The sequence below is a fragment of the Spermophilus citellus genome, assembly GCF_964194105.1.
Source record: "Spermophilus citellus genome assembly, chromosome: X".
NCBI lineage: Eukaryota > Metazoa > Chordata > Mammalia > Rodentia > Sciuridae > Spermophilus > Spermophilus citellus.
Genome location: NC_138190.1, coordinates 32,673,180 through 32,745,268, shown reverse-complemented (window position 1 = coordinate 32,745,268; position 72,089 = coordinate 32,673,180).

Genomic DNA, 72,089 nt, shown 5'->3' with positions numbered 1-72,089 from the left:
TTAGAGTTCAACTAGCCTAATCTCTGTTTAGATGAATACATTAAGTGCAGAGAGGTTAATTCAGAGTTTCCCAGTCAAATGCTTAAATGCTTTCCAGGACCAGGTAGTTAACATCACTGGGCACAGAGGGCCTTGAATTTTCTTTTTAAACACCTATTTTTTCACTTATTATATGAAATATGCCCCCCCTTCACTTTCCTTGAAACCGTGTGGCCCTTGTTCTCTAGCTCCCCTTCTACATGCATTTGTAGATGCACACATGCACACACATATACACACACACCACTCCCAATAATGACATAGAATGAATATTTCTAACGCTAAGGAAAAGAAATTCTCATAAGAAGGATAAGAGATGATGACTGGAATATGGCTTTGTTGTTAGGGGTCAGTAGGAAGCTATTTGGACAAACAACTGGACATGCTGTAGCCAGTGAATTTAGCTCCCCAGCTTCGGTCAATAGTTGGCATGAAGGACTGGGAGCCATTGCTGCCATACCTTCCAAACGGGTTTAATTCTCTTTTCCTTTATTTCATCAAGAGGCTGCTTCATGCTCTTTTCACTCATCCTAATTCCTCTCCTGATCCTGGGTTATTGATCATGATGAAGGGATAAACAACTTTTCTAGAGCTTCTTTGTTACTCTGAGAATCTGTTTTTCTATTTTACTGATGGATGGAGAAATTTCCAGATTTTTCCAGTCTAGGACATCTGGAGCATAACACTCCTATTTTAGTTCTGTCTGCCTCTCCCTGTTTCTTTTCTTGCACTTTTTCTCTGCAATAATTTCAAACATCACCAGACAGACTTTAAACAATGAAGTAGTGGTTTCATCACAGTAAATAATGGATTAAGTAACCAGGAGGTTGTGATAGGGAAGTTTTTTTCAAGAAATTTCTGGTTTAAAAATTTATTTGAGTGCCAGAAATATTTCACCATGTATTTATCTCTAATATTATCTTCTTGAAACTAGAAGGTTACCAGTGTCAATACATTGTAGGTAAACCCCAGATTAAAAGACAGGTTTGGAGGATGTATTAGTTGTCCATTGCTGTGTTACCAATTACTCCAATTTTGAGAATCTAAAAACAATACATTTATTATCTCACAGTTTCCTTGGGTCGGGGATCTGAGCACAACTTAGTTGAATACTCTGTTTTAGGCTCTCTCACCACGTGCAATCAAGGTATTGGCTAATACTTCAGTCTTATCAAGGTTCAACTGGGGAAAGGTCCATTTCCGAACTAATTTATGTAGTTGTTGGCAGGCTCCAGTTCCTTGAGAGACACTGGACTGAGGCTCTTTGTTCCCTACTGGCTGTTGTTCCGAGGCTATCCTCAATTCCTTGCCACATAGACCTCTCCAACATAACATCTTTTTCATCAAAAGCCACCAAGAAATTCTAATAACAAAGGAAAGACAATCTTCTGAAGTTTAATCATGGAAGTGACCTGCCATCATCTTTGCTATATTCTATTGGCTAGCAACAAGTCATTAGGTCCAGCCCACACTCTTGGGAGGGGATTCTACAGAGGTGTGAATTCCAAGAGATAGGATAAGAATCATTGAGAGCCACTCAAAAGTCTGCCTACCACAATATGGTTCCAAAAGTACTTCCCCCTGTATTAACTAGAGCTTACCATCAGTTCTAAGAAATATGAACTTTTCTGTAGTTCTTGAGATGATGGGAGGGTTGACAAACACAGATGTGTTGATTCAGATAATACTAGCTGCTATAACAAATAAATTCCCAAATTTCACTGGTTCCATACAAACAAGGTTATTTATTATTAACATAAACATGCAGTATGAGTGTTCCTGATCAGGTGAGTCTTATCAAAACGATGATTCAGGGACCCAGGCTTCTCCTAAGTTGTTGTTCAATCATTTTCAAAGTGGCCTCCAAGCTCATCTTGGAGGTTGTCTCCATTCCATGAATTCAGAAGGAGGAGAGTAGAGAAAGAATAACACATGAGAGGATTCTATGAATCAGCATGAAAATGGTACTTCAATTTAATTATTATCAGTTACAAGTCACAGGCTACTCCTAACCACAAGGAAGGCTAGAAAACACAGTCTATGTGACCAGGAAGAAGAAGAAAAAGAATCAGTCTGGTTAATAGTTAGTCATCCTCTACCACAGAAACATTCATTTAACAAATGTTAAAAACCTTTTTTTGCCAGACAATGTGGTAAATGTTGGGGACATACACCTGAATGAATAAATATTTGAAGAATTATCCTATTATATTTTTTATTTTTTTCAATTTATATGTTGTTATTGTTTAATTTTCCTCAAAATTTACTTATATTTTCCTCTTCACATCAACAAAGGTTTGTTGTGGGTCATAGTTTTAGAGGTTCTAGCCCTCAATCAGGTAGACCCCAGTGGTCTAAAGACCTTCCACTAGATCCTACCTCATAAATGTTCTACCTCCTCCCAATAGTGTCACCTTGGGGACCAATAATTCAAATCACCAATGTAATATGAGCAAAGTATTTGTTTCCCTTCTAGAAAGTGTAACCAATGATAAAATAACAAATGAACTTTGGGTGTGGATTACTCCCTTTTTAGGATATGACCTGTTATAGCCACATACTGCAGGCATTTTAATATTGATAAATGATAATTGTATAGTTCAAATAAAAGAAAAGTTCCAAGCAGTATGATTACAGATTCAGAATGGCAATAATAAAAATGAATAGGAATTGATATAGCATCTTTTCACTGACAGTATGGAAAGATAAATCCCAATAATTTCTGATATCCTATCTCTAGTTTGACTATTTCTCATACAATTAACCTGAATTTTTACATTATTTTTGGAAAAATAGATTTACAAGGAGAAGGCTCAATACTGAGAGAATAACTTACATTTAGACCTAAAGACATTGCTGCCTCATGTCAAGGCCTATGAGCAAAAGATACTCTCTTAGTTTGCAAAAAGGAGAAATGGCTTTTCTCCAAGATATGAGCAGAAATGATTCTACCTTTGGTTCCCATCCAGCTTTGGCTAAGCCTTTTTTAGTTTCCTCTGTCCTTGAGCTTTCTGGATGGGCAATTTTCTGGCAGCCCATCAGCTATTTGCCTTAGTAAGGTGGAAGGGAAGCAGGAAGGTGCCAGGGCAGAGTCAGCAGGCATGACATTATACCTAACCTCATAAGAGCTACCCCTGGGTCTCTATACAGAGCCTGGCATCTCTGAGCTTCATACCACAGTCTGTCATTTGTATGACATTGCTTCTAAACAGATGATATCTTATGTTCAATATCTATGTAATGACTGAGGCATCCTCATTACAGTTAAATGCCATTAATCATCATGTCTTACCTTTTTGCTGCACAGGAGAAATAGAATGGTCTTCACGCCAAGGGTCTGGAGATCAAATGAGTCAAAACATATTTGAAGAGGAAGAAAATATCTAGAGAAAAGGACAAAAGGTTAGTAATTCTGCTGTAGGTGTTAACATGGCCTAAATTTGGATGGGTTATAGGAGCTGAAGACCAAAGAGGCTTTCTGCTTAATGGTAAGAATCTCCACAGCATTTGTAGTCACATGACAGCTGGAAGAGAAGTCATCTGAAGGCTTCATCAAGATTGATTTCTTCATTCATAGGTGTGGAACCTCAGTATTCCTCCTACATGGCCACTTTCTCTGGCAGAGTAGCCTAGACTTTCTACATGCAGGCTCAGGGTCAAGATTGTACCATAACTGGCAAAGGATCATACCTACAATATTCTATTGGCCAAAGTAGTCAGATATTAGCTTAGACTGAATGGGGTGTACAAATGGCTACCACCTCTAATTATGGAACTATAGCTGTGTTTGCAGAATGAAAAGAAAATGACCATTTCGTGGGACAGGTACCATGTGGCCCCTTTTACCCTCAAAATATTCCTGGTTTGAAAAATAAATCTGTTGTTGTAGAAGTCAGTACAGTGTTTCCTCTTGAGGGACAGGAAGTAATAGGAATCTGAGGAGTTATCTGGAGTGCTAAGAATGTTCTGGTTTTTTATCTAAGTTTCAGTGATGTAGACATACTCACTTTGTGAAACTCAGGATTCATCCACTTTGTTGTATGAAGGATACACTTCAATAATAAAGATATTCATATAAAAGTGAAAATGCACAGATAAATTATAAGGCCACATTATATCTATTACCCAGCTCTAAGTCATAAAAGAAAGTCAAGTAATTCATTCAAAGTTGAAGATAGAGAGTGATGAGCATGCTAGCAACCCCTCCACCAAGACTGAGGTGAATAGGGCACTTCTTCACTTAAATTAGGTAATTAGGGCTTTAATGGGACCACTGGAGGCTGCTATATTCTCCCCAGAGCTGAAGGAACCTAATTGCAGCCCTCAGACTCCCTCCTGGGGAAGTTCAAAGGCACAAGTCTACGGCTGAGCAGCTGCTCTGGAAGAAGTGTGAGAAGAGATGACGACCCTGGGAACCACCAGCACTTCCAGTGTTGGAAGGTTCATAATATAGGCACATTTCCCCCAAGACACATGTGGACCCTGGAAGTGATCAGAACTGAGTGTCCCCATCTGGGCTGTGCCTAAGAAAGCCACTTACATAGCATTGGATTTCACTTAGGGGCATAGGCTCTATTAAGGGACAGACTTCCTGAAAGCCAGCATAGGAGGGAAAAGCCAGGCAGAGAATGCTCATCCACATCCCTGAGGGACCATGAGAAGTATCCAAATGAGAGACATTTTTGATCATTCTCTGCACTGGCAAGTGCCCTGTCCAATAACAAATGCACTGGTCTAGTGAGAGGAGAGGTTCTCTGTTCTGCCCTCTCTTCCATCCATTGCGCCAACAATGGAAGGCCTAAAAATGGCAGCTAGAGAGTATGAAAGGCAGTGAAGGGGGTAAAGAAAAGAAGACAGAAGACATCAACTGTGCCTTTCTCTCCCCCTGCACACATCCCAGTCAGAGGCAGGCTGGAGTGGGGGATGGGAAGGTGCTAGAAATTGAATAAAAGATTGAAGTTTTCAGGTTAGACTGGATGGGACATTTTATTTACTGAAATTAGATTGCACTTGAGACTAAAGGGGATTGAAAACCTATGGGAACTGCCTGAGATTTCATCCAGGAGTGAAAAAGAGTTATCTGAGGAATCATGTTTGATAAGGCAATGTGAGGAAGAATGAATTATTTTCTTCTTACATCCCCACACAAGTTGAGATATAAGTAAAACATAAATTATAATGTATATCACAGGCCTTTGTTAGCTTGTGACTTCAAATAAGATGGTAACCTCACCTTATATTAAATATTAGAATACAGGCTTGCTCCAACCCAATTAGCACCCCTGAATGCACTTCCCCCATCCTCCAGATCTGCTGGGGAGTTCCAAATGGCACTGACTCATGTGAGCTGTTGAAGAAGCCTCTCTGTTTTCTCCCATCCGTGCACATGCAGTGATAGTGACTGACCTACAATGGTTTTTGAGCAGCTGGGCACTGTACTGGGGCAGGAGGAACAAAAACTAATAACCCAAAAAGTGGAGTCCCTGCTCCAACTGCTTTTGAGATGGGCAAAGGACAGATAGTATAGATGATAAATGATTGGGTTGGAAAGATGGAAGCTAACTCAAAGGAAAGGAAATAAAACACTAACACTTCCAGAGCACACCCACTCAACCCATTACCAAGATTGCCAACACCCCGGGGGAATCACTCCTCCCCAACACAAGGAGTTGCAAATGAGTCCCCCTGTGGATGGCTCTTTTCCTGCCTTTTGGTCACTAGGCAAGATAGGAAAAAACACTTGCACTCCCACGGGTACCAGCTCTGGGTCCCCTTCTCTCTGAAGTCTCTGAAGTCTGCTATCTCCATACCTCTCTTAAATAATACTTGTTTTCTATGCTTGCCTCAATGTTTCTTGGATATTTAATCTTCAACATCGTGGGGAAAGAGGACACGATCCTCATTTCCAAAATCATTATCACTTTGAATGGATTGCAAATGAAAAGGAGAGTATTCTGGGGTGACCAGATCTAGGGTATGGAGCAAGGGAGGGAGGGAAACACACAGTGGGGGAACAACCCATGCTGAGAGTGCCTGAGTGGTGCTTTTCTCCTCTGTGAAAGAACCAGGAATTCATGCTCTTCTGATAAGCTCAAACAAAAACTTCCTGAATCTCTGAAGAAATTGCCTGGAGGTCAGGGGCAGAGGGGAGAGTAGAAGTCATAAAATATCCTTGAAGCAAGAAGAATTTCAGTACATTAAAGTTAGGAGGACTTCTGTTTGTAGTTAATTACTAATCGCCTACTACTTCAGGACTTCCAGAATAAACACTCAGTAGATCAAAGGAAAAATGTTAAGAGCAGATAAGATCTTCCCAAACACTTACCAGCCACTCGATGTAGCAATGTACCCAACACACACTCACAGGAAAAAGGGACCTTCAAGCAGAATGAGACAGTAATAATAATAGATAGTACTTAGTGTTTATTACTCTGTACCTGGCACTCTTCAAAACTCATTTTTAGTGACCACTTTAACCTTGAGAGCAAATGTAGGAGATATTATTCCCATTTTATGGATGAGGAAAAACTGAGGTATAGACAGTAGCATAACCTGACAAATGGGTCACCACTGTATACATAGGACCAAATGAACAGGCACCTAACCAGAATTCCAAGTATTAAAACAGGTGATGTTTTAATACTTGGAAAGAAAATGTATTCAGTTCACAGGTAAAGTTTAATAGGAAAGTGAGCCCAAAGCACAAAACTAAAAGCCTTAAAATATATCCATATACACTTCTGTCCCATGTTCTCCATTGAATTTCATTTAGGAGCACAGTCTCCAACTTCGTGGAAGGCTTGGGAGGACATTATGAGTACATAAGATGTCATAGCAAAAAGTAGGCCTTCCCATAATTCCCATCTGTTCCTGCTCCTGAGAATAAACAGAAAGTTCCCACATGGACTCAGCTTTAAAACACTTGCAAGAAGCATGCCAAAGATGTCCTGACTCATCACTGACGGGTGGCCACCTCTGAGCCACGCTTCACCAGCATGGCTCTAAAAGTCCCTTCATGCCAGAGCAGTGACCTACCAAATATAACAGGAGTCCTATTTTTAAAAACATTCAAGTGAGCTTGCAGAGGGCCAGCAACTCATGCCATCTAGTTTTATGAAAAAGCAGGTCAGGCCATCTGCATGGCATCCAAATAATGTTAAGGCGACATGGCAGCAGCACTAACAAAGACATCTGCTTAGGAGGGCCTCCAGTGGGTGAGAATCTGCTACATGATTTCTTACATACACACTCTCATTTCATTCTGGCAACAATCCTATAGGGGAGATTTTATTATCCCCATTTTACAGATAAAAAGAGAAACAGCCCCAGAAAAATCAAAGGTGACCCTGAATTCACATAGCCAATGATCCCCATGGCTTCTGAAAGCACTTAATTAAATGTCTCTCTGTACTTCTACATTTCCAGGGCCATGAGATTTGTGTTACTAGAGGTTGAACCAGATGCACTGAAGACCTAAAAGGAGATAAACCCTTTTGGCAAGTCATTGTTCCCACAACCTTCAGTCTATGGAATCAGCTTACGTCAGCCATCAGCATGGAATGCCTCTTTGAATTTTGGGAGTCTCAAGGGCTTTGAGAATGGAGCATAGACTCAAATATAAAAGCTAAAATAATAAAACATGTTAGAAGAAAAGATACCATCTTTGTGATATTGGGGTAAGCCCTGATTCCTGGGCTGCAACAGCAAAATAAAAAATAAACCAGTATGCATTTAAATGTAAATCTTCAGCTCTTTAAAAGCCAATTTTAGAAAAATGAAAAATGGAAGCCACAAACCAAGAAAAATATTTGTAATGTGTATATTCGATAAAGAATTTGTACCCAGAATATAGAATTCTTACAACTCAATAATAATATGAGTAAATCCATTTTAAAATTGACAAAATATTTATAAAACATCCTCAAAGAAAAACAACAACAAATGGTCAACAAGCACATGAGAAACTATTCAACATCATTGAATGAAATGCAAATTAAAGTCACAAGTAGTGACTACACATACATTCTAGGAAGGCTAAAATTGAAAAGTCTGACAATATCAAGTGTTGACAAGGACACAGAGCAAGTAGAATTTGCTGCTGGTAAGACTGAAATGGTACAGCCAATTTAGAAACCACTTTGACAGTTTCTTCTACAATGAAATATATACCCACCAAATGACTGCATATGCTATTTCCAGGCATTTGCTCAAAAGAAATGAAAATACACACCCATACAAAGGTCTGTAGAAGAACGTCTGTGCTAGCCTTATTTATAGTAGCCAAAGACTAGCAACAACTAAATATCCATTAACAGGAGAATGGATGAATAAATGTTGATACCTTCATACAATGAAATACCATGTGGCGACAAAACAGAACAGTACTGAGGCCTGTAACACCATGGATGAATCTCAAAATAATTATACTGAATGAAGGAAGCCAGGCAATGGAGTACTCAGTTTAGAATTCCATTTACATAACATTTTAATGCAAATAAATCTATAGTGACAGAAAGCAGATCAATGGGTGTCTGGGGCTAGAGGTTGGATTAAGGTTGGCTGCAAATGGACACGAGGGAAATTAGGTTGGTAATAGGAATGTTGTGTGTGTTGATTGCAGTGGTAATACACAGCATGTGTAAGTAAGCAAATTTGATAAAACCCTTTGAACTGAAGGTTTAAAACTGACACATTTTACTTCATGCCTGCTATACATAAATATATAGTAAAGTTGGTTCTCAAAAAAGTATTTAGAGAAAAGTCAGGAATTGAGGATACACGTAAGAAAATTTGGCAGATAGGCACAGTAAGTGATGGAGGTGGGGTAAAGGAAGGAAAAAAATGGCAAGAGCTTCCAGCCCTGGGTGACCCTGGCTCTGCCATTTGTCACTCTTAGATTTTCAGCCATCCTGTGAGGCTTTAGGCAAGGAATTTAACCCCCTTTAACCTCAATGTTAAATGCAACAGTGAGGGCAGTGGATTTATTTCCAACAGTCCCTTCTACGGTTAACAGATCATGGCTCCTGCCTGCCCACAGACTTGATGACATCCAGAGCTACCCATTGCTTTGTCATCATGAAGTCTGATGTTCCTCTTGCCATCAGAACCCTTATGCTGGGAAATATAGACCTCTGCTAATTATGTGGTTGGTATGAAGCATGAACCCTACGGGTCTTTAGTGCTTGCAAAAGAGGATCCTCTTTCCCAGGTAAGGGTGCAATCTCTTTGGCAAGAAGGACAACCTGTTTTCAGACATAGGAAAAGTATAGTTGTCTGTTGGTGCTGACTATAAAGGTTCCCAATTTCAAAGGCTATTGTTTGAATGTGGATGTTATTCAGCCACTTTTCATTCATTCATTCATTCATTCATTCATTCATTTGACAAACATTATAAACATCTCTGAGCACCTGTTCTATACTAGGTTTCCCATGGTAAACACACATGTCTTGCGGGCCTGGAGCCCACTGCCTTGTGGGGCAGGAGGCTTCCAGCAGTTACCAGGTCAGTACAGCCTGCAGTGGTAAGGACCAGTCCCCACCCACACACCCTGGGACCTCTTTCCTAGTTTCCTATGAGCCTACTCACAAGGCACTTTCACCAACACAGAGATCACCCCAGTCTCTTTGACAGAGGGCTTTCTACTCCCTTTAATACACTTTTATTTTATCTTATCCTATTTTATTTTATTTTTTTAAATTTTATTGTGGTGTTGGAGATCAAACCCAAGGCCTTGTACATGCTAAGCAAGCACTCTACCACCGAGCCACATCCCCAGCCCATCTCCTTCCCTTAAGAATGGTTGATGGGTGCATAAATATTCCATATGTATCAAGTAGAAATGCTCCATCTTCCTTGCTCCCTGTGTGGGGCAAAACTGAGGTGTAGCCTTCACTGTCTGTCTCCAGAGCTTCTCTCTGGGACTAAGTCAAAGTTACCTACCCTCTGGTAAACTTGGCTTAATAACACACCCTGACACAGCTTCTTCCCCTTCTGCCTTTTATCTCCCTACTCCCCTACTGGTTATTCCTGGGAATATTTCCTAGCGAACTGCTTTCTTAGGAATCTTCATTTCAGGGTCTTCTTCTGGGAAATCCAACCTAACATATGCTCCAACTATGAAACACCAAATGGGGCTGAGAACGCACAGGGAGAGGCACTGGGGGCAGAGAAACCTAAGAAAAAGCAATGCTAGTATGTGCCAAGTTGTGGTCTTCTGGGGGAACAACAAGTAGTTCATTTTAGCTGAAGCACAGCATGCAAATGGCAGAACACAAGGAGATGTGCCGGACGGGTCCTAGGGTATAAAGGTCCTGAAGGTCACAGTCTCATTAAGAACTTTATCTTTAGGATAACAGTGAGCTATTGGTGAAAAGACCAGATTTGCTACTTAGAAAGATTGTTCTTTTTGTTGTCATCATTGTACTTTTTAGTTATACATGATAGTAGAGAGTATTTTGTCATTTTTATACAAAGATGGAGTATATCTTATTATAATTAGAATCCCAGTCTCAAGGATGTACATGCTGGTAAGATTCACCTTGGTGTGTTTATATATGTACATAGGAAAGTTATGTGAGAAAGATCATTCTTTTTGCAAAGGACAGAATATGTTTGAGAGGAGCAAACTAGTAGTCAAGGAGTAGCTAGGAGGCTGTCATTGATATGTCGATCATAATTGAAGAGAGATAATAAGGGCAAAGTGCAAACAATGGATGAATTCAAGAAATGTTACAAAGTCACAACCACCAAGACTCAAATTTGTTTTGGTTGAGTGATTGATTCTTTAGAGGCAGATAAGGAAAGAGAAGGGGAAGATATGATTTCCCAAAATGTCACAGATCCAGTTCCCAAGAAACAGGCTCTGATTGGGAAGACTGATATGCCAGAAACTCTTTGGGACTCAGGACTGATCCTTATTGAATAGAAGGGAGGGAAGCAAGATGGGCAGAGACAGAAGTTGGACAGTGATGAGTTCTAAGAGAAAACAATCAAAAGCCTGGCAAGTGTGGTAAGTGGTCCAGACACACAGATGTCCCCACTAGAGCCACTGAGGAACTCACTACTGTCAGTGAACTTGATTCTCCTGTAGAAATTCAGAGCTCCCCAGTTCTGATACTGACTACTCTGACAATTCCAAGAGCAAATGAAAACCATTGGTGTTGCCAACTGTTGAAGAGCAGTTTGGGCAATTAGGGTGCAGCTCTCCGAGAGCCAGGATGGAAGGGGATATTTAATCATTCATGGGTTCAGTGATGGGTCTGGAAAGTATATAGAGGAGGCCAGGCCACTTGCCTTTGCCACAAGAACACCTCAATTAAAATGCCATTCAGCTAGAAAAGGCAGAAAGAAAAACAAAGCTTTCAGATGTAATTTGGCACTGGGCTTTTTACATGTAAATCAGGGGGTACAAATGGTATTTTCCATCTTCATAAGTGTCAAAAGCCCAGAGGTCTGCAGCTGTTATTCTGCTGTATTCACCCATTGACCATTTAATCAGCTGATCAAGTTCCTTCCGGAAAACAAATTTCTGCATCCAAGTTGCAAGTTTAACCACTTGAAATGTTGGACTTGAGTGGAGCCATGAAGTCGCAACAGTGACCTTACAAAAGAAGGGTTTCCTCAAGGTTGGGCTGTATTGGTTTTCGTGGTTGTTACTGTGGTAGTCAGGTTCAAGTTGCCTACTCTTCAAAACACCTCCTGCCACAAACACATTGCCCTTGGACAAGGAGCTGTCGACCTCAGGGGACAAAATACAGTGCACACACATCCAAGGAAAGGTTAAGAGGAACTTGGTAACCTTGGCGTAGTGTGGAAATGAGCAATGCAAACAGCAGCCCCTGCACACTGTGGACACTTGGTAAACAGCAGTGTGGTTGCAGCTGCTGAAGCTGATATTCTGTAGACAAAACCCGCTGTGGCCATTTCCTCAGACTTCGGGGAGCTGGATGGGCTGAGATGGCTGAGATGTTTATTCACATCTTGACTAGATTATGAAACCTTTGAGGTTCGAGATTACAATCCCTATGCCATCCTACCTCATGCCCCTGTATTGACCCAAATGCAGGCATGTGTACCTCAGATTATACCCTACATTTTTTTCTGCTGACCTTTTTTTTAAAGATTTGGGTAAAACAGGAAGGAGATTACAGATTAAAATAAGAGGGCAGAGCTCCGTGCTGTTCTCCTGCTTTTCTACTGCTGAGTGATCTCAAATGAATTAATAAATTCCTCAGAGTTACAGTTTTCCCAACCAGAAAATGGATAAATCACCCCTGTTTACCAAGTGCTCTGGTAAGACAACTGGAAATATAATCAAAAGTTTATCAAGTGAGATCTCTCAGCTAGAATAAAAATTAAACCATGACATTTTGAATAAAACTCAATATTTTGTTAGTCAAATTCCATCGAAATTATACTTAGGTACATTAACTTAATTTAAGAACTACTGGCAAATTATATTACTATTTGACACATAACTGCTCTGCATAATTATTCAATCAGAGCTCCCCCGAAACAAATTAATGCTGATGCAACCTAATTTTTTTTAATTTGAAATAGTTCAAGAATACAGAAAAGTTATCAAGAATAATATAATGAACAACCGTACACCTGCCATCCAGCTTTGTTGTACATTCACATTCACCAAATTTTCTTCACACATTTTCTTGAGAAATAAAACATTCAAGATTCACGTGAAGCTCCCTTTATAGCACTTCCTCATCCATTTCTTTACCTGTTTTTCCAGGAGTAAGAACTTAGAACAGACATGATTAGCATCTCAGGTCACATGCCCTCAGTCCCCCTCGGTTTTCAGCCATACTGACAGTAGCCCACTGCCAGGGCCCAAGTCAAGACATTGCAAAGACTTCCCACAAAACTCCAGGGTAACTTCGACTCTAACAAACATATCAAGGAAGCATAGGGAAATTGACATCTCTAACAAGAACCTCATCCTGTGGGGAAAGAGCCAGTGTACAGTTATATCTCATTGATTCTAGAACCCCCATACACGGTTATCACAATCCACAATGTTCTCATTTCATATAAAACTGTGTAGTATTAGCATATAACCTATGCACATCTTTCTGTTTACTTGTGATAATCTCTAGATGACTTATAAAAATCTAACACAATGTAAATGTTATGTAAATAGTTGTCATACTGTATTGTTTAGGGGATACTGACAAGAAAAAAAAAAGTCTGTATATGTTCAGTACAGAAGCAAACATTATAGTAAATAAATACTAAATGCATAGTACATGAATAAGACTAGAGGCAAATAATGCTCTAATAAGTGCTGGAGAGAGACTTGGGGTCTGTGAATTGGCTGGAGATTACAGCAGAGTGTGCCTACAGATCACTTCATTTGCATGGATTCAGCATAGTGCTTGGCACACAGCAAACTCAAGCATTGCTCTTTGGAACTTTCTGGATTTTTTTTTTTTTTAGTATTTTCTCTCTGAACTTGGTTGAATACATGCATGCAGAACCCTCATACACAGAAGGCCAACTGTGTCTACAAAGGGCCTTAAGACAAACAATTCTCAGAGTTACCAGAGGAATTGAGTCCTTTTGTCTACAACAGTGACCTCAGCAAAACATTCTTTCTTGATGTTTTCCCCCTTTTCTTGTCTCCTTTTCCCTGATCCCTGAATAGTACCCCAATCTCACTTGCACCAAAGTCCTGGTTTCAGGTTCTACCATGGGGACACCCAAAGACACATTGTCCTATAATTTTACATTGCTTACAGGCACGCATGGTTTGATACTTTTATCACTTTGTTCACACGTGCTTGCATATACTCCGAAACAATGCGATTATTCATTTGCATGTTTTAAAATCCTATAAAAATTATATCATACTATAGTTGTCTTTTGCATTTGTTAGTTATTGAGTCATTTTGTAGTTGTCTAGCACATGGAAAAGTAACCAAGTACAAAACACATTTGGTTTCCAAGTACTGAACAACTGTATTATGTCCAACTTACTAAACTATATGTCAAGTCTTTCTCAGCTTATAACACGTTAACAACTAAAGAGACTTTTGAAATTGAAAATCTCAGTACAGAGTCAATTTTCCAATTAGATGCAAATGTTTAGACATACAGAAGACTGGAAATAATATTTTGGCAAAAATATTAATTTTGGTGGGCAAAGAATTACCTTGTGCTGAATGTGGCACTGACTATAATTGTCATGTCCCAATAACAAATTCTTGGGTTTCTGCAATCCTTTCTGTCATTTAACATGTATAAACTCAGTCAAAACTCTCAATTCAGTGAGACACTGATTTATCTGTTGCCCACACATGCCTAACTCTGCCTTGCACACAGTAGGCACTCAATAAATAATCTGTTGAATGAGTGAATGAATGTATGGCTCTCCATTTCATTCATGAGAAAATTGAGGCTCCAAAAGATAAAAGCAACTAATTAGTGAATGAAGCTGGAAGCAGAAATCAGATTTCGGAGCCAAATTTTGATTCAGGGCATTTTGAAATCCATATAATAATATGTTTTGTTAAGTATCTTCCATAATTCACGGTTAGGCTAGTATCAGTACAATAATTTCTTTTGTTTAAGAACCAGTTTATCAAGGCAACAGGATAGGTTATTTTTCTTAATATGGAATGCTGGCAGAATCCAAAATATAATGCAGTATCCATTGGCAGGAAACTAACATCTCTTTTTTCTCCTCTTTAGTTTTTTTTTTTTTCAAATTGAGATTAAAACTTACATATAGTAAAATGAAAAACAATCACAACTCCATGAATTTTTGAATCTACTCACCATCAACTCAAGATACAGAACATTTCCAGCAATCCCAAAATTATCTTGATACCCCATCACAGTCAATGTTCTCCCCCTAAAAGATAATCACTACTCACATTTCTCTCACCATAGATTATGTTGCTATTTGGGGATTGTTGACATACATGTCAAGTATAGTATGACATGTAAGTGGGATTATATAGTATCTATTTTAAAGGTGTCAGACTTCTTTCATTCAATATTCAGAAAATGAGCCCCATCAATGTTGCTTCATTAAGTAGCCACTGCTTTTTCATTATTCTATAGTATTCCATTATATGAATACATCATGATTTATGTACCATTCTACTGTTGATGGACATTATAGATTCTTTCCAATTTGAAGCTATTGTGAATAAAACTCCATGAATATTCTTAAACATGTCTTTTGGAGGATATAAAACTCCCATTTCTATTGGGTCCACACCCAGAAGTGGATCACTAGGTCATAGGACTGGCAATTTTCATTGTAATAGATGCATTACTTGGGAGAAAGTGTTAATGGTTTCCCTCACCTGAAAAGAATGACAGAGAGCTCTGATTGCTAAATGGTTCCTCATTAAAAACCATAGTCTTCCTACATTCATATATGAATACATCAGCAGTGTAACTCCACATCATGTACAACCACAAGAATGGGAAGTGATACTCCATGTACGTATGATAGGTCAAAATGCATTCTACTGTCATGTGTAACTAATTAGAATAAATTTTTAAAAACCAAAATACATTTTACTGTCATGTATAACTAAAAAGAACAAACAAAAAACATAGTTTTTGATTGGAAGGGGCCTTAAAGATGCAATGATCTGACCTCCCACATGGCCTTCATAGCTCCATTCATAACTGACATGAGCTGGGCCACCTTCAGCAAACAGTAGCCACTAACTACAGAGGACTTGGACAGTTCTATCTCTTTGTGGCTTCCACCCACTCCTCCCTTTACATCTCTCATGCCTCAAGTAGGACTATATATACTTGTTTGGCTATGTCTCACCCTCAAATCCTTCTTCTGGCATGGAATAATAGGCTATATTGGCTCAGATAAGAGCTTAATCTGTTTCCATCTGAACATGGATCAAGGCCAATTGCAGCTTCCTTCAATATTGATGGAGATGATGTGCAAACTAAGCAAAGGTGTTACGTGATGACTGGTTAGAAAAGTTAGAGGAATCCAGTTAACTATTGATCATCTCACTGTTGGTACTACATGCCAAGAATGTACAGATCCTTTGAGGCCCTTGGAGATCATCCAATACAAAATATGTCCAAACCACAAAGTATTTATAAGTTTCTGTTTAAGTGTACCCAGGGAAGTGAACTTCATTCATTCTGCAGCAACCTATCCCACAGTCATAGTGATGCCCTTGCTAGAATGTTCTTCTTTCCTTGTAGCTTGAAGCTGCCTTCTTTTAGTTTCCATCTATTAATCCATCAGGCCACCTAAAAATAACTTCAGTTTTTCTTTTCATTCAGCCATTCTGCAAACATTATAGAAGCCCTTTCAGTACTGTAGAAAGTTGTCCTCATTTCAAAGATGAATTTTGAAAGAATTAAAACAGAAGCTAGAAATTTAGGGAAAGGCAAGCATTGTTTCATGTCTTGGGTTTTATAATTTGTGATTCCTTACTAGAACTTTGCTATTGTAATTTTGTTATGGCTTCACGGATCATCAAAGAAGGAATGTGTAGCTTTCTATTATGTATCAAGGCTACTTCTGACATCTCCCTTCTTCTAATTTGGTGCCCTTGTACTCTGGCAGTTGATAAGAGCAAGGTCTGGCCTATCTACTGAGCTCTCTGAGCTAATCTGATTTTCAGTCTGGTGTGCAGTTATGTATACAAAACACAGCTTTTACAGTCAAATTCACATGTCCAAAATCAGTGGGCTGGTCTAGCCACTTCTTTGAACTTTGTTTTCCTTAAATGCAAAACCTAGCTTTTAATAGCCACTTAAAAGAAATATTTTAAGGATGAGTTGTGTTCACACATATGAAGTAAAATGCAGGGCAGCATGCAATGCCCACAAAAGATGCTCAATGACATACTCTTACCTAACATTCCTAACCATTGTGGTTCTTGAAATCATGGATATCCAGGCATGAAGAGGAACTGCAATATGGTTCCATGGAATGACCTATGAGATTGTCTTCCATTCTAAACCTAGGTTACTGATGTTAACATTGTAAGGCCCTAAACTAATAATGACCCTTGAGATACTCACTTAAGGTCTCTGAACCTTACATATTGAGTTAGATGCTTCCTAATCTTACATGTACTTGAAAAAAGAAAACTATACCCAAAATACAAAGATTCCTTCTGAATCTTCATTAACATAGCTTCTCAAAGAATTCCAGAAAGTCCCCCAGTCAGCTAGGCATGGTGGTACACACCTGTAATCCCAATAGTTTGGGAGGCTGAGGCAAGAGGATAGCAAGTTCAAAGCCAGCCTCGGCAACTTAGCGAGGTCTTAAGCAACTTAGTGAGGTTCTAAGCAACTTAGTGAGATTCTATCTCAAAATAAAAAAAAAAAAATCAGAGTGTAGCTGAGTGGTTAAGTGCCCCTGGGTTCAATCCTCAGTACATAAATAAATAAATAAATAAATCCCCAGTCTTTCATATCCAAAGTCAATTCCATCAGAGGCAGTTTTTGTCTACTTAGCTGTTTATCTAAGTAACTCCATATACTCTAGCAACTTTTTCTCCCTTGCATATGATTCACAAGTCAGGCACAGTGGTGCACACCTGAAATCCCAGCAGCTTGGGAGGCTGAGGCAGGAGGATGGCAAGTTCAAAGCCAGCCTCAGCAACATAGTGGGGCACTGAGCAACTCAGCAAGACCCTGTCTCTAAATAAAATATATAACAAGGACTGGGGAACTGGCTCAGTGGTTAAGCGGCCCTGGGCTCAATCCCTCATTGAAAGACCAATGCACAGTGTTTCAATTATAAAGAGAACATCCAAAAAAGAATATCTATGATATGGAGTCTTTTGAAATTGAGAATACCATGGAAATTCAGCAACCTTAAATATTTATTGACATAGTTTGTCTGTGAGAGGAGACATTTTCAAACATGCACAGGCCTAGTAATGTGCTCACAGGCTGAGCAGGACAGGAGCAGACTATGGGGGCAGCTTAAGGTCAGCTTGGGTACGTGATGCTGTTAACACAGTGGCCCTGCCAACTGTCTCCCTGAGTAGAGCTGGCCTCGACCCCTGGCATGCTGTTGGTAACTTGACAGCTAGGAATGTGCGACACAGTTGAGGTGATAATGAGCCAGTCCTCAGAGTACCCTAAAACAGTTCATTGCACCCCTCACTGAAAAATCTCCAGCCAAATGCAACATTCTTGATGGTATTTGCCATAGTTTGGCATGAATGCCAATCCAGTCTATCACCCATTTATTCAATCAGCAAGCATTTACAGAGCAGCCTCTGTGTTTCAGTGGTTATAAAAGAACTAGAAAGTGATTAGATCGCCCCCAGAGCCTGCAGACTACATTTCTGCCCTCTGTTCTCCTGTCTTTTTGAGAATGTGTGTGTCCATTCTAAACCCCTCCCAACTGGGCATACCCTGATAGATTGAATAATTGAACCCCTTAGAGAACAGACATTGAGTTTCTTCCTGTATATAATCCTGGCCTTTTCTTGGGTTCAGTTTTTCTTCCAGAACTGGCAGAGGGTCAAGGTAAACCTTCAGGACTCTGCTAACATGACACAGCTTCCTTTTCCCCAAAAGGAAAAGGAAGTGTTGGGCCACATTGATTTTCTTATGAGGCCTTTGATTGAGGCCACTCATCCACGGGAAAGGTATTTGTATATTTCATTAATCCAGGCATTTCTAACAGTGTCAGTAAGAATAGAACCAAACTAAACCATTTACCTGCTAGAGTTTAGAATGGATGAAGAGGAGGACGGGAGAGGCAGGAGAAGGTAGTAGAAGCAACCTCTAAGAAACCTAACAAGAAGAGGAGCAGAATCAGTGTCCTGTGGCAGACTGCATAGTCTCACTGATTTGAGACTGAGATTAAGCAAACCTGACAAAGTGGTTCATCAGATAGGAGGCGAACCCCACATCTATTGGATCTCATTAATTCCCAGACCAGCTTATTGTCAATCCCAATCAATTCAGCCCACCACGTGGCACATTCGTCTCTCCACACTTGCTTCTGCTATCCATCTATTGGTGGCCTGACTCCGTTTCCGGAAATAATGTCACTGTTCCTGTCACACTGGCTGCTAGCTGGCTGCTGAGAATCCTAAAAGCCCCATAGGTGGTGAGCGGGACAGCAACTGGTGACTCTCATTTACTGAAGGCCTTTCTATTTTTAATTTTTTGAAAATATTCCATGCTAAAGTTTCCTTTCTCTTGTTCTCACCCTTTGTGGTATTTTTAGGCTAAGCAGGCTCTTCAGAAGGAGCGTCTAGCTTGCTGGGCGCTGCAAATAGATTTTCCCCTTACCTGCCAGTCACGGTGTACTACAGGCATGTGTCATGTGGAGAGCTGGTCCTTTCACTCCAGCCTTTTACACGGGCTTTGCTTCTGTGTGCTGCTAATCTGTCTAAAAATCAAAGACACAGCACACTCAAAGGGGAGGCCCTGGCCCACAGCAGCCTGCCAGGGTTATTATGAAGGCCCATCCATCCTGTACCAAGAGCTCGCTGGGAGCAACTGGCAGCAGACAGGGGAAAGCCAGAGATCAGGGATCTGAGCAGGGAAAGGCGATTTGGGTGAGAGGAGGGTGGGAAGGGGCACAAGGGATCAAGACTTGAAACGTGAAAGCACCCTGGGGATGCTGCAGTCACGACTGTTTTCGGACAAGGACAGACACAAGAATGATCAGAAATGCTGTGCAGAGAAGACCAAAGGTCCACCCAGCCCAGGGTCTCCTCTGTCAGGGGTAGCTCAGGAGCTTCTATGGGCAAGAGAGAGGGGTGGAGCGAGCTGTCAAGCCATTTTCCTCTATATCATCCTCCCCATCACTCCTGCAGGGCCAGAGAGAGAGGCCTTGCTGCTGCCTGGTCCTTCCTCCAAAACTACCAGAAATCAGTAGATTATAGAACCTAGTAGGGCAGTGTTTCTCAAAGTCTGGGTCCCAATGCAGCAGCAGCAGCATCACCTTGAGGCAATGCAATTTTTCAGGCTCCATACCACACCTATGGAATCAGATGCTCTGGAGTGGAGCTGGGCACTCTGGCTGGGACTTAACAATTCTTTGGGGGATTCTGTTGCATATGCCAGTTCGATGATCACTGCATTAGGAAAAACAAGGCAAAGATATTCAAAGAGTCACTTGAAAGAGAAACTTTTTTCAGCACGTAAGGGAATGGGAGAGAAATATTGGGATTCGTAGTCACTTCTCATATTAGTATGTCTGAAATGAAATTAAAGGGGAAGTACTGGGGAATGAAGTAGAGCAAATTATGTTAGATGCATGTATGAATATGTCACAATGAACCCCACTATTATGTATATGTATAATGCACTAACAAGCATAAAAACAAAACAAAAAAATAATGAAGTGAATACCATTGTGGCTGTGGCTGTGGCTCAATAGTAGAGCACTTGCCTGGCATGTGTGAGGCCCTGGGTTCGATCCTCAGCACCGCATATAAATAAATAAATAAATAAATAAATAAATAAATAAATAAATAAATAAGTTGTGTCCATCCATAACTAAAAAAATAGAGTAAAATAAATGAAAACCAGCAATACCTAAAAAAGGAAATGGTGTTAGGCCAGAGGAAAACAAAAGTACATTTTTAAATTAACATAATGTTAACAAGACCCTATTGGATGTGAGGGGTCAATTTTCAGCCAAACAACTGTTCTCAGTCAGTTAAGACCAATGCACGGTGTTTCAATTATAAAGAGAACATCCTAAAAGATCAGGCATACCTGAAATTCCTGAGCACCCCCCCCCCCAGGAAAATTGTTCTTGAAAAGTAATCTACATATGTTATAGTGATAACTGGTGTTTTCAAAAGAAAAACCTGCAAGGACAATTTTTAAATTAAACTTCTTTGCTGTTCAATGAAGTAGAATAAGGTGGAAGACTCCCCTCCTCCCTCGGATCACAGCTTTCCTTCTCATTTACTGAGAAAATGGAAGTCATCAGAAGTGAATCCCCATAGGAGCCCGTCACTAACTCTCCTTACCTCCCTGCATCTCCACCTTCTACTCTGCAATCCCTTGTGCAAGATGACCCCGCAATGCCTCTAAGTCAGTGCTTTCCCTTATGCCCAGAATCCCATCATCTCTCACCACCTCAATGATGTTCCTCCTGCCTTTGTCAGCTTCCCCTCCCACATGGAGAGCACCATCTGCGCAGAAACATCCTGCACTGTTGCCCACCTTGAACAATCTCTCTTAACCTCATCTCTGCCTCCATCTATCACTCCACTTCCCTGCTCCATTTTATAGTTAAACCAAAATGAAATATATCTAAGGTTGTTGTCTCTACTTTCTTTTCTCCTAATCTTTCTGGAATCCCTTTCTAATCAGGCTTCCAGCTCATTTCACTCCACTGAAATTATACTCCTCCAGAGATTACCAGCAACTTCCATGTTGCCAAACACAATGGCCTGTGTTTCATCTTATCTACCCCAGTTCCTCAGCAGCATCTGACTTACTTCTCACATTACTAACTGTTCCTTCTCTGTTTCCTCCCCGAATACACCCCCTTTCTCCCTACTCTAAATTTTGGAATACCCTAGAACTCTCCTTAAAACTCTCATCCATCCTAGTTATACATCTTGCCTAGGTAAACTCATCTGATTGCACAGCTTTAAATATTATCCACCAGGACATTTTTAAAAATTCAGAATTCAACCACTTCTTGCTATCTCTATGTTAACATCCTGGCCTAAGTCCCTATCATCTCTCACCAGGATTATTTCAGTATCTTCCATCCATGTCCTACTGGTCTTTTCTCTTTTAAATAGCTCCTTTTAAAAATCAAGTGACATCACATTGTTTCCTCTACTGATAATCTCAGCAAATTGTCCCATCTCACAAACAGTGAAATACCCTTCTGTACCTAGACCTGTAAATCCCAGCATGACTCTTCCCTGGCTTTCTCTGGGACTTCTTTCCTACCAACCTCCCTATCATGATTGGGCTCCAGCTTCTCTGGCGTCCTTGATGGCCTTTCAACCTACCAAGCTACACCCACCTCAGGGTCTTTGCAGGTGCCATTTTCCCTGCCTAGAACACTCTTCCCCTGATACCTAAATTTCCTCCTTCCTTATTTGATTTACTTCTCTGTTCACCTTACCAGGCAAAGCTTCCCAAACCTCCCTATCTAAGATCACGCATTCATCCTCAGTCCAGCCAACCCCACCATGAGTCCTGGATTATTTTTTTAATGGCACTTATCACTACTTGGCATGTTATATACTTACTTGTTTATTGACTGTCTCCCATATACAGAATATAAATTCCATGTTCCCCAGCATCTAGAACACCACCTGACACACAGTAGGCTTCTATCAACACTGTTGAGTGGAATAATGAACAAATGAACCAAGGGTTCTTATATTATCTGTCTTACAAAAGAAAAAGATAAGGGTAAGAACATTATCATTTCCTTGAAAAATTCCTCATACTTTTCCCTGACCAAGTGTATAAATAATTCTAATTTATCTAATTTGTGATGATATTTATATTTTGATTCACAGAAACATCTCAAAGCTTTTTTTTTAAAGGATCTACCCCCAAGGAGATCCTGGTTGTCCCAGTTGGAACTTTGAAAAATAGACTCTTAAGAGTTTATTGTCATGGTTTGGAGTATGGATTCTGGAACCATACTCTCAGTTTGAGTCTTTACCCTGCCATAGCTGTATGGCTATGATGGGCAGTGCCACTCTGAACCTGTTTTCTAATCTTTAAAGTGGGGATAATAATTATACTCCTAGCTCATAAGGTTGTTGTGATGAATTTATATGCACAAACTCCTTAGAACACTATCAAGTATATAATAAGTATGAACTATTATTATCTATATTTTATACATTTCTTGGCAAGTCTGTTGTACACCCAGATTTGAGGATCATTGATGTAGATTGGAGACTCCACTAAATAAGAGAGAAAAGAAGTAGCTATGAGGAATATGGTGCCCCAGAAGCTGAGAATCTGAAGTCAGAAATCCCTTTAGTACAGAACACAAAACATATTGAAATATATACGCACTTCCAGAGGAAGCATAGATATAAATTGACAATAACACATGTGATTAGAAAAGCTTAGTCCTTCAGCAAAGGGAACTTTGATAAAAACAAAGCACTATCATGCTGTTAGCTTCACCCTACCAAAAGCCTAAAAAATATTTAGCATCCAGAGGAGTTGGCTCTCCTCGCTCCTGCCCCTAATGGAGACCATGGTTGCTGGGAGAGTTAATTCACTCAAGAGTTGCAACATGAATGTCATGGTAATGGTTTATATTTTTCTAAGTCACTTTTTTCTTGGGAATTAGTTTCATTTAGCTCAAGCAGAATTATCAGGATTGGCCCAGTCATTATTCCGCCTGTGAACCAAAGAAAAGTTGTGTCTACTGAGGGCCAGTGTAAGGTGTGTATATAATTCAGCGGTTCAATGAACAATTATTTACTGAGCTCCTGCCATGATAAAACCTAAATATAACCAGGATGACAACTTGACAGAAGTTTAGGAGCTAACCTATTCCTTGTGTATCTTTTTGGTGAATATCCTTCACTTTACTCAAATTATTTTCTAAGTTCATCTTTTAAAGACTGCCTCCTAGACCAGATTTAGGGCCATGCAGAAAAATCTGTTGTATTTTATCTGAAGTACATGGAAATGCTATCACTTCTCCCAGCCTCTGATAGTCCTGCACCTGATCCCTCCTCCCACAAGTCTCCCTTCTGGCTTCTTTGAAAGGCCCTCCACAGTCTGGTCAACCTTTCCAGGGCTGGAGCAGCTCTGCCCAATGACCTGGATGTTAGCATCTGGGTCCTTTTTTTTAGCTCCTCAGAGGTCTCCCTGTGCTCTCTGTCCTTACAAGTACAGTGAATGAGAATTATGACCACTACTTGTAAAGCATCGGTCTAATGAGCTGGAGCTCCCAGCCATGATTACTTTCTTTATTCAGAGATAGTAAACAAATGTTCAACAACAATCTTTTCGAGGGAAGTCCCACCATTACATCATGCCCACATAATTTTCCCAAACCCTGCTTTGTGCCCATTGCTCCCTATTTTGCCCTGATTGGCTCTTCCTTAAGGCTGCATAAGGGGTGAAAAGCCAAGTCCCAGGGCACAGCTGATCTTACTTGAATAGTTCTAGTATCCGTGGCATTATCTGGAACATGGAAGTGGAGCAGCCATTTTGGGCCACCTCCACAGGGTAGGTACTACTTGTGTTGGTGAGTGAGTCCATTTGTTGTACACTTAACCCAAAAGATCAGAAAATCAAATGCTTTACAAAGATGACCCCCATTTAATCTTCTTAGCCTCCCTCCAAAATAGATATCATCACCCTCACTTTACAGGTAAGAAATTAAGACAATAGAAAGGAAGGAAACTTGTCCAAAAGCATACAGTGAGCCAGGGCTTTGGGCCAGTATGCCATCCTGCATTGTGAGAGTTTCTGAAAGCACTATTCTTCAAAATGATCTTTGAATGGTCCCTTCCCTAGTGAATATACACAGGTGCATGCAGCATGTCAACACACACTCTTATTTCACTATAATCAATAAGTAGAACTAGCAACACATTAACCCAAAGGATTGATTAGATTCCATAACTTGGGTTATGTGGAAGATAAAAACCAAAACAAACTCCCAAGGGGATGATGGGAACCTCTGAGCTTGTCCTCAGAACTAAGTTTTGCTATAGAAGCATTGAATCAGGAGTCCAAAGTCCTAGGTTGAAGTTCTTGCATGATCTTTTACAAACACTTTGGAAGTATTTCTTTATTTCCCCAAGCCTCAGTTCTTTGTCTGTGAAATGGGAACTACAGTGCCTGTCTTACCTCCCTCATGAGGAGAATTAAATAAGACTTCACAGCAATTTATTAATATACCTCTTCAGAGAGAAGCTGATAAATGCCTTAAGCTATTCTGGTTCAGATAGGAAGAATTTTATAGTCACAAACTTGAGTATACAAAATTTTAATTTTAAAAATTTTCTTAGAAATTCGACTTAAATTCTATCTGGAACTCCCATCTGTCTGATGCAGAAAACATAGTCTGATCTCTAATAGGCTGTCAGACACTTCAGTGATTTTCTCAGTCATCCAGATTGAAGCTCAAACAAACTCTGAATTCCCTAAGCTGCCCCTTCTCCTCCTGGGCTAGAGCTCATCTTGTGTCTTACCCGATGCTGTCTGGCTATCAGTAGGAAGAGGTGCCTCCCTCTTGGTCTCCATCTGTCTGAGTCTTTCGAGATGTGCTTGTGTCCTCGTTCTCTGGCTGGCTGGGCTTTCCATTCTCTGCTGAGATATCCCCCTGGGTGACATTGTTTTCTTCCTCTCTCTTTTCTTCTCTCTCTCTCTCTCCCCTCTCTCATTCCAGCCACTCTTTTGTAGCTCCTTTGCTGGGCTCATTTCAACATCCAGTACTTGGTCCTCTACCATTTTTCTCTACATTTTTCACCTCAGGCAATTTATCTAATTTTCTGACTCCCCTAAACTTACATCCAAGTTGAAGACCCCGAATCAAAGTTCTGGCCCCAGTTTATTTCCCTAATCATGAGGTTGGTTCTGCAAGGAATAGTTTTTCTTCAGAAGTTTGTATCTCTAACTGCCTGGAAGATATCCCCCAACCCTGGCTGCTTCCCAACCACCCCAAATTTACTGTGATTAAAATCAAATGTGTCCTCTGTTCCCCAGAGATCTATCTCCCCTCTATGTTGCCTCATGGTTCCCAAGGGAAATGTCATTACCTGGCTTCTCACTCAAAACTTGGAGCCTCTCTGAATTGTTCTTTATTTTCCTATTCCCCACATCAGGCTGGGCACATAATGTTCAGTCCTCACCATTTAAAGTCTCTGGAATCTGTTTTTCCTCTCCATTCATACTGGTGCCACTAGAGTTCAGGCAATTGTTACTTTAAGTCTCAATTACTAAAATCGTATCCTGACTTGCTTCCAATTAAAATGCATCCAACCCACAAGCCTCTTATCATTATCTCTGTGACCTCTCAATCAATATTTATGAAGTCATAAAGCATCCCTAATGGGTTACAGAGTGTTCACAGATGGGCTTCAGGGGTAACTGTGAACCCTCTGGGATTATACAAAATATAGTTTAAATCACACCTTTAGAAAATTGACTTAAAAATGCGAATGTTTCTCAGGGAGGGAGCATGTCAACTTAAACTTACCTGTGACATGCACTGTCATGCTAGGACTTCTGAGTTCAGGTTTAAAGGGTGAGAATGAAAACCTTGGAGCCAGAATGTTGAGTCACGGTTAATCCTCATCCTCCTTTCCCACTGGAACACCTACAGCAGCCCTTGAATTGCTTTATTGAACTCTAGTCATTCATTTTTCATTCATTTCATTCATTTGGAACACATGGTATATATCACAATTTCATATATTTTACAAGTCTCTATGGACATTTTATTATACCCATTTTACAAATGAGGGCATTATTTAGAGAGGTTAAATCCCTGTCCCAAGGTCATACAGCTGCACAGAAGGGCTAGGATCCAAATCCACTCAAGCTCCAGTTTTCACCTTCCTTCCAAAATATCTTCTTACTCCAATTTTCCATTCCAGGTATTAACCCAGACCTAGTAAATGGTGTGTTAGACACTAAAATACCTGGAAGTGGACCTGACACAAAGTAGGTATTCAAAACTGTTAAGAGAATAATCATTGGGAAAAAATAGCACCAAATGCTCAACTTATAGCACTCATAGGGTGGTTAAGAGAGGGTTGTATACAGCTCAATTAACAATAGCTAAGTTATGGAACCAAATTAGGTGCCTTTTAACAGATGAATGGATAAAGAAAATGTGATTATATAAATACACACACACACACACACACACACACACACACACATATATATATAATGGATTATTACTCAGCCATAAAGAAGAATGACTTTGTTATATTCATTGGATCTGAAGACTATCATGCTAAGTGAAATAAGCCAATCCCCCAAAACCAAAGGTGGAATATTTTCTCTGATATGTGGATGCCAATACCCAACAAGGTAGGGAGAAGAATAGAAGTTTACTAGATTAGACAAAGGGGAGAGCAGAAATAGGAAAGACAGTAGAATAAATGTAACATAACTTTCCTATATACATATATGAATATGCCACAGTAAATCTCACCATCATGTATATCCATAAGACTGGGATCCTAATTAGAATAAGATGTACTTCATGTTTGTATAAATATGTCAAAATATACTCCAATGCCATGTATAACTAAGAAGAACAAATAAAATATGTTAAAAAAAAAAAGAGGGGAGCCCTGTAAGAAGGTGAGCAGGCACCAAAGAGGAAGGTCTAACTGCTCGAGCAATGAGTTCAATAAGGGAGGGCAGGCTGGTAAGTTGCCAGCTGACAATATGGAGTGACACATTGAATAGTGAGCAATTGAGACTCACTGGTTGGCCTCCATCAGCTTCCCTCCCTTATAACAATCAGCTATTAAATGAATCTAGTGATATAGAATTTTACAGATGAAATGGAAACCAAGAAAGAAGAAATAAAGAAGATAAGCTGTTGACCACAGGGTGGCTCTGGCTGCTAAAATCATAAGCTAATTTTTCTCCTCTCTTCTTTTCTTTATATACTTAAGATTCCACAATGAGGATATAGGACTTTTATCTACAGAGAAGGACAACATTACTTAAAGAAACAGAAGTCATGGCAAACTCCAAGTAGCAGGGTACAGAATCTCTCCCTCCATTCTTCTCTCACAGAAGGCCCACACTTCTGCTGTATAATGTGTCCTTGAACAAGTGAAGCTATACAATTGTTAGGGAAGATTATATTTCACAGATAAACTCATTGCCATTTGCAAAGGCCTGAGTCTTGCATGTACTGTACAGCACAAATCAGGTGTAAGATTTTAGCCAAGTTCAAGTATGAGTACCAGGCTTTAGGAAGAAAACTAGCCTGAAAGGGTCCTTAATTTGGGTTCTGAGTCTTTAGTGTGATTCATTTTCTGCCAAGGAGGCTGATAGGTTTTGTTATTATTCATCGGACTTTTTCAGGGACAACCTGGGTTTTTAATTATCCTTCTGCTCCTTCTGCAACTAGTTCTTGGTGCCTTAGAGGGGAAATCCTTTCCTCAGATATGGTAGCGACCTAGCACACTGTCTTCTTTTCCTCTTCTACCCGCAAACAGTCATCTCTGCTCTCTCAGTGGACAATTTCCAGCCTGAATGTGATACATCAAGGAGCCACCTCAGGGAGTCCTTGCTCAGTCACCTCATTGGTAATTTCAAGCTCACCTCAAAAGCCTGCACAAAACTCCTTCTATTCTGTCCTTTCTTTGTTTTCGCCTCCAAGCGACCTAGTTTCCTCCACACTTCACCCCTAAAAGAGGCGTCAGAGACTTTGTAAAGAGACCAGCAAGTGGATAGACATAGCCAGACCAGCAACAGTAACCAAAGTGCCCCGTTTCCTGTTGTTTCTTAGTGATTCCTTCTGAGCTGACAGTAGAGGCCATCTTCCCAGCAGAAAAAAACACACATACTGTTTACCCTTTTCAATTAGAAAAGCAAGAAGACATTTTCTTCCAACTTTTGCAGATTATTTCCCCCACACACACACGTCATAAAGGCTTTTATTTTCTTCCTGGATCCTTCATTTGTTGACCTCCTTGGTTTCTGCAGCCGGAGCAGAGAGGCACAATCACGCCTGTGCTCATTTCAGAGCTTCCTAACTTTGCTGTCCCCCATCCTCCAGGGGAGGTCAGGAATGAAATGGCGCCTCCCCCTGCATTTCCATCTGCCTGTTCCATGGGGCCTGTGGGAAGCCTTTCTTTTTCAGGCTAGCTCTCATACTACCTGCTTCCCTCTCTTGGCCTACCTGCAGGTTGAAACTCTCCTTCCAGGCTAGGAAGACTGGAGACAGAGAAATTAACATGAAGAAACAGATGCCTTAACTGTGGGGGTGTTTATAAATAAAGTTCAGAGGACAAATAGCTTGCTGGAGGCAAGGGAGTTCATTTTTTAACACAAGTGGCTGTGGCTATATTCAAGTTTCCTCACAAGCAAGCCTGCCCAGCGTGGTCAGAGATGGAAATGACAAACTGGAAGGGATTCTGGGCACACTCACATATCCTCTGTATGCCAACAGAGGAAATGCATTTTGCACATTTCAAAAGTCTCTCCATGAGCAAGCACACGCAGGCTCCTCTATTTCATGCCAGTAGACACCAAATACATGGCAGAGGGTGACACAGGTAGCTCTATGCACTGACCCCAGAATTCAAATCTGAGAACAAGCCCATTATGGCAGCTACAGTGCAGAAAGTTCCACAGCCATCCTCAGAGACTACATTTCATTACTTTTAGGAAGAGCAGAAAGATTTGTCTGAGGAGATGTTATCTTAGGGGACTTTTAACCTGGGTTCCATTCAGAGATTTGAAGGAAGGGATTCAGAGGTCTGTGAACTTAAATGGGAAAAGGTTGACATTTTTGTTTTAACTTCTTGTTAACATTTTGCAGTGTTCTTTGTTTGTGAAGGTAGGAAACTGATCACAGTTTTATAAGTAGAACCTGTGTTTATGCCACCAAAAGATGTCACAGGTTTGTTTACATCACAGTACCGTTGTTCATAATGGTTCAATATATCATTTACATTCATCTTTGCTTCAAAATTATGGCAGTTATTAGATCCGTCACTGATTCTTGTTGAAGATATCAACAAAATACAAATGACTAGAGCACAAATATGTTTACTTATATTTTGATGACTGTATTTCAATACAATTGGTTCCTTTTTTAGCCCTATGTATTTTAGGTTATTTTTAAAACACTATTTTGAGACAGAATCCACTGGCCTCACCAGACTCCCGCATCCGTAGTGCATGCATGCAAGCACATGCACACATACACCCAATAGGATGTGCCTCTGTCTACGAGCATCTATGTCAAGAGTCCATAATGAATGAACATGGACAGTTTATTTCGTATAACCACTAAAATCCCAGCAGCAAATTTATTTCCAACCCCATTGTATGAATGAGGAAACGGGCTTGAGGCAGAATCTGTCTGATTTCAAAGATGATGGTCATTCTCCTACATATCACATACACACACTCACACACACACACACACACACACACACACTCACACACATCTTTTTATGACTCCCAAACATCCAGTCAAAAATTCAATAACCACAGATACTATTGATCATCATAATAAATTAATCAGTGTTAGTCCCTACAAGCCACAAGAATTGGTAGGAACAATGAAAAAAATCAATCTAACAAATGGGTTTATTTCTAATTGTATTCATAATTTGATGCCCACCTCCTAAAATGGCTGACTAGGTCAAGAATTCCTGCCATGGAACACAAGTTAAATGAGCTTCTCCCTGGGTTATATGAAAGTATAGATGGCCCTCTTCACCCTGCTGAAGTTCTGACATCCAGGTCTGGACCTGGGTACTCCTTCCCCTTTCCTCTATGGGCACTTAGGTCATTCTGCCTCACCTAATGGCTTTAGGACTAAATTATTCACGAAGAGAAGGGAAAGGGATAAAAGGAACAGAAGGGAAGGGCTATAATCCCATATTTTCCCGGTGCTATAAAGAAGACAGCTTAGGTCTTTATATTTATGGAATTAACATTAAATATTGGACAACCAATAAGAAACAAATGATTTCTCAAATAATGGATTGATTCCTGACAATGACAGTGAGTGCCACATAAAAAGAATTCAGGACATTATATAACAGAGGTCCTTCACCTAAGTCTGAGGCATAAGAAAAGATTTCTCTGAGGGAACAATGTTTGCGGACTCATCTTTTGTAATATTTATGGTTTTAATATCCTGCTGGCATGTAACCATCCTTTCATTATAATATGAAATACAAGTCAGGCCTCACCTCTGCAGTCTCCTCTCAAGTAGAAGAGTGGTTTTTCCCACTATTTCTAGTTAAGATTCAACTGCTGGGAAGCAGAAGCCTGTGGCAAAGGTGTCTGTCACACGTGGTTAGTGCACAGCCCCAAACAGCTTGAGATGCCCCTGGCCTATGTCACTGCAGCTGAACTGAGTGAGATTGAAAAGTGTAGCCTGCCTGACGTGGCAAAGCCCATTCCCAGCACTGCAGCTTGCTTCAGGGACTAGGGGACACCAGCCTCACGCCTCATGTGGCATTCCGATGGCCTCCTGTGAATCCGATCAATCAAACTTTACAGTCCAGTGTCCCATTTGCGCATGCTGCATGGCATAAATCCAGTGTCTTTTCAACTAGAAGCATAACAGTCACATTTATGATGAGGAATGGTCATGGTGTGAGGCAGACGGGAGCTCTGACCGACCCAGAAAGGGAAATCTCCTTTTCCCGAGAGACAAAGATTCACTCTGTGAAGGTTTAAAATTCCTACTTGAGAACAAAATTACGGTGCATTCAAGAAGGACTCCTGATAAATTATTTCGTGGTGTTTTTAAGATCTTTTTTCTCCCTCCTGCCATCTTTCGACATCGACATCACTGATAATGGGTGCTAAGCAACATGGGAAGGGGGAGAAGCAAGAGGAACAAAGACATTATTGTTAACCAAAATCAAAAATAATAAATTGAGTTTTGTATGGCACTTCTAATAAATAAGCACAAAAACTCTTTATGCTCAGAATGAAGTCTTACTCACCTTAAGACACCTCCCTAAGGTGTCTGTCCTATTGATGGACATATCGCATGACTTTAGAGAAAAGTAATATACCACCCACATACAAAATATCCTCATTCTGAGAACTCCAGATATTGCACCTTTTGTGTGTGTGTGTTGCTAAGTACATTCCAGGGGTCATCTTTATTCTCTAAAGGAAATGTTATTTGATGGCCGTTTATAAAATAGATTTTCTTTGGCTATCTCACATATAGCACATATTAGTAATAACAAGAATTTTACATCCACAATCCCCTGTGACACTTAAAAATTTACCTGCTATTGTTTTCTTAGTGCAAAGAAAATAGGATTTCTTGTGTAAATTAATAGAATTTGATTTAATAACTATTAAAGCAGAAAAAATAAAATCAGGATCACCATCTTCTATCTCTTCTATCACCTTCTAAATCACACTACATGAAAATCTTAGTCTAAAAACAAAGTAAAATTATACCTCATTTCAAGAAATCAAATTTACTTAATATAACTAGTCTTGCACTTGGCACTTACAAAAAAATCATTCAATTGTATCCAATTTAACTTAATTATTATGATTCTTAAAGGCAAACTCATTTACTTATTTGAAATCTATCACAAAGGAAATTTATGAAAGTCCACCATTATTCAATATTTTTCTAGTTTATTATTTCATCTAATTTGTTTTACTTGGACTTTCAGCTGAAATAGTGAAGTAAATTGTTCTAGTAGTATAGCATACTCCTTAAGTTTTTCAATACTGCTATAAAAATACCTAACACTGTGTAATTTATAAGCAACAGAAATTCATTGCTTACAGTTCTAGAAGCTGGGGAGTCCAAAATCGAAGTACCAGTAGATTTGATGTCTGGTAAGGGCCTCAGAAGTATCACCTTCTATATGTCCTCAAATGGAGGAAGGGCAAAAGGGACTCTCTGGGGCCTCCTATGCAAGGATCCCGTTCATGAAGTGGGAACCCTCATGACCTGATCATGTCCTAAAGACTCCACCTTCTAATATCATTTTGGTGATTAAGTTTCAACACATGAATTTTGGAAAGGACAGAAATGGTCAGATCCTAGCAGCATATTATTTCTCAACAGGTTCTATAGAACAGAGGTCTTTCAAGAATTATTGACATGATAGTAAGGGTTCTAAGGTGAAATAAGATCAGACATTGCAAACTGCAAGTCCCTGGAAAGTCACAAAGTCTCTCAGTATAATAAATGCTCTGAGGATCTTATTGTGAAGAAATCTTATATAACTTTGAGTCAGCATTCCCAAAGCTTGTTTAACAGTAGACCTTCCCTCTTGCCCACTGCACCCATACTTATAGATCAGAAAATACTTGTATTTATCAGAACAGGGTTTGGGGAACTTGTTGCCATTAAGTGATGGTTATATCTACATGCAAACAAACATGGTTTTTCACAATATAGTCTAGTTCAACTAAACTAATAGTCATGAGTTGCTACCTGGCTATTTTTTTAAATAATTGCACTTTTGATTTAGCTCAATAGTTCCTTTGTTGCTCCTTCAACGGAATCAGTTTCTGTAATTCATACATTTACTGTCATTAAACAAAGTTAAAGATCCAATCAAGACAATTTCTCTGGCACTGCCCATTCTTGATTTCAAAAACCTTGCCTTTTAATTCATTTCTGGTGGTGTTATGGTTTGAATACGAGGTGTCCCCCAAAAGCTCACATGTGAGACAGTGCAAGAAGGTTAGAGGAGAAATGATTGGGTTGTAAAAGTCTTAACCCAATCAATGAAGTGGTAACTAATGTGGGTAGGTGTGGCTGGAGGAGGTGGGCACTGGGGACGTGGCTTTGGGTATATATTTGTATCTGGAGAGTGGAGTCTCTCTGCTTCCTGATCTCATGTGAGCTGCTTCCTTCTGCCACATGCCTCGCCACGATGTTCAGCCTCACCTCAAGTGCCAAGGAATGGAGGCAGCCTTCTATGGACTAAGACCTCTGAAACCATGAGCCCTCAAATAGACCTTTCCTCCTCTACAGTTGTTCAGGTTGGGTCCTTTAGTCACAGCAATGAAAAAGCTGACAAAACAGGTGGCTTACAGTTAGCAGTTTCAAGAAGAACTCCAGGATGGGGAAAATTAGTAAATCCAGAGTATTTGAGTTCAAAGAACTTGAGAAACCTCTAGTCCCACCCTTCTGACTTATAGATAGGAGAACTGAAGTTCAAGATCCCATAGCCATGTAATGGCTGGGCAGCCTGAGAAATCAGACCCTTCCTCTATACTCTTCACACCCAGTATCGTGTTTTCCCTTTTGTTAACCAATAAGCCAATTCATTTGTGCTGACCTCAGCACTGTTGGTGGATTCATGCTCAAAAAGAACACAGAGACATTAGTTCCACTGATTTTGTAAGGTTGCCAAAAGTACTTCTGATGAGGCAAGCCCTTTTGGTTTAGAGGGTATGATAGAATAGGGGCCAGCTCTCTTAGGGAAATTTAACATCCCAGTGTGAAGTCTTAGAATCTCACATATGGACTTATTTCTTCACTAGGGTCTTGTAATTAATTCTAATTAAGAAAAACATTAAATAATGTTTTCCAATTAGCCCACAAACAGTTTTCGACCCACTGTAGAGTGCATGTTTGCTCTTTCCTGGAGACATTAATATTATTAAACACTGATAAAAGACAGCATTCATTGCCTGCATCCTGTGACAGCTGCAAAATTACTTTCTATGGAAAAGATATAGATACCCTGTTTTTTCCCCTTGGATTAAGCATTTGTTTGGAGTGACTGTGGTGGTCAGAGGAGGAGCAACTAATGGAAATTATAAGGAAGCTCCAAAACCATCTCCCTCCCACTTCCTCTTCCTGCCTTTGACCTAACCACACTTCCCTGGGGTGGTGATGCCCGCCAAAGTCAACGCTACACCTGTGGTTAATTCTCAGGCAACTCAAGGAAGACTCTGCCACATTAGAAGCAATTGGCTGTTTGCAGGAAGCACAATGATCTGTAGTCACATCTCATTAGGGGAGCCTGGGCCCCGTGGTGCACAAGTGAAGCAAATGCTGCCAATGTAATTTGTTTTATATGCCTAATTCTCTTCCTTATAATTAACATCTGAAATTTGAAAACAAAACGAGAACGCTTTGTACGCGTCTGGGATCTGTAGAGCATTTTCAGAGAGCCTGGGAGTTTTGAGCAGTACTCACCCTTACCTTGTTCTTTTTCACAACAAAAAACGGTGGGAGCTGGGGCCAGGACATCCATAGATCACAGACAGCAAGTGTAGATCCTCGGGGGCTTATCCTTGAGGGGGAAGAGAGGGCAGAGGAGACAAAGTCAGCCTGATTCCCCATCTCATGCATGGGTTTAAGCTGCTTTTATCTTTGCTGGATTGAAGTAGCCATGCAAAGATAATTCAGCAGTAGGATAAATAGTCAGGACCTGGCAGTATGTTGTCCCAGGCAACCTTGCAGTTGAAGGTGGGGTATAACTGCCACTAGTCTGACAGCCAAAACAGTCAGAGGTGGAGGGGCAGAGAAGAAATGTGGTATGATGGGGTTTTTTTTGTTTGTTTGTTTGTTTGTTGCGCCACCAACCACTCTGACAGACAGACTGTAGTATCAGGAAAGAATATCACCACAAGTTCTCTGCCATGTGGATGAGGTTGTGCACAAAATGTCTAGTATTGGCTATCAGAGCTAGAGCCTACACATCTAAGACAAGCCAGATGAGATTGGTCTACAGAAGAGGTACAGCAGCTGTCTTGTTCACAAATAATAGAAGTTCATCCTGAATAATGTGAGCTGAAGACAAATTTGTTCGTAGGTCCTTGGATAGCTCACAGGCTTGGCAAACAAGAAGATGAAATGAGCAAAAGGAGCTAAAAGCCACCAACATAGAGGAGGTCATGCTGCAAGATCAGCCTGATTAGAATAGTCCAGGCACTGCCACCTCCAAATATGATCTCTGAACATTGCTATTACCACTGGAATGGTCATAGCTAAACAACAGTACCACAAATCTCCTTGTCTCCCACCAAACTCCACTCAGGAATACAGGAAAGAGACTCAGGCATGGAGTCACCAAAATATAGGAAGTGTCTTGTAGCACTTACTGGTCAGCACACTGGGCAGAATGTGGATCATTCATTCAGTTGGGGGTTTATGCTAAACCTCAGAAGAGCCACAGATAAGGAGATTGCAGTGGTAGATGTGTTTTTAATCCCCCTTGATATCTCCAGCCCCTAAGATCTCTGACCAACTCCTAGCTTATGTCATGGTGCTACCCTCATCCTCTCTCTTCACCTTGTTTCTATTTTTTCATAATGACAACATTAATAATCATTTATTGGACAACCATTAAATTTGTTAGATGATTTACATTCATTGTTTCATTTAATCACCACAGAAATCCATGAGGCAGGTATATCGATTCTCATTTTCAAGTAAGGAAATTAAGGTTTTTTAAAGTTGAGTAACTTGCCCCAAGTCACGTAGCTAATCTATGACAAAAGCTCAATTTGAATCCAAGTCTGGCTGATTTCGAAGACTGAGGTTTGGATGGCATCAAGAACCCCCTAATGGTATCCAAGACTACATGAACACCAAAGCCATAATAGACTTTATAGTATGTGTTAATTTAAGAACACATAATGACAACACAAAGGTCATTCAGTATAAATTAACATCTATTTTGTGAATCTCAGGCAAGGGGAGTATGAATGGAAAAGAGAAAGGGAAAGAACAGAATGGACAGGGCAAGTATAGTCAGGAGAAATCAGCAGAAGCTAAGTCATCTTGAAGGACCAGGCTAACACTACCTCCTGTACAAATTCCCAATCTGGCAAAGTCAGGGGCTAGTACTGAAGTAACAGGCTGGCTTCATAGGGTATGGCAAGAGAACTAAAGCCAGAGTCTATAACACTTAGGAGGAAAATGGGGACCAAAGGGGTCCAAGGAAAGTGCCTAACTAATTGGGCAAGAGCAAGGACACCAATAGATACAAAGACACTAAGTATCCAAGTCACTGCCTGCCACCCTCTGCAGACTTTGTCTGACCATCTAAACAAAGGGCAGAAGAGCCTCAAAGTTCAAGACAGACTTACCCCTTCCATGCCTGGAAGACAGCATTTCCCAGATTGTACTCCCTGGGACTCCTTTTCTTTGAGATCTTCAGAGGGCTTTCTGTTACTAGAGAATCTGTGGGCAAATTCTGTTCTTTTCTTGGAACTTCACAGTGTGCATCAGCATATTAAAGGCCTTTGCAAATTCAGAGGTAAAGAAACCTATTATCTTTGTTGAACCCCAGTGCATTCTAAATTCACTTCACCCTGGAACCCTGTTTTGCAGACTTCCTATTCTGGTCTCAAGGAGCAGTAGCATTCCAACTTCCCAACAGCACCACCATCTTAGGGTAGAGTGGACCTTTCTTCCATGGAGCTAGGTTCTGGAAAATCTCTCCCCTTATTCTACCTTTCTGATTCACACACTGATTAGGTTTCCATGCAGGCATATTCTCCCATGGCCAAGGGAGTTATTTTCAAAGCTATTGTGTCATCTCATCTAAAAAGCTTTTCTTGACTCTTCCCCATCTTAACCCCAACTCAATCCCTCCTAACCCCAGTTGGCTGCTTCATCTACATTGTTAAGGTGAAGAACACACATTTTGCACTACGTTGCCTATGTTTGAATTCTGACTCTTCCAATGACTAGCTAGTTCTGTGACCTTTGGCATATAACATGTCTGTGCTTTTACCAACCTACCTGATAGGGTTGTTGAGAAAATTTGACGACTTGATACATGTATGCACTCAGCTTAATGCCTAAAAGAAAGTACACTCTAAATGTGCTCTCATTATTCCCACCATCTCTAATCTAGATCATTTTGTCCATTCCTCCATTAGACTGTGTGCAATTTTAGAGCAAAGGTCGTGCATTTTAGTTCAGTGTCTGATGCTTACTGACCACACCATATAAATTGGTAAATAAATTATATTCTGTGATTCTGAAAGAAACAAATATAGACTGTTATGGCTTGGATTTGAGGTGTCCCCCAAGGGCCCATGTGTGAGGCAAAGCAAGAAGGTTCCAGGGAGAAATGATGGGGTTTGGAGATCCTTAACTCAATCAGTGAATTAATCCCCTGATTGGATTAATTGGGGTGGTAACTGGAGACAGGCGGGGTGTGGCTGGAGGAGGTGGGTATTGGGGGTGTGGCTTTGGGGGTGTATATTTGTATCTGGAGAGTAGAGACCTCTCTGTTTCATGATCATCATACGAGTTGCTTCCCTTTGCCACCCTCTCCCGCCATGATGTTCAGCCTCACCTTGAGCACTGAGGAATGGAGCCTGCTGCCTGTGGACTGAGACCTCTGAAATCATGAGCCCTCAAATAAACTTTTCCTCCTCTACAATTATTCTGTTTGGGTCTTCTAGTCACAGCAGTGAAAAAAAAATCTGACTAAAAGTACAGACCAAACTTGTTTTCTAGCAAATTCTAGCAAACTGAGAGAAACCAGCTGATGGTCCAAAACCCCAAAACAAATAACAACAAAAACAGTTCACATGTGAAATTATAGCTGATAGATGTCTAGTTCCACACCCAATGCCAGGTTCCTTCTTGCAAGTCCATCTCTAGGAAACCAATGATAATGCTGTGTTTAATTTGAGCATCTTCTTTTAATGGAGAATTGATTTTCCCTCACTCAACAAAAACTTTCAGTGGTCTTACGAGGGGGAAAATAAACCCTTACATTCGCATGTCAAATGTTTTGATTTTCAATTATAAAATCTGTCTTTCTAAGACATTCTAGAAATAGCAGCAGAGTGAAATCCTGGCTGCAGGAACTGTTTTAAATGAACCCAGCAGCTCAACTTTCTAATGCTCCATTCTGGGCCAAGCATCACTCAATTGGGTGGGAGTTCCAGAATGCCTAGACTTTTATCTATCTTCTCAGTTTGGGGAAAAAAAGAGCTGTTTTGATTCCCAAGTCTGGGTTTTCTTAACAAAATGATTGTCAGAAATGCCCCTTCTCTGTGCCCTTCCACTCTTGTGCTCCAGCCATGAGGATAGAGGTATCATTTAATGATCCTTACTTGTAAAGGGAATAAAAATGAAAAGCAGATAGAGTAGTAGAAGTGGGAAGATCTCCAAAAGTCATAGTCCCCATTGCCATGTGTTTCTAATTCTAGCCACAGATACAGCTGCAGACCCAAAGGAATACTTCTTCACTATTTAAGCAAGATTCTTTTAAGTTAATCATATACCCCAAACCTTTAAAACAGCCATTTCCAGTCTACAAACCATTTTTTAACAGCTTCTCACTTGTCTGTTTTGCCTTGCGGTGACAGACTTATCTTGCTCTGTCCTTGTCCTAAACTCAGATGTGATGGTTTGGAATGGACAAAGATGCAAAGATAATTATCAAATATCAAAGAAGAAAATACCAAAGTCTGTGTTTTCCCAAGATGAAGTTTTCAATTCACCCAGGATGTGTTTTGTAGTTTGTGGCCTTTTAAGTTTAGAACTACAAGAGCCACAAAACTCTCTAAAACATACCTATTCATGAGTGTGCAATACTCAAACGTGCACACGTGCATGTGTTTGGTGGGGTGGGGGTGATGATTTCTAGTGTTTTGTCTTTGTGTGCTTTTTGTTGGTTTTGTTTTTGTGAAATGTAAGGGAAGATGTTTCATGGCCTAGTTTAGAACCTCCAGCATGACTGGCTCTGTTTGTAGCCTTGAAATGGACTTGGCTGCTATCTCTGCACAAGTCACCCTTGTAATCTACCCTGCCGTTTTCCCAACTCTAAAAGCTAAACACACTTGCTTCATTCCCCAGATAAGGTGCAAAGGCTATTTGAAAAGTTAGCCTATCTGTCACCTCCCAGAGGCTTTATACAAGGCAGAGAACGTTAATATTCTAAATAGTTGTAGCCCTCTGGCCTGCACAGGTTTCGAGCTGCTTCATCATCCGTACAGAGCCTTTTCTTTAATCTTCCTCATGAGCATGTGCGCAGGTTCAAATGGTGATAATTACCATAAAACAATTGTGTTGTCCTTCTACCAATAAAAATCGCTCTGTTAATCAGCCAACTTGCAGCCCCCTTGTCTGAGGACCCTTATGCCAAACTGGCAGGATAGAACGTGGCTGCAGATAAATTAGCCCACGTGTGATTGCATGAAAAAACACATTGATTTAGGATTTTTTTTTCTTCTCTCGTTCAACCTGACAACTTGTCTAAATAGGCTTCTGCCATGACCTGACAGCTGGTGGACAAGCTGTGTACAACAGGCCATTAAAACTCAATGCTCTGAATATGCAGAGTACAAAACACAAAGGGATAAGATGGTAAGATAAAAGGATGAACAAAGGAGGTGGGGGGTGTAGGGGGTGGGATCTGAAGAGTTCCCCTTTAATTGTGCTTGCAGATTTTGTTACAGGCTGGATTCTCTGGAGCAGCCCCTGAGATGGGATTTCCAGTAAAGTCTGTTTATGAGGGATCAACATCTATGGAAGGCAGGAGGATGCCGAAGTAGCATTGGACAGGGGGAGAAATTGAGCAGCAATGCAAGCTGGACATAGTCTCCACTAGCCCACCCCCCTCTCCTGGGACTTCTGGAGTCCTCCTGGATTAGGCTGAAATGATAGGCCTTTTATCCACCTCCCCACCCTTTCATCAGTATTTGCTTCTGCATGCACTCTTGGGCTGATCTGGCCCACAGCTGAGGCAAACTCTGACAGAATACATGTAGTGTGTCCTTGGAGGGGGATCTAGACCATGCAACTCTGTTTTTCCCCCAGAAATACTATCACCAACTTGATCATAGCCCGCATTTCTGTGTCTCTACAGTGATTTCCCAGCCCAGATCAAGTTCTAAATCTCCAGTGACCACAGCACACTAAAGACTCCTTTTCTTAAGCACTAATTAGTCCAATGCTGTGAACTAGATCTATTTTTATCTCATTTAATTCTCATAACAATCCTAAAAGGTAGTTATTCTTTTCTTTTTGGGGGGGGTACCAGGGATTGAACTCAGGGGCCCTTGACCACTGAGCCACATCCCCAGCCCTATTTTGTATTTTATTTAGAGACAGGGTCTCACTGAGTTGCTTAGCACCTCACTTTTGCTGCGGATGGTTTTGAACTTGCAATCCTCCTGCCTCAGCCTCCCAAGCTGCTGAGATTATGGGTGTGTGCCACTGCACCTGTCTAAAAGTAGCTATTCTTATAAATCTTGTTTTGTAGATGAAGAAATCCAAGCCAAGAGAGAGAACTTGTCAAAGGTCATATAACTGGTAAATGGCAGAGTTGGCATGTGAACTTAAGGCTGATTCATTCGTTTAATTATGATGCTTTACTGATTGGAACACATCTAAGTCTGTGGGCACCCCCTGCAACAACTTCTCTGACCTTTATCCACAGGAATTTAACAGAAAACACTTCTATTAGGGCTGTTAGAGCTCATTTCTTGGCCTGGGAGAAATAGCCATGTATTCCTAGGGACACTTGCCTTTCTCTGAATGCCAGACCAAATATTTTATTTAGCATGTCTTGTGTTCAACTATCTCTGGAGTCCCAGAGAAGCTGACTGGAAATTTATGAGGGCATGCTCTGGGTATCAACATCTGGGAAAGAGGAACAGGAATAAGCAGAAGGAGGAATTGGGCTGCAATGCCAGAATGACTCATCAGAGTCGTCCCCAGTTGGGGAAAGAAAGCTGAACCTTTATGTAGTGTGCCAGGCAGTCACTGGGTATAGAATACCCCAAGAATATATGTGACTTTGAGATGGTAGCTCTCTGTATGCAATGAATGAAGGTTCCACTCTTTAAAGGGGATCCAGGTGGTCAATCACAGCATCCACTACAGCTAGTAGGTAGCAGTTAATTATCTATTCATTCATTTAACAAATATATATTGAGTACCTTCTATGTGTCAGTCATTATACTAGGTCCTGAGAATTTAATGGTGAACAAAAAAGACCTCTGACCTCATCCAACTAATGTTTAGTGTTGACAAATAATATTCTAGTGTAGACACCAAAACATTTTGAGTTTGTTATTTTAGAATATCCATATAAGAATTTTCTTGGTCCTTCAAAGGAACATTTAAAGCCTCTTAACACATATTGCAGAGAGTTTTAAAAATTGTGAACATGTATTCCTAAGGTTTTAAGATTAGGGATAGGGGAAACCAACTTGGCCATGAGATGTCAGGTTAACATAATGAGGATGTGTTTTCAAGTATCCTTGAAACTAGACAATTTTCATCTGGAAATTCAAAAGGAACTGTGAGTAATAACATCCAGTTCTTCATCTTTTCATTGATACCATCAAAAACAAAGACCAACTTGTCAAATACTAAAATTTACCAAACTTTTCCCTCATTAGCCAATTTTCTATTTAAGAAAAGGTTGTTGAAGAGATCAGGTCAATTACTTCCAGATGCAAAGCAGATACATATTAGATCAGAACCAGGTCTCTTGAAACTAGGAATTTTATTGGCCAATAATTTAATTCTTGACTGTCTGTTGAGCCCTGACACAAAATGGTGTCAAATGTACTACACACAGTTGCCAGTGTTCTCTTGATGACCCTGGCAATACCCTTCCCCATGTTTTGGCACATGGCTTTTCTTTGGAAAGCAAAAGGAAAGAGAGAGAGAAAGATTTGCCTCCATTCTGGGTTCTGATTCAGTAATTCTAAGGTATATCCTGGAATTTGCATTTTGGGAGTGTTTTTCCCACTTGCATACCCACCAAATGGGAACCATGATTTTAACATTTAGAACTTTCTCTCTCATTCTCCCTTATAATGTCTGGTGTTCCATCAGGGTAAGCAAGGAGCTTGGTTTGGCCAATTCAAAAGGCTGGTTGGAACTTAGATAAATGGGTGATCCTGAATTACAGTGACCTAAAAATTAGGTCAAGAATTTTTGGAGCCTGATCAGTGGTTATTGTTCAGATCTTAATGGCAGATTTGAATCATGGTGGGTTCCCTATGGTTAAAATGACATCAGGATTCCAAGACTCCTAGAACAATGGGCATGATAATGGGTGTAAAAAGTTGATACTTCAAATACCTGGCACAATGAACTAGAAGCAGGACTTATCATCCACTACTTGACAGGGGAGAAGCAAAGTGGTCTCAAAAAGACCACTCTAGTGATGGAAGAATCAGCTTTTTGTTACAAGGATGCTGCTGACCTTGTACCCGGAGAAAAAGCCAGAGAGTGCTACAACTTGTGGGCAAATGTAGCAATGTCAGGACAGTAAGAAAAAGAACTGAAGCTGAAACAAATATTTAATCAGAAAAGGCCAACGAGTTGTACAACTTTTATATCAATTGAGCTGAGCAGGATTTGATCATGATAGAAGTCAGAAGTTAACTTCTAAGATTGTAACTAGCAAGGCAGATATGACCACAGTGGCCCAGATATCAGAATGAAGCACATGTAGATTTTCCATTCTTTCCAACTCTTTAGATAAACCCCTGCTTGCCAGAAAGATATGTATTTAGGAAAGAATGGTCCCAAGTCTTGCTGATGGCCTTGGGGTTTCAAAAGTAAGCTCTCAAAGTGTCTGGTACAGTGTTCTGAAACTTCCTACCACTACAATAAGATAAGATATTGCACTAGCAAGTGCTGAATTCAACAGGAATAACAAAGTTCCCAGCAGAAGCAACTTCCAGTGTTATTTCTAGGTAGGCTGCCCACATGAACCCTGAATGGACACTCACCAATTTTTCCTCAGTAGCCTCAATCATGTAAATGCTTCATAGCAGCTTATATTCAAATACATTTTAGGCTTATAAAGTCCATTTAACATATATTTAAGCCTCAAAACAACCCCATAAGGTATGTCTCATATGTCCCCATTTTATTAGTGAGGAAACTTAAGATTTACCCAGGTTAAGTGATCATCCAAAATATTCACTTACATATCAACTTCTGATCTGCTTGGAGCCATTTTTTTTTTCAGACTAGTCTTTCCACAAAGAACAAGTAGAGGAGTGAGACCAAAGTACAAAGCACATGGTTGAAGGCCTCAAGGAACTTCCAGTGCAGCAGGAACTTGAAAGGCCAGGGCCCTAGAGGGAAGGGCAATGCACTGAGGAGAATCTGGCATCCAGCACCCAAACTTCTCCTTAAGGAATGTGCTGATTCATAAAAGGTCTAGAGTCAAGAGTCTAAGAAGTCAAGTAGAAAGTGACTTTTCAGATATCAGAAAGCCAAATAGAGCTTTTGGAAGTCATACAACATGGTGAGACAACACTTGGAGTTTAGAATTGTTGAGGCCAGAAACTACAGAGATCAAGATCTCAGAGAGAAAGGAAAACATTGAAGGGAGTCCAACATTCTTTGAGGCATTTGACACAAAGTCCTTTTCCTTCTATATAAAGACACAGCAAAGGTTGAAAGAAAAAGGATAAAATAAGTTATGTCATATGAATGTTAATCAAAAGAAAGCTGGTGTGGATATAATAATAGCAAACAAAGTAGATTTTAAAGTAAGAAGCATTATAAGAGGTAAAGAATGATATTTGATTAAAAAAAAGAGTTCACAGTCTGCCAGGTAGATAGAACAATCCTATATGTATAAAATAATACAGTCTCAAAATATAAAGCAAAAATTGATTAAAATAAAGAGGAAATAGATAAATCTACTACCACGGTGGAGAGTTTTGATATATTTCCCCAATTTTGGATCAGTCTGTCCCCTATTTACATCTTTCTAGAAAATAATAATTTATATAAAGGCAGTTCCTCCAAGGAATGGAAAATGGATGTACATGTACTTCATTCTGAGATCTGAATCATACTTGTCATAATTTCTGCCTTGTTAGTTATTTCCCTCCCAACTAATAGAGAAAAATAGGCAAAATACCAGAAATATAGAAAATCTGAATACTAAAAATAACAAACTTGACTTAGTTGGCATATATATGTATATGTACACACACACACAAACACACACACTTGTACATTTCAAGTGTACATGAAACACTTAGCAAAATCAAACATATAATTGGGCCATAAAGCACATAGGAACAACTTTTAAACAATTGAAATCATTCAGAGTATATGAATTAAGCTAAAAACCAATTTTAAAGTATATATAGCTAGAAAATTCTTAAATATTTGTGAATTTAATATTATACTTTCAAGTAATCCCTAGGTAAAAAAAATCCAATAGAAATTAGAAAATACTTTAAACTGAGTAATAATAAAAACACAGTCCTGCATACTGATGTTCCATTCAGTGATGGACTGTATATTACTGATGGTACTACCATAAGATTATCACCTAATGATATCAAGCTGTCATAACATCATAGGACAATACATTACTCACATGCTTGGGTGCTGCTGATAAAAACAAACCTACTGTGCTACCTGTCGAATAGAAGTATAGTACATACCATTATGTACAAACAATTGTATGTAACACATACAATTATGTACTGCTATTTGATAATGATAATAAACAACTGTGTTTATTTTCTACATTATTTAGCATTGTTTTAGAGTGTACTCCTACTTATAAAAATATTTACCATAAAATAGTATGTTGTGTTACACTGGCAGCATAGTCACACATCTCATGTTTACCAATTCCATCAAGAGGCCTCATCAAGTGATTGACCAATATTATCTAGGTTTGTGTAAGTATCCCCTATGATGTTCACACAATGATAATATTGCCTAATGATCCATTTTTTCTTAGAATGTGTACTCATTGTTAAGTGACACATAGCCATATAGCACAGCAAAACTTATGGGATGCAGCTAAAGCCATATTTACAGAGAAATTTATAGCCTCAGATTCATAAATTAGAACATAAAGCTAAAAGTCATTGATCTCATTGTTTAATCCAAGAAGCAAGGAAAAATTACCAGAAATTAAAGTCAAAGAAAGGAAATAATAAAGACAGGCAAAAGAACATAAAAGTACAATACAGAAACTCGACAAAGTCCAAAGTTAGTTCTTCAAACTGTTTAAGAAAATGGGCAAGACTGGTGTGAGTTTCACCTAGCTTGAGGTGAAACCATGACTTAAACACACGTTGACCAACTCTTCCATTGTCACAGGAAGCCCTAAGCAGGTTTTCAAGAGGTATGACTCTTCCCTGGTTTGAAAAGGCTGTAGGAAAGCCAGTTGGGGTGTCATACAGCCAAGGATGGGGCTGGGAGTGTGACTCAGTGTCAAGATATTCCACAAGAGATAAGGAGTCACTGAGCTTACTTTCTGGAGGCTCCAACCATCAATCATCCATGAAATCTCAAACTACCAGGAACTCAGTAAAAAGTTTTACTGGCCTACACTTTAGATGATTCTCTTCTCTCAAAGTTACTACAATATCACATGGTTCTGGACTAAATCTTTGGATGATAAGGTAATGGCTTGTGTTTCCACATCAGTTACCCCATTTAACAGAAGTAATCTATCAGTTTTTCTCATCAGGATTTAACTTGAGAAGAGAGTACTTGGCTGGGGCTGGAATATTTTGCTAGCCTCCTTCCTGAGCTGGAAAAATATAGTCAATGTGAGTTTCAATTTGGAAACTTCTGGAAAACTTCAATTTGATTTCCATCATGCAAAGGGATCCAAGTGACATTCTCAGAGAGGAAGGTAACTATCATTTATTGAGTGCCTACTGTGTGTCAGAGATTTTTAATTAACCTACTTAATTTTTATAACTCTTCTGAGCTATTTTCAGTCCTCAGAGATTAAAAACCAAAGGACCAGGTTTTAAAATAGCCTCAGTAGGGTCAAAGAACTCTCACTAGCAGCTTAATTTTCTTTTCTGCCAAAGCTCACATTTTTAAAAGATGAACAAGCAAAATAATTAAGAGAATGGAGTTTTCAGGAAGAGAAACCTTGATTCCAGTTCTGGGTCTGTCATTTAAACCACCCTGACCCTGGTAAAGTGAGCTGACCTCTATTGGAAGCTAATGCTAATATATACATCCTAGGACTGTTGAGAGAATTAAGTGAAATAATGCAGACAAGTGCTGAGTACAGTACTTGACAATAAATAGTTACTGTTCCTATTCCTAATGTTACTATTATTCCTGCTGCTATTGTGTTGCTATATTACATTGCCTATCTGGCGTACTGCTTTCATTTAGGTCTGCCACTGAACTGCACTAGCTTCATGAAATGCTACTCTAAAAAGCCAAATCCACCAGCCATAAAAGGAAATGAGGAAGTTGCAGTGGATGGTGAAGTACTAGTCTCAGGAGTCAGATCCCATGGGTTTTGTTGATCATTGAGTCACGTTGTAACCAATGATCACATGCACATTGGCCAGCTCTCCTGTTGTTCATCAAGGGTAAAAATATGAACTAAATCAGACATGAAAATGTACCACCTGCTTCCAAACCTTCTCGGGATGGAGGTGGGGTGTAGGAACCACAATTAGCAATTTTTTCTTGATGGAATCATTTCATTCTTCTATCAGGTTTTCCTTTGAACTGCTCATCTACCTAGCTGGTTGACAGGTATATCTGAACAGAGCAGTTTAAATTTAAAAAAAAAAGAATACAAAGATGTAACTACTTGGAGAATCAAAACTGATTCCAGGTGGTGTGTCCTGATGTTTGTGATCAGATGTTTGTCAAATGAGCGTGTAAATGAATCCATGGGCTTTTGTGTAGTCGTTCATTCATTGCATCCACAGCACTAAGACACAAAATGTAATTTTTTAATCTTTCAGGCTTTGGCCTTCTGTCAGGTCCACAAGATTTCATGTGTGTCACAAGCTGTCTTCTCCATGCTAGGAAACCTTCCCTACTCTGCTCCTGGTAATAGTACGGAATGTGCTAGAGCTCTCAATTCTTGCTCGATGGGGACTTTTGTGACACTCATTCCAATGATGGTTTTTTTATCTTGTGGCTGATTTCCTTCACCAGTCGAGCATGGAGTGCCAAAATTGGCACATAGAGAATATTTACTGAATTTCAAGTGGATGAGTGAATGAATGAATGAGCATGTGAACTGCATACAATCTAAGAAACCAATGCTTAGACAGGGTACATGCTGCAGATTTTAGCTTAGTGCTGCTATATATTCTAATTTCCTTTCCCAGATTTGACCTCCCAGGCAAGCTGAGGTGTACCTCTCCCACAGTCTCCCCCAGCATTCCCCAGGAACAGAGACAAGAAGGTAAGCAGCTTCCTATTTGTCCACATGGTGACTCACCTTGCTTTAATCTTGCCTTGCCCTGTCCTGGTGGAGATCTGTACTGGTGACAGAATAGCCAGTAAGCAAGGCCACCTAGAAATCACACACACACTTGGCAGAACTCACTTGCTTCCATCTCCCAAAAAGAGGGGCAGATTATCTAAATGCTGATTCAATCATGAGCTCTTGGTGTGGCAACCTTTCACTGTCAAGCAAATAGATTGAGGATCTAGGGAGTCTTAAATAGATGACACCTCCTGTACATTTCTTTCCATTTGTCCCAAGAGCACAGAGATGGTCATAAGGCAGAAAGGAAATTAGATTAAAGGTGGTGGACTAGAATAGTAAGTATCCCAAGAAGCAGGGCTAAGAGTCAGATTGAGTGGAAAGGACATCATTACAGGGTGATTGGTGATGTTTTCAGCCTACACCAAGGCAACTGCAGCTACAAACTTCTCGAGCTCACAGATGCACTTGCATATTCTTGTTTCTGACAAAGACTTTCTTTATCATTGGTCTTGCAGCCCTTCTAACTTGAGTACAAATAAAAGCCTGGCTAGGAAAAGTAGATGGGGTTGGTGCCCTGCCCAGATCCCCTTTTTGACAGGTGCACCTGGCTCTCAGCTGCTGTGCACTGCTGGCTGTTAAGAGCTCACAGCTGCAGCCTTCTCTAGAGGATTGTACCCAGTCCAAGTGTGTCCTGCCCCCAGCAACCCACAGCCAATGACTGACGTGTGGGCGTCAAATGCCAATGCCCCTACTTCAAAGCAGGACAGCTCTGGTGCCATTCATGCTTCTAGAGCCACCAGTAGGATCCAGCATAAACTAGACTCTGGCTAAAGCTCATTCTTGCTTAAATCCTTCCCCTGTCCTGTCCTGTTTCCTGCCCTCCCCCTCTAGATAGCACTCTTTCAATTGAACTTGAACAAGAATCTAACACTCACATAGAAGTTAGCATGTGCCAGGAGCTCTCCAAGTGATTAAATCAACTCATTGCGTCCTCAGAAATCTACCCATAGAAGGTAGATATTCATATTTATCTCTGCTTAGCAAGCTGATACAACTGAAGCACAGAGATGTCAAATAATTTGTTCCATGTCACCCAGTAAGTGACGGAACCACAGTTTGAACCCAGGCAGTTCAACCCTTAACTATAATTAAAGGTTGTTAAGAAGCTCAACCCTTAACTACAATTCTTACTGATTCTCATAACTTTTTAACACCTGCTTATGTTCCTTTTCAGAAAGCAAGTTTAACCCTTATTCATGCCTTCTGCCAGCTTTTACTATCCAGGGAACCAGGGGCATTTGGAAACTCTGGTCCTGAAAAACAATATCTCAATACCAGAATGGTTTCTTCTAGGTGCACCTCCCCCAATCCCAGGCAGCATTATGTAAAGATTAATTTCATACTTGAGCAGATGCTGAACAATCTGCACTGCTGTGGCTACAGAAAGCATTCTACTTAAGAGAAAGGAGGAGAGACGCCTTCAGAGTACAGCCTTTGTCAACGGAAGCCCTGTCAAGGCACACACAGATATTCATAGTGGTGGCTGCCAAGAGTTAGCCAAGGTAGGGGATTAGGGAAGGATGAGACGGCAGCGAAGTGATAAGAGATCAGAGTTATATGCACTGCTAATAGGAGTGGCAATTGGTACAATCACATTGGAAAACTGCAGCAACTAAAGTGGGACATGCACAAATCTATAATCCGGCAATTCCACTCCTAGGACTGTACCCAACAGAAATGCAGGCATAGGTTCACCAAAAGAAATGTTAAACAGCATCAGCTGTATCAGGAAAAAGCTAGAAACGCCCCAAATGCTCATCAAAAGTAGAAAGGATAAGTGAATGGTAGTATATTTATGCACAATGATGACTCTGTGGCAATGAGAGAAACTGAATGGCTACCATAATCAAAATGTGGGAGAATTTCACAAACATGATGTTGAATGCAAGAAGCTGGACGCAACTGAGCCTATTGTACATGGTTTCATTTATATGAAGTTCAAAAACAGTACTGGGAAACAAAATCTGCCCCATTGTGCTGTGTCCAGATATGATTATACCACAATGAATCCTGCTTTTATATATATAATTATAATGCATTAATTAAAATAATAATAAAAGAAAGAATATTGGTTGAGTACAGCAAGCAGATCAGGGGAAGGGAGCAGGGAAGGGAAAGGGGAATGAAATTAATCAAATTATGTCATGTGCATGTATGAATATGGCATAATGAGTCCCACTATTATGAATAACTATACAATGTATAATTGTAACAAACCAATAAAAAATGAATAAAAAATAAAATGTATCAAAACAGACAAAACTAATCTATTGTGGGGGAGGCGAAGAAGGGAACACGAGGGGTGTTCATACTGTCGCTTATGTTCTATTCTATCATCTGCATGGCAGCCTCATAGTTGTTTTGATTTTATGCAAATTCACTGAAAGTATACTTATGATTTTTGCACTTCCTTTGTGGACATTATACTTCAGTAAAAATCTCAAGAAAGCATAGAGGGCAATTGTGTTCATTTTGTCTTGTGTCCCCACATAGATAAGCTATCTTCCCCTCCCACATGCAAGAAAAATTATTTCAATGAAGGCCAAACTAGTTTTCTTACCCCATGACTATACTTGGGAGTTCGAATTCCTTAGGGAGATATTGAGCTGATCGCTAGAGACCTCACTTTGTTCCTCATCCTCTGCCCTACACTGATCACTGAAATGTTTGCTGTATCCCAAAGCACCAGGCCTAAGCCATTTACTCAGAAACTGGAAAATAGTGAAGGGAGGCATTCATTAACTACCAGAATAAAATGTCTCTGTCCCGCCCTGTCGGTGTTTACCCAGGGCACGGGTTTATGATGAGGATGAGCGAGCAGAGCAGGGAAAGGCTGTGTGTTCTGAAAGCCCATAGCAAAGCCGCAGGGAGGCCCTGACAGGCAAGGCCTTCCTTTGGAGGCTCCTCCAGGGCCCATCCATTCTGACTGCATTCCCCATGCTCCCTCCTTCAAGGCAATGAGCAACCTCAAAGAAACCAGCAATCTAGCTTCCAGTAACCCCGTCAATTTATTTCAATACACAACAGGGTCCCTGATGTGGAAAAATCAGATTTCTGGGCCTCTTCAACATCTGTTTCTGGCAATAGCAATGTGTTCTCTTCTTTCACTGCAAAAAAGCAGCTGGTGAGTCGTCATGCCATTTCATTTTTTAAAAAAAGACCAAGTAAAATACATAATGGCTTCTGAGAGATTATTTGTGACTTCACCAAAGAGGAGCTGAAAGAAATATTTTCCCCTTCGCCCCATGAAAGACCTTTCTCCTCTGTTAATGTGAGGATAGAGAATCATATTGGAGAAAATGTGAATACACAGTAATGATTTTTCAGAAATTACCTATGTCACTTACTTACAAGCCTGGGCGTATCTATGTATTCATTTGGCTGCTTCATAAATCTTTCTTAAATTCCTACTATGTTTGCTTTCCAAATATTTCTTGAACACCTACTATGTGTCAAGCATCAGGTGCTGATGAAAAGACAGCCAATCAAAGAACCTTATTCACCAGAAGTTTAAATCATTCAGGAAGGACATATTTAGAGCAGGACAAAGTGAGGTCCCAGGACCATGGTTCTCCAACAAAGCTTGGATCCTCCTTAATGCAGAGACCCTCACTCAGAAAAACATGGAAGCTTCTCAGTCTCACTATCACCAACACTTCTCCACCCACAGCAGCTGCTGCTCCAGACTCCCTGCTCAAAGTTTGTCCTCATGATGTAACTATGCCTATAACCAAAGATGGTGTGTGTTTGTTATAGAAGGTCCTGGTGAAACCAGAGTTTGACATGAAACTAGAGTCTCTACTTCTGCTGGCAGGTGGAGTCTGTGTAAGCTGCAGGGCTCTGCAGCTGAGAATGCCCATTTTGGTGTTAACAGTTAATCAGAAGAGATGCTTGCTGGTGTCAGTTCCAAGGGTCACAGCTGGCAAAGCCAGACTCTTCTCCACTACTATCAAGTGGCATGTTGCAGCTCTTAATGGCGGACGCTAGCAGCTTATTGCAAATTTCTTTCTGGGTTCTTGACTAGCAAATTCAAAGAATGAAATTCCACAGACAACAACTAAAGGAAAGAGTGATAAGAGCAGGATTTATTTTAGGTAAAAAAAAAAAAAAAAAAGAAGTAGAGCTCCGGATAGCTGTAAGGGGACCTGATTGTAGGTTACTACTTAAATGTACTAGTCTAGGAACTTATATGGCTTCTGGATAGGGGCATTGATCAAAATCCATGTTAAATAGGTACTGGAAAAATTCCAAACTTATTGGTTAAAATCCATGCTAAATAGATATTGGAAGAATATCAAGGCTACTGGCTCAGCCCATTACCTTCTAATTGGCTGTGCCCTTTTAGCTCTTAAGTTTGAACTTTCCTGTAACCTCCATTTGGGTCCACTCCCACTTTCATGCCCCCACCCCCAAAGGACAATGGACAAAAACATTTGCTGGAATGTTTCTACAGATTATTTTCATGGAGTGGTCTGTACATTTGGAAAAAACCTTAATTAAGCACATTACCGTGATTGCCTGACCATTTTACTATCTATTCTATCTTATTCCCTGGATGATCTGACCAGATCTCATCACTTAAGATCACCTTATGACCTTCCTCCCACTTTGCCCATTGTTCTCAGGTCACACTGACCATCTTCTGATTCTCAAACATACCAGGATCTGGATGATCATAGGACCTTGCTGCTATCTGCTGTCCCGGCCTGGATTCTCTTTCCCTAGATTTTCTCAAGAAGTGATTCACCAATATCTTCTTGTTACTAAGTACCAGCTTAAGTGCCGGTCCCTAAAGAGGGCTTTCTTGATCATCAGCTAAAGTAGTCTCACCCCAACAATTCGTATCACAATATCCTGGGATTTCCTGGTCTCTAGATGTCTGCATTGCCACATGGGTGCCATAGAATATGCAATTTCATTAACACTAGGGACCACATCTCTTCAGTGCACCTCTAGATTCCTAACATCTAGAACAGTGCCTAGCATGTACCAGGCATTCCACACAATGGGAAAATATTAGGAAAAATCACAAAAGTTCAACAACTCAAGATTTGTTAAATAATTATGTTAAATCTCTACAGTGGACTCCCATCTAACCAATAAAATTTATTAATGATTTTCAAAGCACAAATTATGATGTATATGTAGCTCTTTTCATTTATTAGCAAATCATGAAATGGCACATTCTATTATAAATTATTTTACTACAAAAAAATAAAAAAGAGCAAAGTACACCATACATTATAAGGACAAGTATTGGGTAAATTTGTGTGTGTGTGTGTGTGTGTGTGTGTGTGTGTGTGTGTGTTTACTGGGTTGCAATATAAATAATTTTTTTACTGTACATCATGGTCAGAAACTTTGGAAATCACGTTGTAAAAGAATAAGGCAATGAAATATATTCATAAGGCATTAAATGGGGAAAAGTGGATTGCAAAATAATAAAGGGAAGTCTATGTAAGGTAAAATACTAGATTGAAACACTATTAACAAAAAACACTATTAAAAAAGGTATAAACAGACATTGAAAACCAACTGAAAAAAAACTAACTGAAATGTTGATTACACTTTTAAACGTGATTTCTTTGTTTACTTCTCTGTATCTTTGTTTTTAAAATTGTCTACATTGAATATGTAATTGTTTAATACTCTTTAGAAAAACAGCCTTTCTTTTAATAAAAGTGTCTCAATGGTGACATCATAAATTACAGCAAATAAGCATTTAAGTGCTTACAGCAAGCACAATTATGACCAGCAGTTCTCTATGCAAACTGTTTCATCTCACATAATCCTGTCTAATCTCAATAATGGTACAAAAAGAGAGATAAAATAGCAGTCATCCTTATTAGCAGAAGAAACTGAGGCTCAGAGAGGTTAAGTGACTTGTACACAGTCACACTGGAAGTTAGTAGTTAGCCTGGCATAAAAAAAAAAAAAAGGATCTCACATTGTTAATCCACACCCTACACTTCACCTATTTTACTGCAACCTTTTACTGTAATTATACCCTATCACCTTTGCAGTGAAGAAATGAGTGTTCTTTCTCTTGTTCCTCTGTCCTTCTAGATCCTTGAGGATGCCAGCTCTAAAAAATGCCTTAGCCACTCCCTCAGCCATTTTCCTTTCTCTAGGGCCATTGCAATATTGTCATTTCTGTGGCTTCATTTCATACACTGGAAATACTATAATGTGGGAATTAAGAGCCACCAAGTATTAAAGCCTAGTTCTATCACTTAATTAGCTATGTGATCTTAGAAAAGTTCTTCAACCTCTCTGGCCCTTGATTTCTCATCTGAATAATGAGAATGATGGTACTAATAATTATTTTGACATCTTAAAATTATTGTGAGGATTAAATATATTGAATCATGTAAAAAGACAAAGTAACATCTAGATTTATGTTCCACATACATTATCACAAAGCAATATTATTATTATCATCATCATTATTATTATATCACTTTTGACATTGTATCCTGTGATTTTCCTCATTTCCCCCAGTTCCTGCCACCCAGATGGAAATTTCCTCCATCACACTCCTAATTTTGTCACTGACTTCAAAATTCTTCTTGCTGTTCTACTCCAAGAGATCTCCTAATTTATCTCTCGTGTTTGACTCTGTAGCTGCCAGTATTAGCTGTTTCCAATGTATATGTGTGTGAGAGCCCCTCTGAGGGAGTAGAAGCATCCAAGAAGAAACTTTGACAGCTGTCTGCCTCATGGACATTCTATTTGCCTCCTGGTACCTGTTACCCTCTGTTCCAGCAACAGCCCACATTTCTACTAGGGCATACATCCCTCCCTCAAGCTTAAGTTCAAATGGTCTAACTGGAGCTCCACCTCTCACACCAGGATGTTGAAAAAGAGAAAGAGAGGGGGAACCAATTTCTCAGAGCTCCTGTCAAAGCTTCCCTCTGATTCGATTAACAAGTTTTGGAAGTGAGAAAATAAAGAGAAGCCACTGCCTGTGTCCTATCACCTTGTGAAGTCTGAGAATAAAGCCAGTGGAAAGAGGAATATGCAGCTGTGCTTTCACATGGAGGGAGCTGGGTCTTGGTGACAGCACTACAGCATGTGAATCGAGCCTTACTTAAAGCCAGCCTCCCTCCAGTCTGAACTTCTCAGGTATGCAAAGCAGCACTTTTTCCTTTTCTTTTTTTTAAATTTGTTCTTTTTAAGTATACATGATAGTAGAGTGTATTTTGATATATTATACATACATGGAGTATTACCTTCCATTCTTGGGGTTGTGCATGATGTGGAGTTTCACTAGCCGTGTATTCATATATGAATATAGGAAAGTTATGTCCAGCTCATTCTACTGTCTTTCCTATTCCCATTCACCTCCCTTCTGTTCATTCCCCTTTGTCCAATCCAGTGAACTTCTAGTCTTCCCCTCCCTACCCTCCCTTGCTGTGGGTTAGCATCTACATATCAGAGAGAACATTCAGCCCTTGCATATTTGAGATTGGTTTATTTCACTTAGCATTTTGTTCTCTGGTTCCATCCATTTACCAGCAAGTGCCATAATTTCATTATTCTTTATGCCTGAGTAATATTCCATTAAAGCAACACTTTTGCTAATTTTCCCTTAAGACAGTAGGATTTCATTTTTTGAACACTTGGTAAGAGTCCTAGCTGATAATTTCTTGCTACAGAAACGTCCATTAGTAAAAAGAGCTGAGATAGAATATAGGCGAAGGAAGCAAAACAAATGCCCAAGAAAAGTTCAACATGAACCATGACAGATATTCTAGTATATAATGTGGGAATTAAGAGCCACCAATTAAGTATCTCTGGAAAAATTCAACTTGAGTGTCCTTTGTGTGGCTTCAGCTTCTATTTGCTTTCATTTCAATTGAAGTTCATCTCCTTATTCAGTTACTTAAAGATGTCCCACCTACTGTAGTTGGACCCACCGAAAGTGCCAGAAGACCACATTCAGCAAAGACAAGAAGCAAAAACAGCTATAACAGAATTCAAAAGCACAAGGGAAGAGCTGGGAGTGCAGCTCACTGGTAAAACGTGTGCCTAGTATGTGCCAGGTCAAGGACTGGAACTCTTGTCCACAAAAGAAACAAAACCAAAAACCCCACAATGGAGTTGTTTATATTATGTATGCAAAGGTCCTGCCATCAGGTTTCTTGTGAATTAACAGTTTTTCAAGGTTGGACAGTGGTAGACCCACCGAAGATGACAGAATTCCTGATTTCATCTTAAAGGCCAAAGCGGTTTTGGTCCAAGCTGGTGATCCTTAAGACTAATTTGGCTGAATTCAACCTATTCAACTGGTTACATAGGATATTTCCATAGTGGACTTCCATGGGTAACCATGAAAGAGAAGAAGAGTCTCATTATTGGATGCATTTAAGGAGGGTCTAGATGAACATCAACAAGGGCCGATGTGGAGAGAATCCTGTATTAGAAAGTGTGTGTGTGTGTGTGTGTGTGTGTGTGTGTGTGTGTGTGTGAGAGAGAGAGAGAGAGAGAGAGAGAGAGAAGTACAGCCTGGGAAAGCACAAGAGAGCATATAAAGTTTGGGGAGGAAACTGGATTTGTGTTGATTTTGGATTGGGTCTTCCCCCTCCCCGTCTCCTAATTCCCACCTTACCCCCACCCACTGGCCATGTGGTTGGGTTACTTCTTGGGCGGGCTGCATTTCCCCCCAGCATCCTTTTTCTTCCCTTCGTTACCCACAGCCCAGCCCAGGAAGACCTCCTGGATCCCTGCTGTCTGAATTCAGCCACCCACCTGCTTAAGAAATAGGCAAAAGATGGGAAAAAGAAAAGTGAACTTTACACAATTTGATCAAACAGGGGAAGCAGTTAGATTGCTTCTCCAGGCTCACAGAGGCAGTTACAACTTACAGAAACCAAAGCCATGTGGCATACATACGTAGATACCTTTGGTCTGAAGAAGCAGCAAAATGGGGCAAAAGGCAGGAAATATACATATGCAGATTAAGTGTGCTAGAAAGGTCTGGGGGGCGGAGATCTCTAGTTCCGTCTTCCTGGGTTCAGGTTGGGGCAGGGTTGCAGTCCTTCAGCGTGAAGAACTTGCTCTTAACTGGCAGGAGGAAGGTAGGGAGAAGATCAAGTTCATTCTGTTTCACGCTTCATTTCTGACATGCAAAGAAGTTACCTCTTCCCAAAGCCAGGTACTTTGATCCCTGCAAGTGACTGGTAGAATAGAATACTGGCTGTCTGGGAAAAGATGCAAGTCATCACAGACAGGAAAAAGAAGTGAGCTGGGAAAACTGGCTCACCCTGATGCATTTTCACCTTTCCTCTACTGCCTAAACCACACTCCTGGCTGCTTTCTTGGCAGGTGTGGACTGGAAAAGGCTGCTTGTGGTGTGGTGTGGTGTGGTGTGGTGTGGTGTGGTGTGGTGTGGTGTGCAAACCTGCCCCACTGCATCCTGAGTCAGTCTCCAGATGTGCCAGAACTCACACAACAAGCCAGGTGGCCTGAGAATGGGTTGCCCTGGCTAGAAAGCTCTGGTACAACCCTTATTTCCTATTAAAAATACCAGGCTTGGGATGGCTTTTAGTCCTCACACTTGAAATCCTGGACAATTTGATTTAGGGCCTTGCAAAGAGAGTTCAAAAGACAGGCCCTGTGCATCGGGGTCCAGTGTGGTTTTATTTCACAATCCTCAAAGCATGATGATATCTATTTCTGAAATCTGCTTTGGGGGCTCAGAATTGTAATTTAAGTCTGCTTCAGACTTTCCCAAATGTTGAGTAGGGATGAGAAAAGTAAAGTAGAAGATTTTTCACAGTTCAGGGGATTTCTGTAAGCAAAAATTTTATTCTTCCCCTTTTAGTGCATGTGGGCAGGATTCCTCCCTCCCAGACTTAGCCTACAAGGGGTTTTTAATCATTAGCTCCAGTTTGATATTAAATCACAAAGACAACTTTGTCTTTTTTCGGATATGTAAGTCAGGATGTTTGTGTAGCAGTTGAAAGTGTTTCAAGAAAATAGATATTCCATTCATTCCCCAAATATATTTTAGAGAGGTATCAATAAGCCTTCTGACTAAAAGGCATTTAGTTAACAAATTCTTCCTCTCAGGCTCCTAACTGCCTCAGTGAACTACGTGAAAGAAACCTTGACAACAGTGTCCAAGGGGTTTTACATGCTCTGTCCAGGGATGTCAGCCCCAGAAGCAATGCACAGAATTTAGCAAAAAGAATACTGCTTATATCTCTAATTCCACACCCAAGCTATATCAAAGAAAGCTAAGGCCAAGAGATTAGTCTGAATTTGGAGAACAACACAGATAATCAAGTTGAGTACTTCCAGGCTAAACAGAAACAAAAAGGGTTTTCTCTTTTATTCAGATAATACAACCCAAATAGATACTTTTCTCATTATCACTGTGACTTTATAGACTTAATAATTGCTCCTTGAGAGTCTTTTAAAAATTCTTTCACATGAACTCAAAAGTTCCATTTTTAGTGGCTTAATTTTTTAAAATCGAGTCTTTAAATTGATCATTTTTTACTAAGACATGTAAAAATGTAATATCATTGCAATTAGAATTACTAGAATTTTATTTTATAACTATAGGTTCTTTCAATACATTGTCCTTAACTTGTGGATACTATGTCATACATCTGTATTGTGTCCTTTGCCTGTAACACAGCACTTTTCCCACAAAACCAAATAGTTATTCCTACATTATATTAATAGCAGTTCTAATTTAATGTAAATAGGGAGAAAAGGAGTCCAAGTTCCTCATGAAAGGAGTAGTGTCTTATACTTTGGTTGGTTTCAGTGGCTATTATATTCCTTCATTAAGAGTAGATGTCTAATAAGTACTAGTTGAGTGCAGAGGATTTCACGAACTCCAAGGCACTTGTGAGCCACCACTGTCTGCACAACTAATTGGCAGTCATGACGGGCTATCACTGGAACTTGGCCACATAGGGCCTATGAGGCTACCTTCTCTTCAGATTAAGATTTCTCCAAGTGTGGCCCACCAACCATCAGCATCAGAATCACCATGGTACATATTTAAAGAGTAGATCCCTTTAGCAAATCAGAATTTCAGAAATAGGGCCCAGGATTTTAAATGCTAAGTTGGAGGACCTAGGCTCAGTATCCTGCATTGGGAAGGTGCTTAGGATAGAATGCTACCTCTATTATGAACTTGGACCCAAAAGGAGCAATATGGAAAAATTGAGAGAAGCCAGAGGAAAGTTTGATTAAAGGATAGACAAATAGCTCCTATAAGGAAATCATGTAAATAGCCACTATGTTTAGGAAGAGTTTCCAGAACACAAAGGAATGCATTTTCAGGGAGAGAGCTTAGCAGCCCTGCCACTCCAACTTTGGGTCTCCTGTAGACAAAGGGGGACATGCTGTGCTGGAAAACCTCAGATGTCTTTGCATCTCATCACAAGCAGGCTCCCCCTGAACATCTGCAGGACTGAGCCAAGAGTACAAACAGAGGCCCACATACCATATGTCTGAATGTTTAAAAGTTATATATCAAGCTAACAAATGTTTAAATAAAAAAAGGTCCTTTCCTTCTATCTTGACAAACAAACTGTCATAACAACGTGGAAGGCCAGGTGTGAATTTAGAGTCTGTGGGCTCCTTAGAGTCCCATGCTGGAATTTGGAGGAGCAAAGAGAGCTGGCATTCTGGCATTCTGCCATTTCTTTCTCCCCAACCCCCACAGGTCCTGCCTACACAGAGGAACCCCCAGGGCCCATGTATATGGATCTTTCAGCCACATGACCAAGCTTCTTCCATAAATCTCTCTGCTTCTGCCCTCCAAATAGCCACACCTGACTCCTTTTAAGCCTAGAGGACTGAGTACTAGCTGTACAGTCAGCTGGGTGTATGCTCTATAAGCAGGCTCAGGACTTGTGGGTGGGATCCAGGAACCCAGAAGGTGTTCTAGGAGATGGGAAAATTCTGAGTGGGCACGTCTCCTTGATCCTTCCTAATCTTTGCTTGATGCAAAGCGGTGTGGCCAGAGGAGAAGACTCCTAAAACAGAACTTTTCAAACCTTAAGGTGCACATTAATCGCCTTGGAATCATATTAAAATGCAGACTCTGATTTCTTAAATCTGTAGGGGCACTCAAGATTGTGTACATACTCCCAGATGCTGCTGCTGCTGCTGCTGCTGCTGTTGGTCCATGGACCACACTATGCATAGCAATGTGTCAGAAGCCCCAGGAGCCAGAGCAGAGATCTTCTCAACTGTGGTCTAACGAGTGAGAGTACTTCTCACACCTCTGAAACCAAAATTTAATGAACTCTTGTTCAGTTGTATGAATGGTTAATAAAAGGATGGGCAACAAAGGAAAGAGAAATAGTGAAAAAGGAGGAAAGGGGGATAAAGGGAGGAAGGAACGAGGAGAAAAGGAAAAGGAAACAAGTGAGGAGAAAGGGAGGGAAAGAAGATCTTTACATTACATCTAGACATCGTTTGTGTTGGTACCTTAGTTTGTGTTCACTGTGGCTTGCTTGCCACTACCAGCATTTTACGCACTGTTTCTCTTTTCTCCTCTATGTTTGTCCTCTGGTTTTCTAAGCCCTGTCAGGACAATGGCCAAGTATTCTAGTTATTTTCTTTGCACTATCTCACCTTCAGTAAAGCCTAGGCAGAATCCCAGGTATCTTGGCTGACAGTCTGGATCTGCCACCATCACCATCCTGTCTGCTAAATAGGAGAAACATTAATTTGGAGAGGCTGTGAATCTTCTGGAAATTTCCATATCACTGAAGATTCAAAAAGTCAGTTTGCATTCCCTCTGTACCCTTTAGTTATTAAATCATAAACTTTAATTCAAGGCATTTTAAAGGGCCCAAAGGAATTTTAATTTGATGTGAATGACTTTCAAATCTGAATAAAAATCAGATCATATAAAACTGTGCAATCTCTATTACTTTTAAATAATAGAATGAGTTTTAAAATAATCAACAGCCAATGTAAGACTCCTGTATAATTCAATTGGACCCTTATTTTCTGGACTAATAAAGAAGGTAGTGAGGGAGGTAATTCCAAATCATTTGTATGTGACTTTGCATAAGATGGACATTCCTACTTTGATATTTAAGTGTCTGTTTAAATAAGTGCCAATCTTTAAGAAAAGGACAGCCATGGTGGAATAGCCTTGGCAATACCTGGGAGGAATTAGCCTATAGCTTTTTGCAGTGACATCCAAGCCAACAGTTAAGTGTTCATGAAGCTCATCAGAAGGTGACCCTATTTTGCCAAGACACATATCAAAATGTGTTACCCTAGTTCTGCTTTGGGACTACACATAGGTGACCATCCATAGAAATGACCTCAGGGTTTGGGGGAAAGAGGAAGAGCTATCCCCTATACAAACATCTTTGCCCCATTACCTATCTGAGTGGTGTCAGAGAAGACATAGACCTCATTACTACCATATGGCCTAGTATAGTAATCAGAACAAGGACCCTGCCATTCTCAGAACACTATCAGAGTAGCAAGCATTGGGAGCCATTGGATCCTCAGAGTAAATTGAGATCAATCTATATTGAGATCAGTCATGTGGAAAAGAACACCCCATGGCTGGGGCTTGCACTTTTGAAGAACAGCAGTTCTGAAACTCAAACAGGCCTCAGAATCCCAATTTGGGAAAATAGAGTGCTGGGCCCCACTGAGTTTTATATTCAATAGGCCCAAGAATGTGCATTTATTAATGACTTCCCAGGTAAAGTTGCTGTAGTTTCTGCTCCAAAGGATCATGTGCTGAGAACTATGATGCCATTAAAATCTGACTACATCTGGTACATTGCCTTTTCCACCTTACTCTTGGCTTGAAAATGTTAATGTTTGCAGACCAGAGCTCTCTGCTTCTTAATAGTATCCTGACAGATTCCCCAACTCCACCATTAAAGATCTGTTCCTTTGGACTTGAGAGTGCTCTCCTCTGAAAGAGATCACTGAGTATCAGTCAGCTTTTCATTACTGTGACAAAAGTAGCTAACATAAACAACTTAAAAGAAGTCAAGATTTATTTTGGCTTGTGGTTTCAGAGGTTTCAATCTATGGTGGACTGACTCCTCTGTTGCTTTGCACCTGAGATGAGGCAGAAGAACATCATGGTGGAAGGGATGGTAGAAGTAAGCTGGTCAGCTTATGGCATCAGAAAAGAAGAAAGAGGGAGAGAGAAGAAGGAACCAGGGACAAGATATTATTCCCAAGTACATCCCCAGTGACCTACTTCCTCTGCCACACCCCACTTGCTTATAGTTTCTGCTGCCTCCCAATAGTCCATTCAGTAATCAATGGATTAATCCAATGATGAGATAAGAGCCCTCATGATTCAATCACTTTCCAAAAGTCCACCTCTGAAAATGGCTGACCAAGACTTCAACACATGAACCTTCTGGGGACATTCGAAGTCCAAACCATAACATTGTAAAAATATGAAGACACCTGGGATAGGTCCAACCTTGCTTCTCAAACTTGGTCCTCTGAAATGCCTGACAAGAATTGAAAAAGTTCAGACTCCTAGGATTTGCCCTCAGTGATTCTAGTTTAAGTTAATCAAGGTGAAGACCAAGAATTACCAGTTTTCACAGCTCCTCAGATCATTCTAATTGACTTCCTTTTGAAAAGCCCTGCTTTAGCAGAAATGAAACAAGGTATTGCAGTGGCCAAATCCTAGGAGTAGGGAACTGGGTGCTATAATCTATATATGAGTGTGATTAAAAGACATCCAAAACGATAACTGCTTCACAGTTTATTAAAGCCTAACCTTTGGCTCATAACCATCTAAACTTGTAGAAAGTATCCCTGGACTTGGAGACTTGCATTGATTGAGCACTGAAAATAACTGGTAACATGCAATTGACTTGGTTGTGCTATCTTTAGAAGTGTGATTGCTACAGGGGCTGAAGTGTATCTGAACAGACAGCTGGCATTCTTTAAAAAAAAAAAACATTTATTTTTTTTAGTTGTAGGTGGACATGATACCTTTATTTTTTATTTATGTGGTACTGAGGATCAAACCCAGTGTCTCACACATCTAGGCAAACACTCTACCTCTGAGCCACAACTCCAGCCCAGTTGACATTCTTTTAAATTTCTTTTTAAATTGACAGATAGCATTGTATGTTTTTATTGTACATGTTGTTTTAAAGTACAAATACACTGTAGAATGGTTAAATCTAGCTAATTAATGAATGCATCCCCTCATATAACTATTACTTTTTTGTGGTGAGAGCATACAATGTTTCCTTTTTACATTTTTCAAGAATATAACATGTTGTCATTAACTAGAGTCACCTTGCTGAACAATAAGTCTTGAAATGTATTCCTTCAACCCGACAGTAATTATGTATTCATTCTTTGACTGTCGTCTAGCCCACCCTGTATCTCCCCTAACTACCTCAGTCTCTAGTAACCACCATCCTACTCTCAGCTTCTTATGAGATTAGCTTTCCTAGATTTCAGACATGAGTGAGATCATGTGGTACTTGTCTTTCTGTGCCTGGCTTATTTCAATTAACATAATGTCTTCCAGGTTCATCCTCGTTGTCACAGATGGTAGAATTTCCTTGTTTTTATGGCTGAATTGTATTCCACTGTGTATATGTACCACATTTTCTTTATCCATTCATTGGTTGATGGACACTTGGGTTGTTTCTATTTCTTGGCTCATGTGAATGCTGCTGCAATAAACATGGGAATTCAGATGTCTCTTTGACATACTGATTTCATTTATTTTGGGTATATACCCAATAGTGGGATTGCAGAATGATATGGTAGTTCTATTGTTAACAGTTTGAGGAAACTCCAAATTGTTTGACATTTTAGAAATTCTAGGAAAAGAACTGAGGAAAGAAGGTCCTGCTCTCTCTGTCAATCAAGTAACCAACACTTCTGGGTTAAGCACTTATTTAGCTACAGAAAGAGAAATTATAGTCTCTTCCTTCCATGAGTGCATAACATAGTTGGGAACAGGGTGGGAATGAGTTGAACAGAAACAATGTGTAGTCATCAAAAGAGTGAACAGCATAGGTGGAGTACACAAAATGCTTCATTGCTTCCAGTTACACATTCCCATTCATTCACTTCTCATTTCTTAAAGATTTAAGCACCTGCCTAACCTCTACCTCCACCACTGTTAGAATTCTTAGTAGTTTTTATATCTAACATAGTTGGTCCTTCCAACTCTCTAGCTTCTCAGATCTTGACCTTTTCTCCTCCAATGATTGGTAGGTCTCTGCCTTACCTCAGTCATTCATTCTGACAGTCACACCCTAGATCTTGATATTACCATTGACTGCAGCTCCAACATAATCTCAAGTTTGTGTTTCATTTTCCAACTACCACCTCCTATAGTTTCACATCACTTTCTCTTTTCCCAACTCAAATGATTCTTGGATCTTTGGGGGAGTTCTTATTCACGGATCCCACCAGATTTTTACTGATCTTAATCCCCATGGTAGTCTTTCTTCCTTCCTTACCCAGTTTGGATCTCATCATAATACCTCCTCTTATTCCCATCACTCCAACCACCAGAACTCCTTCACCTCTTCCCTTCACTTCATACTCCTATGGTGTTTAAATCCACCTCTCCACTTCTTTGGCACCTGCATTCAAGGAGTTGAGGCAGCTCTCTGGTGGACTGGTCTCACTCATGACCATGAGCTTCATATAGGTCTTTAATACTGCCTAGAGACCTACTGTTCTTACTTAAATCAGTCTGTGCTTTCAATGTCCAAAACAACTCTTTCTCCCATTTGCTTTCTTCTTCAAATTGCCAATGTTCCCCTTATTTTCCCTCGTGGCTGATGATCATGCTTTTTTCACTAGAAAACAGAAGCAATCAGAAAAGAATGTCCATAATCCTCCACCAAATGGCCCAGCCTTTCTGACTCTGTGATCATATATTCCATGTTCTCCTGTCACATTAAATGAACTGTCCATGCTCTTTTATAAGCTAAAGCTGAATGTTCTCTGGATCCTATCCTCTCACATAACTCAAGACTTCCCTCCTTCCCCCTCCTGCTTCATTAAGTTAACCTACCCACTAGATCATCCCCCACCATCTTCTAATATCATGCATCTAAACAAAAAACTCTTGATCACATATCTCTCCATGTAATGTCTTGTTTATCCACTCCCCATGAGAGCAAATATCAAGAGTTAATTCTCTCTTCTTTCTCTTGTTTTTTTCTTCTCTTTCTTGAATATCTTAATAAGGCTTTCATCCTCACTATCCCACTGAAACTGCTTTTCTACAACACCAATGACCACTACAATTAAGCCCAAGACTAATTTTCATACCTCACCCTAACTTGACCCATTGACACGATCACTCATTGTGGAAATATTTCCTTCTCCAGACTTTGCAGATACCACCCCTTTTGGAATCTCCTCTGTAGTAGGCAGCTTTTTGTGTCAGTGACAAAATGATTGAGAAAAATAACTTAAGGGAGGAAAATGTATTTTGGCTCATGATTTTGGAGGTTTCAGTCCATGGTCAGCTGACTCCATTGTTTTTATACCTGTTATGGGTCAAAAAACAACATGGTAGAAGGTCATAATGGAGAAAATCTGCTTACCTTGTGGCAGCCAGGAAACAGAAAGGGAAAGAAGAGAGAGGGAGACAGCAAGGAAGGGGCTGAGGACAAGATATACCCTGTCAGGGAACACCTCCAATAGCCTGCTTCCTCTAAATAGGCTCTAGTGACATACTTCCTCCTACAGTTCTCACCATTTTCCCAATAGTTCACTTAATTATTCACTTAGTGGATTAATCCACTGATGAATTTAGGATTTTCATGATCCAATCACTTCCCCAAAGCCCCACCTCTGAGTATAGCTTCCTTGGGGACCAACTCTTCAACACACGACCCTTAGGAGACAATCTGGATCCAAACCATAACATCCTCCTACCCATGTTGATGTTCCTTCTCAGTCTTTGCTAGTTACCCCTCATCTTCCTGACCTCTAAATGTTGGAGTCAAGTAGCAATTTGGTCTGTAGACTTCTTCTTTCTCTGTCTATACTTACTTCCTAGGTGATCTCATCTTGGACCTCCCAACCTTCAATATCACCCAAATTTCTCTATCTAGCCTTGACAACTCTCCTGACCTCCAAGCTGTATATACAGTTGATTCAACATCTCTACAGGGATATAGATTAGGCTTCTCAAACTTGTCTTAAACCTGAATCTTTATTCCCTTGCCCCAGCCTGTTCCTCCTGGGATCTTCCCACTGCAATAAATAATACCATTCTCCAAATAGCTCTGGCCAAAATTTTTGGTATCAATCCTGAATCATCTCCTTATTCTTAACTTTTACATTCAACTCATCATCAAATTCTGAAAGTTATAACTGCAAAGTATAGTCAACATCTAACCATTTCTCAGAAAAAATTACCATTACCACCAGGACTCAACCCACCCTCTTTCCCACCATCTTTTTTTTTTTAACCAACACTATTGCAACAGACTCTGGCTATTATCCCTACTTCCCTACTTCCACCACTGATACAGTCTCATCTCAACATAAGAGCCACAGATATCCTTTCAAAAACCTAAGGCACATCATTTTATTTCTGTTCAAAACCCTCGTTGGTTTGAAGCTCATTCAAAAACAAGTCCAATGTCCTTTCTATTGCTAATGAGATCCTACATGACCTTGCCCTACTATCTCTAGGTCTAATTATTTGCTCACTGAGCTCCAGCTATAGTGAGCTCCTTGCCATTTCTAGAATGTTCCATATTTAGGATTACTGTTTCCTCAGCCCCAAATACTCTTCCCCTAAATAGCCACATGGCCCATCCATTTGCTGAACTCAGGTTTCTACTCAGAGGTGCCCATTTCATCAAAATCTTCCCTGACCTTTTCTGTGGCAGCACTCATATCTCTCTAACCTCTTCATTTATTTTTCCCTGTCATCTGCAATTACATTATAACTCAGTTTGGGTTCCCTGGAAATATAACCTAAGACAAGGGATACTGTGCAGGTTGTTTATTTAGGGAGGTAATCCATGTAACACAAATGAGGAAATGGGGAGAGGGACAAAAAAGGAATTAAAGATAATGTAAGCATGATTTAATGTAAGCATGACTTTTGGGCCACATGCACTCAGTTTCACTGAGACTTCCTGTAAAATATACAGAATGTTTCCTAGAATTTTTGACCCAAAGTCCCTGATAGTTAAAACATTCACTTATCTGTAAGCTGAACAGTCCCAAGGTTTTGGAGAAGTCCCAGAGCAGAAAGTGAAAAAGTATAAAGTGCACACTTGAAGAGAGGGGTCTTGAACATGAAGTGAGCATGAGTTTAGAGGCCATTGTCCCCTGGAGCAGCAGGTAAAGTTATAAATGCCTGATGGGAAGTGTTGTGGGGCACAAATGAGTCTGCTTCACCTGATAAATAGAGTCACTAAAATTTGTTCTTCTACTACAATATAAACCGTTCAGGTTTTTAAAGTTAGGTTCTTAAGGTACATATAGTTATACTCAGTCTTTTAAAGCATAGTGTTCAATAACTTTGAGAAGTATATTCACTCATATAGTCATAATAAATCAAAATATAAAACATTTCTGGCACCCCAAAAGTTACTCTGTGCTCTTTTGCTGCCAATCCCTTGCAGCCACTGATCTGCTTTCTGTCATTGTAATATTGCCTTTACCAGGATGATGTCCCATAAATGAAATCATACAATATGTATATTGTCAGCCTTTTTTTCATTTAGCATAATACTTTTTTAAGATTCATCTACGTGATTACATTTATCAATAATTTGTTCCTTTTTGTTTCTAAGTAGTGTTCCATTATAAGGATATATCACAACTAGTTGATCCATTCTCCAGTTGATGGACATTTGGGTTGTTTGTGTCTCTGATGAGTAAAGCTGCTGTGAGCAGGTATATACAAGTCCTTGTGTGCAATGATGCTTTCATTTCTTTGGGATAAATATATATTAGCTCATTACCTGGCACATAATAAGGTCTCAATCAATATTTGTTGAGTAAATAAACATAGTAATAACATGTTCAATGTTATACAGAGCTATCTTCATGCCCAAGAGGACTCAAATAAAAGCTGAGAATTAAACTACCTATATACTACATAGATGTTTATAAACATCTTATCAAAATAACTTCTGGGACAGCATCTATTTCCATTATGGAATTCATGGAACAACACTTATCTGTCTCATCAACTAATCCCCAGACCTCAGCAGGCTCATACTTACTGCACAGAGGTATAGGGATTTTTAATGCTCTGCCCTGTACGCCACTCGTGCTTTGGTTTGCTTGTTTGATTTATATTCTAATTCATCTTTCCACCACTTGATTTCTTTCAGGCCCTAGGCCTCTGGACTCATGCTGTCTTCCATGGCCACATTATCAATAGATGCAGGAACAACACTGTTAAAATAAACACATGCCCTCCTTCTTCCTTCTAGCCAGTACAATTTCTCACTAATTAATAGAATCCCATAGGTAGTCAACCTATTCAAGGAGTTTATGAACTTTTAAGCAATGTGCCCTATCCCTGGGTGCTATGTTCACCCCACATTTTCTCACAGATAGTTATTACATGAGTTTTCTCTGCCCAAACCAGTAGTCCTGATGAACTGGTATCACAAATAAGAGCAGATGTTCCACTCACCCCTGCCTCTATCTATAGTAGTTCTAGGAGACCCCAATGGTGTCTCACACATGCTCTTGAACAAGTTTGCTCCAATATCTCTGTATCTATCCATCACCCCTCACTGGGAGCCATATTTTGTTCTATTATTTTCTACTGAGCAACACCATTAAAGCCTGGAAATTTGAGGAGCTGGTGGAGCTCAGCAGTGTGGAGCAACAGAGAAAAGCCCTCTCAGATTTGAAATACCCTCTATCTGAGGGGGTCCCATAGCAATATGCTTTGTATGTTTGTGGGTTCCCTAATTGAATGTTATAACTCTGTTAGTTTTACTTATAGCCCTTTTGTGACTCAGCCCTTCAGCAAACACTTATTGAGCATCTATGGTATGCCAGGCACTATTCCAGTGTTTGCATCAGAGAAATGAAAATCTGGGCAGGGTGTTCATCAGGATTCTCAACAGAGAGGACCAATAGGAAAAAAGGGGTGGGGCAGAGACAGAAAGAAAAGAGGAGATTTATTAGGGGAATTGCTCATGTGATTATAGAGGTTCTCGCAATAGGTCATCTGCAAAGTGGAAGTCCTGGCATGTAGTAGCATGGCTGAGTTCAAGTCCAAAAGCCTCAGAATTGGGACAACCAATGGTGTAACTCTCAGTTGAAGGCCAAAGCCTTAGAAACCAAGAGATCACTATAAGTATTGAAGTCCAAAGACCAGACAGCCTGGAATTCTGACGTCCAAAGACAAAAAAGGAAGAGTGTATCCCAGCTTAGGGGATAGACATTTTCCTTTTCTCTGCTATTGTTCTATCTGGGACCCTGGCTAATACAATGGTACCTCCTCACAATGAAGGCAGGATTTCTCCACCTAGTGTATGAGTCCACTCAGACTCATTCACTATTCTCTTCTGGAAACAGACACACCCCAAATAATGCTTTACAATGTTTCTAGGTATTCCTAAACCCAGTCAAGTTGACATCTAAAAATAACCATCAAAGGTAGTATCCCTGTGTCAACCCATTTTACTTGTATGATTACAGATTGGAATTTGACAGAGAGAAGAACCTAAGCAAAGCTGGAAAGGCAGAAGTTAGGAGTAGCCAGGAGGCCATTATTCTGAGGAATATCAAAACCAGGTGTCACACAATTTCCTAGAGAAGTTTTGAGAACCCACCATTCAATGCTTTGTTCCAGGCCAGATGGAGGTCATCAGTGGCTATTTACCTAACCTTCCAGTTTCCATCTCTTTGACCTCTACTCCCTTATGTCCACCTATATTTACATAAGCTCTGATTCCTATATCAAAGCCCCTTATTTCTGTAAGACTTAGAGCAGTTCTATATTCCAACATACAGAACCCACACCAAACCCTTGTCTCAGGCTCTTCTGAAAGGGAAACTAAACAAAGGCAGATTCTGTGGTTGAAATCCTAGAGCAAAGGGAAAAAGATAAGATGAGCTGAGAGAAGCAGGCTCTCAGAAGGAGAGTTTTATTTACTTCTAAGAGAAGTGGAAAGCCATAGAGGTTGTTAAGCAGAGGTGTGATTTGATTTATGATTTGAAAACAGCTATTTGGCTGCTGCATGGAAAATTAAATATAGAGGGTAGGTAAAAATGAGAAGTCATCTCTCATCAGGACCCAGCATGAGTTCAGATACTGCACAGGGGTCAATTTAAAGTGCCAATGACCATGGGGCATATACTTATTATCACTTCTCCCTTCTAAGGTCCAAATCGCTCTTATCAGTCATATTCCTTAGGCCTGGCTACTTCCTGTCTTTGGCTCAGCCTTCTCACGGCCCTTATGCCTCCATAGGAGGCTTCATAGTTCCTCAAGCACAAAGACCCTTCTGGTTTGTTCCTGCATCCCTCCAGACACTCCAAGGCCATCAGAGAGCCAGGTAAGTTGCCATGGGTACCCTGCTAGCACATCAGTAGGACTCAAGTCAGAGGCACCCATGTGAGTTCAAATTGGTCTGGCCTAGTTAAGAGAAACGAATAAGAACAGCAGAGGCCTGCATTCAATGGAGCCGTAGCTTCTCAGCCACTCCAACCACATTGGCAAAAGGAGATGGGGAAAATGGTCTTGATATTGTTAATGATATAGAATCACAGAAAATATGATGGGGGACGAAACATCTCCAATGATAGACTCAAAATGGAGTTTTCTATTCTGGGTTTGAGAAACAAAATGAGGAGGGGCTAGCTTTCAGGAGACGGCCCCTATTTCCATAATTATGGGTAATTGCACAAGTTACTTAGAAAACATGCGAGTCATAAGGCTGGACTGTTTTTAGACCAAGCCATAATTTCGATGAGGGAAGTGGTTTCACATCTTTGTACCACCACCACAACATAGGCTGCATTTCAATCTATCAGGAGCTCAAATTTGATCAGCTTTTTTCCCCCTCTTTTTTAAAGAAATGTTCAGCAAATTGCTTTTCCTAATTAAGGTAGATGAAGACATAAGCACGCATACTACTTACCACTCTGGGATAAAATTGACTTTCAAATGATATTTAATGGACCAGCCTGATGGTAATGTTCTGCAGTTCCAGGCAGGAGGCCTGGATTTGATTCTTTTACTGCAGGAAGAGAGAGAATAGTATGTGTGTGCATGCCAACACATGCACACACATGTGCATACAGGCACACATGAATATGCGTGCACACATGTGTGTGCTGTGTGGTGTATGCATGAGTATGTGTGTGTCATATATGTCTATTTGTATATGCATATACACATGTGTGCATGTTTTTACAGTAGTAGAAGGCGGGGGGGAAAGGATAAAGACACTTTCTCAAGAAACCTTATATTCTTCTGAAAAAATTTAATCTTTATCAGCCAGGTGCAGTGGCGCATGCTTGTGATCCCAGCAGCTCAGGAGGTTGAGGCAGAAGGATGGCGAGTTCAAAGCCATCCTCAGCAACTTAGTGAGACTCTGTCTCAAGATAAAATAGGCCTCTGGGTTTAAGTCCCAGTGGCAAAAAAATTAAAAACCAAAGAATTTTCAGGTTTGTCATTCCAAAGAACAGTGAAGAGGAGAAATGAGATGAGGAAGTGAAATAGTAGCGATATATATGAATAAAGAAGTAGAGAGAAGGGGCTGGGGTTGTGGCTCAGCGATAGAGCACTCAACTAGCACCTGCAGGGTGCTGCGTTCTATCCTCAGCACCACACAAAAATAAAATAAAGGTACTGTGTCCAACTACAACTAAAACAAAATATTTTTTTAAATGTAGAGAGAAGACATTATTACAAACATTTAAAATCTTTATATGTGAGAATTTTCTGAGCTTTTACTAAGATTAAACAAAAAACTAGGACCAACTTCTCCTTTGAGGGAAAGTTTACTGCAATACCAACAATAATGATAATGGCTACATTATTGAATTCCTACTATGTACAAAAAAACCACACTAAAGACATTACACACATCATTTGATTTAATCTACACAAAGCCCTGAATTATTTTCCCCACCGCTACAACCCACTTTTACACAGAATAGAATTATTACTTGCAGAGGCGAAGAAACATGGCCAAAGTAAGTAACAAAACCAGGGTTCAAACTCAGAT